The sequence below is a fragment of the Cyprinodon tularosa genome, unplaced genomic scaffold, assembly GCF_016077235.1.
Source record: "Cyprinodon tularosa strain WSP-4 unplaced genomic scaffold, ASM1607723v1 ctg455, whole genome shotgun sequence".
NCBI lineage: Eukaryota > Metazoa > Chordata > Actinopteri > Cyprinodontiformes > Cyprinodontidae > Cyprinodon > Cyprinodon tularosa.
Window position 1 is genome coordinate 885,155 of NW_024039180.1, and position 72,089 is coordinate 957,243.

Below are 72,089 nucleotides of genomic sequence, written 5' to 3' on the forward strand. Positions count from 1 at the left end.
CAGAAAATTTCAGAGCTCTAGCTATAACAGTTCCAGAGCTGTGGGGTTTGGAACTGTTGGTGTCAGCTTGGAGCTGCGCGCAACGGCTCCACCTGCTGGTAAAAATTTTACCGGTGGATTCTATGAATTTTGAGTTATTACCCCCATTTAAGGTCCATCGGGTCGCGTGGGTTTTAATTAGGTTAACACAAAAAAAAAACCTGTCTGCATGTTCAGCCAGCAGGAAGTGAAAAACCAGGTGCTGTGTTTAATGGAGCTGGCTTACGAGTTGTAAAAAATATATCAAGGTGATGTTTGATTCATATAAAAATTTTAAGGAGCATGTAAAGAAAATTTCTATCATTAAATACATTTTTTTTAAATGTTAAAAGGAAATCTTACTTCTCTTTTAAATCATTTATAGTCTTTGAATCAGAATTGAATTGAAAGTGGGCAATGTAATGACTCTATATCATTCTGGTGTGTTTTTCCTCAGGTGGTTCTGGCGTCAACTTGAATGGCCGGATGTTCACTTTGACCAGTTATAATGGAGGAGTAGTCTTCTATTCACCTTATCAACCTCCCCCCTGGGCAACTCCTACGCCATATCAAACTAGTGGTTACACCTCCAGGTACTCCACCACAGGCAGTAACACCCAAACCAACACAGCACTGACAGATACATCTACTGAGTCTTACTCCTCCACCTACCCTACCACTCCCCGTACCGCTACACATACCGCCCACCATACCACTCCCACTACAGCTCCTGTTACCACTGCACGAACCACCTTACCCCGTACCACCCACTCTACCACCCACTCTACCACCCGCCGTACCACTCCCTATACCACAACAGCTCCTCCAACTAGAGGTGAGTTTCTTTGTGATAACATTAATGACCTCTGAACCCTTTGGTGTTTTAAATCTTAAAATAACTACAAAGGATTAAATTCCTTTAGAGCAGGTCTTCCTGACAATTCCTTTTACTTTATTTCCAGCTCCAATTCACATCATTTAATCTCAGGTCACTTTAAAGATCCATATTCTGTCCATGCCATGAGTATGCCGGTATTCATCAGCTAGACAGCTAAAAAAAAACGAGGCTCCAATAAACAGAAGTGTCATCTTAAATATCTTGATTGTTTATTGAAGAATAGCCTCTAACCATTGCCCTCTCTTTGACCATCATAAAAGATTGCATTATGTTCTGGCATTACGTTCCGCCATCTATCGCTTGCTATAGTTCCCTTTAAAGCATTACCAAAAAAAAACATATACCAAAAACAACCACCAGAGGAAGCGCTATAGTAATTTACAAAAAAAATAATAAAAAAAAAACAATAGAAAAGGCAGAACAATCCAGATCAATCAGATCATCCACTCAGATTAAAGGTTCAACATTTCTACTTAAGGAAAACCAGCATCCAGTCATAGACTTAACGGGACTCTTTCCTTCTTGATGAGCAGGTAGAGACAGTAGATATTGACTCTGTTGCAATCCCTGACACTAAGCATGCATGCAGCGACAGAGGAGAGGAAAACTCCCTTTTGAACAGAAAGAAACCTCCAGTATAATCAGAAGAAATTATAAATTCTGTTTATGGATGTGACGTTCTTCAACAAAGAACCAAATCAAAGCAAACTCAAGGTCATGGGACAAAGTTTAAATAAAACTTGAAATGTTCATTTACCTCTTTTTCCATGTCACAGCATTTCAGGTATTGCAGATACTTCACTACCTTTACCAGGGCAGTTTTGTTCTGCAAACAGAACGTCTTAAATCTATTTCAGAAAACAAAAACAAATGGAAATTCTCTACCCCACCTGGATCCCTTTAGTAGGAAGTCCTAATTATTTTCAGCTCTTCAGAGGCCTGCTAAGGAGTCAGTCATTGAATCAGGCATGTTGGGCGAAGGACACTTCTAAAGGTTGCTTCTTTTGAGTACTGGACTAAGATACCCCTGGACAACAGCTACTTTGATCAATTTTTCATCATTTGTGTGCAGAGTACAATAAAAATTGAAAAAAATAACTACTTGAATTAATTTAAAGGCGAGTTCGTATGGATAATTAAGGGCGGAAATTAGCCCTTTATTGATTCTCCTTTGAGGCAGTTTTTAGACTCTGAGCGTTGTAGACACTAGGCTCTCTCTGGGTCGGTTAAAAGTTAATTGTTTATTTAATATTTGTTCTTTGTTGACATCCTTCTACCATCATTCTACTGTGCTGACACATTTATGAAAGTACACTGACTATAGTTCTATACATACAAAATAAAAGATAACTTTTCTTTTTGGGGAGCAGAAAGGCAATTCAGGTTTTTTTTCCACCTGTGAACCAAAAGACCTCGCATAGAAACGCGAGGCTCTCTCTAAGACTGAGAGGTAGGTTGTAGGTGCCACCAGAAGGTACTTAATTTTACTGAGACGTCGGTAATCTAGAGTGGGATCCCCCCCAGTTATCCAGGTTGGCACCATAGGATTGGTGTGTATCGGGCAGAGTTAAATTACCTGTAGATAATGGGAAAGGTTTTGCAGTTCTATGGTAGTAGAACAAAAGGCAAGGTTCTGGGGAATTGTCAACTGCCCAAGGAGAAATTTTGATCAAATGCAAACCCAACTGTTTTTAATATTCTTTTTTGTTTCTGCCTTTTTTTATTTTATTTTATTCATTTTCTATTTTTTTCCTTCTTGCTTTGATTCTGTTTTATCTTCCTGTATTTTAATCATGTAAAGCACTTTGCATTGTCTTTGTACTGAATTGTGCTATACAAATAAATTTGCCTTGCCTTGCCTATAGTTTAATGTATGATTTACATTCTAAGTGGCTTCTGGTTATTATAATCCCCTCTGTCCTTATGGTCCCCCTTTAGGTGTGTCAGTGTGTCTGCGGTACATCACAGACACTCAGAGCAACAAGATTTTCACCCTCAGTCCATCTAGCTCCCGTCTGAGCCTGAACATCGATGGACCATTGGTATATGGGCTGTCTTTGAACTACCAAAGCGTGTACCTACTGCCGAACATCAGACTCTGGTCTGATATGAAGTCCAACATTTGGACTAACATCTGCATCACTCTGGACACAGTAAAGGGTGTGGCTCAGATGTTCAGAGACTCGGAAATGAGCATCAGGAAACTGATAAATAATCAGGTGAGGGCAGATTATTCAGAAAGATTATTATAGAAATCCATATATATGATTTAATATCATGTTGAACCACTTTTTGGAACATTAAGTCAAGGTCCCTCTAAATGAAACCCTCAGCATTACATAATTCAATCAATAATTGTTAAATAAATATATAGTTTGATAGTATATACTTTGATATAGTTTGACAAATTATTTAATATGACAATGAAATTGTGAAATTAATGAATGGAAGTAAACTTTTCAGCTCATTATAAAATATATTTCATAATAATGAAAGAAATTTAAATGGTTTGATAATTTATCCCATTAAGATAGATTCTTTTTGAGGCATTTTTATCAAGCAGTAGTTTTATGTCAAAATGTTACGTGCAAAAGTCCCGTGTGTTATGATTACAGCAATGTAATGAAATAAATGTAAAATATTACACATAAGTATGTTATTTATCATTATCTATAAACTGAAAGTCCCAATCTTTATGTCAATATTGCTTTAGAAATTACATAGGAGTGGGTGGCACAATTTAGGTCTCTCTGATTAGTAGGAAAAATAAAGCCACGCCGCTCTACATGCAGAAATGTTATGGTGTGCACTCAATATACAATAATCCAGGTTTGAAAATTCTAATGCTTTAATTCTGAAATGAGTGGAGCTTAATTTTGAACACTTTGGGGATTAAAGCCTCTTGGATATCCATGTAATGGAGAGAGTAGTACTCCCTTTGATTCTTGGAATTTCAAAGTGTTTTTTAACCTTCTTCAGATTTATGTTTTGGCACAATCTGGTCTTAGAGGTCTCAAGAGGATCCACTTGGCTTTAGTTCTTTGTTTCTGCTTCACAATAACAAGTGAAAAATTATCTGGACCAGTCTGTTCTATTCTAAGTCAACTGAAGTCACCAAAAGTTGGCTCCAGTCATACAGTAGAAATATCTGAAGGATCAATCAGTGGAAACCTAAAGTATGTGCATATTTCTTTTTCTAAACCACAAACAGGTTTAACTTGGATGGCAACCGGACCTTTGCTCATTTATTTTAAGGTGTTTTTATACATATCCAAGAGCCTTTTTTAATTATTTTCTAAAGTTTTGCCTTTTTATATTCATTAACAAAAATGTCTAATTATTACTGATATCTGTAGTTTTTGGATGATGAAATTATAGTCACATATGAAGAGAGTGAAGGAGGTTGAAGACTTTCCTAATATACTTTATGATTTTCTACTTCATCATGATGCATCTGTACAGCTTAATGCATTTTAATGTCAACCTTATTGATGTATTTCCTGTCTCCAACATCAAATCTGCTTTGTGTGTGTGTGTGTGTGTGTGTGTGTGTGTGTGTGTGTGTGTGTGTGTGTGTGTGTGTGTGTGTGTGTGTGTGTGTGTGTGTGTGTGTGTGTGTGTGTGTGTCCAGTTCGTGTGGTCGGGTGAGGCTGTCATTGATTTCACAGGTTTCGAGGGTCAGGTGACAGATGTCCAGGTGTGGAATTATCCTCTGCGTTATAAAGAAGTCCTCTACTACATGAGCAGCGGTTTCTACGGGTAGGAACCTGGTTGCTGTCTGTCTGTCCATCTGTCTGTGTTTTTGTTTTAGCATCAAAGTGAGGACCCTTTTTCCATCTCAACATCAAACTCAGAATCATTTTTATCAAAGTGAAGACATTCTGCTGCTTATAAAACAAAAACAGTTTTACTAAATCTTTTATCCTGAAAATTTCATTCTTAGGCATTTTATTATTTTCATCTTAAATAAAAAACTATGTAAATATGTTCCCTGGAAGTTAGTAAGGAATCATAATATATACAAAATAAATCCTATTCTAAACCTGTATTTATAAAAAGAGGAGCTCCTCTAAGTAACTCCCTTATAATTACATTCAAACTTGAGGAATTGGGAACAAAATATTGAACTAAAATTATAGTCAGGCTGGCCTAATTAGGTTTACTTTGTTTCATCGTGACACCTGAGCTGCTTTAATGAGCTCCAATAGCTCAGTGTGCAAAACAGCTAATAACAGGCTGTTTGTTTTGGTGAACTCAAACATGTAAGAAAAACATCATTTTTGGTTGATAAAAGCTTGTTAAATTTTTCAATCGGTCCCCGACAAATCAAAATAGCCCTATTTTATTTTACTACCTAACAAATAATCTATTTTCATGTACCCCTTGCAATGCACACACAGACCACTAGGGGTACACGTACCCCCTGTTGGGAATCACTGCTCTGAGTGAATTGAGTTTAGGCTCAGGTTAGAGTTAAAAATGCAATCTGATACGACTCAAATTGGCTCTGATCACTTTATGAGTACTAAGGATATTTACAATTCATTTCAGTTTATTTCTATAGAACCAATTCACAGCATGTGATCTAAGGTCTCTATCAGTGTTGGGCACGTTACTTTGAAAAAGTAATTAGTTATAGTTACTAGTTACTTCTCCCAAAAAGTAACTGAGTTACTAACTGAGTTACTCCACAGTAAAAGTAACTAGTTACTACTAAAAGTAACTATTGCGTTACTTTTGCGTTTCTCGCCCCCGTAACCCTCACCACCCAGCCCCCACCTTCTCGCCGTGTGTTTCCAAAGCCAGCTGAATTGTGCGGACGACAAAGACAAGAACCTGCAGAGAGTTTAGCCTTTATTGCAACTCAACGTCAATGACATCAGGGGGGAACGCCATGTGAAGTTTTTTAACAGGACATTCAGATCTGGTGAGTTTATGAAATTAATAACTGGGGATGTCTAATTCTGAAATCCTGTGTGTTTGGGTTGTTATAGATACTGCAACATCTATCTATCTATCTATCTATCTATCTATCTATCTATCTATCTATCTATCTATATATCTAGATGTATACTCTGTGTGTGACATAAAATATGGATCTCCATCCCTGCCACAAAGGCCATCAAATAATGTTTAAAATAAAAAAATACAGTAGGTTGAAAAGGCCGAGTATCCATCCATCCATCCATCCATCCATCCATCCATCCATCCATCCATCCATCCATCCATCCATCCAGATTTCTCCCATTCATTTGATCGTTCACGCTCTCCATAGTTCTCCTGTGGCGCGAGCACAGGGCGACTGTTGCGCGCCTTTAGCGAGCATGCGCGTTTCCTGTCGCTTGCGTGGTGAAACGTGCCGCCTGCGCTGTGTGGAGATGCAGAGGAAACCGTATCTGATGGGGAAACGCAGCTCGACGTAACACCAGTATTTCCATGTGGAAAACGCTGTTTTGCTGCTGGAGTCCTCCTCACTCTCCATCTCTCTGTGTGTGCTGTACGTTAACACCCGCCAGCAGAAACACCCACCTATTCAACTGACAGACGGAATCTCACTATACATCAGCCATTCTCATCCTCCCCTCTCTCATGACAAGGCGCGCACCTCTGGATGACCTAAAAAATAATCTTTAATATCTCTTAAACAAAAGTAGCACAAACAATATTTTTTCTGCACAAATCTGCACTAACGTTGCACTAACCATTCAGTCTATTTGCAGAGTTTTTTGACGTGGGTGGGGTGTCAGCTTCACGCAGCTGCGCACGAGTCCTATCATGAAAAAAGGTTCATTGTGCGACCTGAGTAACGCGCAGTAACGGGGTGTCTGCAATGGTAACTGCGTTATAGTTACAGTCAAAGTAATTAGTTAGATTACTCGTTACTAAAACAAGGTAACGCGTTAGTAACGCCGTTACTTTCAACGCCATTAGTCCCATCACTGGTCTCTATATAGATTCATGTCAATCAGATCATCCATTTGGATTGGTTCAAGTTTTCTATGTTAGGAAAACCAGCTGATTGCATCGACTCATTGACTCTTCAGCAATCCGTCACACCATGCATGCTTGTAGCGACAGTGGAGAGGAAAACTCCCTTTTAACAAGATGAAACTACCAGCAGAAACAGGCTCAATGGACTGGGGTTCAAGGAGACAGAAGCAGACATAGAAAAAGAAGTAGAGATACAAAAGGTAACATGTCAGCCAAGGGTAGAGGGGGCGGCTGATTTAGGCCCCTACTTCTTTTGCCACAATATAATTTTTTTTAAAGATGTTTGCAAGGAAATTGGAGCTTTATTCTTAAGTTTATTCTAAATATTTTCCTATTATTATTTTCATTCAATTATTCACTGCCGTATTAGAGAAGTACCCCCAGCAGCCATTCCTTCAAACTGGTTTTGCCGCTGAGGCAGTTTCTCTGCTATACATAAGGCTGGCAAATACAGAACCTGAATCTTCTCCTTCGTAAACGTCAGGTAGCAGCTCCATCACTTTAACATGAAGGTTACAGCAGCTCTCAGCTGAAGAAGCCGCTTCAAGCCGCAGGAACACCTGCAAAAGCCTGAGAAGGAGGTGGTAGCTTAAAGGTATACTATGCAACCGGGGGTGATTTTCCAGCGAGGCTCCCCCCAGAGGGCGAAAGTAAAAATGCACTGTCGTAAATATGCTCAGCTGTTCTCCTGGTTTCTCCTTCAAGCCAGTCGCGGTTGTTTTGAGCTTAGCAGACAGTATGAACAAGCACACAGAGAGAGAGAAACCATTCCAATGTTGAAACACGAGGTCCGCCTCAGCCTCGCAGCCTTCTTTTTCTTTTAGCTCTCGCCATTCGGAAAAAGCTTGCCCGATGTTCACCCGTGTACGACTCCTCTCTCTGTCCGGAGCCCTTTTCCTCTTTCCTGCCTGCTCCGACATGGGCTTTCGCTGTTTTCACGCTGGTTCCGCCATGATAACTGCGCAAAGATCGCCACTGTGCTAGCAACGAGCATGCCTTTCACTGGGGGCGTGTAGCAGTTCTCGCCGTAAAGCAAGACCGACTCTCGCGAGACTTCTGAGCCTGTGGGTGCGGGCCGAGGGCTCCTGCAATTGCAAGTGCGGTATTTCCCCCACAGACCACCAGGGCGGCCGAGAATACCTTTGTTCAACCTGAAATGACTCATTTAATCATCCAAAACATTATGGAACACATTAATTAACTGAAAAATGTTGCATAGTGTGCCTTTAAAGCGCTCTGAAGGAGCAAACTACTCAGCAGTTTCTATCAAGGATTTGTTTCCTATCTTTGCTAGATGAAGTTATAATTAAGACTGGACCAATGGGTATTGTAAAGAGGTTGAGAAGTTTAGAATGTAACCGACGTGGCTACATGGCGCGTCTGCGGCTGCAACAGTGATAAGGTCAACGTGAATGGACTATCCTACTGTGCTATGGCAAGCCGTTTTAACATAAATTCGGTTGTAACGCCTTTACATTCAAGATATCTCAATTTGTTTTATGACTAGACGTTTTAGGGATTTAAGATATCTCTGATTATATTTTGAGTAGTCAAAATACCTATTCGAGATATCTCTAATTACATTCTGAATAGTCGAAGTGACGTCAGATTTACCATTAACTTTCATGGAGACATCCATTTTAGATATCTAGAATAATTACTGACTATCTGAAATACACATTTCAGATATCTATGATTAAATTACGACTAGACATAAAGTGATTTCAAGATATCTTGATTTTAGTTTTGACTAGTCATACTTCTAATTAAAGATATCTCAAATGCTACCATAATTCATGATATCTTAAATGTATTTTAGGAGATATGCAGTTTTGACTAGTGAAAACTCAATTATAGATATCTTAAAAGCAAATAATCACTAGACAAAACAAAATTTTGTAATTTTCGACTATTCGAAATTCCTTTTAAGATATCTCTAAATGAATTATATCTCGAATTATTCAGCTTTTCCATTAAAGATATCTTAAATTGACATTCCTACTAGTCAAAATGTGTAATGATCCTTTTAATGGGCTTCCAGGAGGATCATTCCTAAAAAAAAATTCCTTACTGTCAGTTTAATCGAAAGGAGGAAAAGTTAAATCAGCGTGTGACGCTTTAAATGACAAATCCGGTGTCGTAATTTGAGAGATCTTGAAAGGAATTTTGACTAGGCAAAATGCAATTTAAGATATCTTGAATTATTATTCTTCCTAATCAGAATGTAAATACAGATATCTTAAATTACCATTTCGGATTGTCAAAATATGGTTTTTGTCTAGTCAAAATGTATTTTAAGATATCTGGAACGTAATTATGGCTGGTCAGACGAAACTGAATTGATGTTAAAAAGGCTTGCCATAACTGTACAGCTTTAACTGCTTAAGAAAGATTTTGACCAGACTATTTTTGGTCCAGTCTAAACACGTCACACAGATAGAAATCACACAAGTAAAAATCTATAAATGGGATCAAATCAGACTGGAGCAGTTATTTTAAGCCAAATGTGTCACACGTTTCATTAGGTAAAAACCTTGAGAGATGTCTATTTGTAAATATAAACTTTTAAATGTCATCTGAGATGCTTGGATTAAAAAAATAAATAAATGTTTATTTTACCCTTAATAAATTGATATTTTTCACTTATTTAATTAACTATTAAATGTTTCTCTGCTTCTAGAAAAGGTTCCTTAAAAAATGTAAGCTCAATGAAAAATTGATCAATCAAGACTTGTGGTGAGCTCCGAGCCAGCTCCCATGTCAGAGGATGAAGGAGAGCACATACAGTTAGTCACAGTCAGAGAAACAGACGATACTGCTTTAGAAATGTAAATCTATCTATCTATATCTATAATCACGTAAACTGGAGGTCTTGAACAGGGGGTCCGCAGAGGTACTGTATGGGGGTCGCAAAGGTTTTGGTTAGTTTTTTTTTTTTAATTCCCCCCTGCAGTTTTTTCCACTAATTGAAATGTCTTTAAATCCACATTAACATGAATTCAACACACTGTAGTAAACAGATAAATGGAGGGAAGCTTTCAAGCTGGGCACCTTTTCATTCACAACACCTGTCCCATCAACCAGGAATCAGAAATACTTTAATAATCCCAGGGAGGGATTACTTTAGTTACATTACTCCATCTGTAATAGAGTGACTACAGGACCAGTTTGATAAAACACTGTTTCATACAATATATATAATTAGGGGGTCCCCGCTCCATCTCGCCATCAGTTTGGGGGTCCCTGGCCTGGAAAACGTTGAAGACCCCTGACGTAAACAATGGAAAGAACAGAAAGGTTCCATTATTGCATTTATGTTATATGCATAAAAACGTACAAATGTTACATTTACATTCTTCATCCTCATCATCATCATTATTCGTAGAGCGCTTTAAAACAGCTACAGTTAAAAACAAAGTGCTGAACATAGCTAAAAAGAATAAAATACAGCATAAATATATAAAATAAGGTAATAATAAGAATTTCTTAAGCTAGATAAACAACATCAGAGCAACTAAATCCTGCTAGTGTTAAAAGCCAGTAAATAAAAGTGTTGAGTCTTGAGCCGTGTTTTAAAATTGGGCATTGAAGGAGCCTGTTCCGTAAATGAGGAGCAGCCATAGAGAAGGCTCATAAAAGTTATCAATAAATAAGGAATAAACACCTCGGTACAAACACCATATTTGCAGTACATGACAAAAGTTTTCAAATCCCTTTTAAACAGAACTCTACTGCATTTGCATGATATTCTTCTGATCAGTACCACACGTTATAAATGGAAAAGTTAATTTCACTGATGTAAGCGGCTCATTCACTGCTGAAAAGCTGTGTGCATCAAAATTTAGTTTTGCATACACTGAGGGCCGGATTTATCAAGATCCAATTTTGCGTGCAGTAATTTGCGCTCGCAAACTGGAATTTTGCGCGAGTGGCTGAATCATGGTTTGCGGGTGATTTAACAAGAGTGATTGCGTAACTGGTGGCAGGTGCAAAACTGTTGGTTGATGGTTTTGCGCGTTTTGTGGTTTGCGGCAAAGTAGTTTGTAGTTTGTACAAACTAGTGCATTAAGATATTTTAATCTTACAGTGACACCCCCACCCCCTCCAAAAAAAAAAAAAAAAAATATATATATATATATATATATATATATATATATATATATATATACGGTATATAAACTTTCGCAACCTTTATTACCTAAGTGGGTATGCAGTGTTGTGCCTGAACGCGTTCATTGAACGAAAGTTCATGAACTCGTTCATATTTTGGGCGAACGTGAACTGAACGTACTGCATTATTGCCTGATGAACGTTATTGTGAACTCGTTCATTCTGGTGTCTGTGAACGGCACGCTCTCTCAGTTCAACTCCGTTCAATAGGTTGCCAGATTTCTATAGAGTCCCTCCAGGCGAAACCCCGGCTAAATCACACCGTAAACAGGCCTTAATATGTAGCGGGAAAAACACCCAATCTGGCAACACCAGCTACCAGCGTCGTGCTACAGCCGCGTGCGTCATCAAAACAAAATGCAGCGTGGAAGCCACAGCAGCATGGAGGCGACTTAAAACAGGTTTATGACCAGGTGGTCGGTGAGGATGATGGCAACAAGTTTGCCCGCCGGCTTTCAGTAAAAAAATCCGCACTTCAGTAACCTTAAATTCCTACCTCAGCCTGGTCCCTCAGTTTGTGTTAGTAAAATCTTTTTGAGCGGTCTTCAACGGGGGATCCGCGACCCCTAGGGGGTCTACGGAGGTACTGCATGAGGGTCTGCATGGTTAGTTGATATTTTTATATTCCCCCCCTGCATTTTTTCCCCCCACTAATTGAAATGTCTTTAAATACTCATTAACAGGAAATCAACGCACTGTAGTAAACAGATAAATGGAGGCAGAAGATGTCTTTCAGTCATCAATGCACACATTCAGCGACACACAGGAGCTCTTTCAAGCTGGGCGCCGTTTCCTTCACAACAACCAGGAATCAGAATCAGAAAAACTTTAATAATCCCAGGGAGAAATTAATTTCTTTACATTACTCCATCTGTAATAGAGTGACTATAGGACACAATTTCATACAATATATATAGTTAGGGGGTCCCCGCTCCATCTCGCCATCAGTTTGGGGGTCCTTGGTCTGGAAAACATAGAAGACCCCTGTTCTTGAGGGTTTTACTATCCATGTAACTTGTTTGTTAAACCTGCCTGGTATAATTTTCCAGGATTCCTTTTTAGTATGTATTGAAATGGAATTTCAAATGGAAAAAATTATTAAAATAAAAAAAAACATTTGCACCTTAAAGACTACTTTCCTATTTTTCTTTTAATAATTCCTCATAAAAAAGACCATTCAAGCAGTGAATGGACAGCAACAAAGCATTAAAGCAACAATGGGGAAATGCTGTCCCCTCAATGCTAATGTAAACCCTGGTTGGATAAGGATTCAAAACTGGATATGAAGATGAAATCTGACGCACAGTTTCAGTGTTACAACTGATAAAATAATTGCCGTCTGTGGTTCTACAGTAGGCTATGGTGTAATTGAGCAATATATGAAAAAAAAAGAACTATGAACTAGTTCATTTTAAAATGTGTGAACTGAACTTTGAACTAGTTCACATAGAAAGAGAACTTTCCCAACACTGTGGGTATGTGGCTGAATTACCAAATGGCTCACAGGAAGTGACTGTGGATGAGATTACTGCGCGTACGCATCCCCGCAGCATTGGCATGTTGCTCCACAGGCGCAGGGGGGAGGTTGGGGTTCTCCGGTTGGGCGTCAGGGCGACATGGCATTTAAAACGTCGGACAGCACTTCGGACAACACTTCTGAAAAACGAGATTGGGAGATCCCAGCTCGCGCTGCAACCGTACGCTGGAATGACCCAGATGCAAATGAGTGCAATCTTGCAAGGAGTTTTGTGATATCTGGTATTGCGTGGGTCCTCCTTGTGGCTGGCTCCAAATCCATTCGGAGTTCCCCCAACAGCTCCAAAATGGCAATGCTGGATAAACGATATGTTTTGATGATCGTTTCCTCCTTCATTGCAAAAATATTCACACGGAGTGAAAAAATGCGTTCTCTGCGTCTCCTTGCTTCATTTCCATGTCTCCTTCTTGCGACAATAACCGCTGCCATGTGTGCACAATTACGCATACAGACCATTTGAAACGTGTTAAATATAGAGTCAGATACCGTTAGCAAAATTGCTTTCAGGTTTGATAAATCACTTTGCGACTGCTAAATTAATATATTTACATGTTCTCCTTCCACAAGACGCACTTTTGCGTGTAAACGCCCCATATAGCATATTCATTGCAGAAAAAGTACTAAATGGATAAGAGGCGCTATTTAGCACGTTTTAAAGACCAAATCCTTTTAGCACGCTGTTGATAGATCAGTTTGTACATTTTTTAGCGTGTGCTGTGAAATAGCTCACGTTTTTATACACGCAAACCTTTGATAGATCCGGCCCACTGTGTATAGAAAATGACAAAGTTTGGCTAAGACTAAGGTAATGCCTTCTGCATTAACAATGGCATCCTACCAACATGGAGAATTGCTGAGTCACTGCCAGTCCCTGTATTGTGTGAGCATTCATCATAGTATTTATTAGATATACCAGACTATCCATCCATCCATTCATTCATTCATTATCGTAACTGCTTATTCCCTACTGGGGAGGGATAAGCAGGATAGACTCCAGCAACTATCCCAGTAGTCAATAGGCAGGGTACACCCTGGACTATCCATCGATGGGTCACACACAGATGTGCAAAGACGAACAACCACACACAATCAACCTCACATGCAGGTTTTAGGACTTTGGGAGGAAGAAGGAGCACCTAGAGACAACCCACTGTGGAGTAAAAATTGAGCACTGAGAGTAAGAAGACAAGGTTTTATTTTCTTTGCAAAGGAGAATCACAGAACAAGCTGAACACAGCTCCCAATGTGATTCTGAGGCATTCAGAATCACACCCCTCCATTTAAGAAAAACCCACAGCATACACACACATGAACATTGAATCTTCCCAAGGGTAACACTTCATCAAAAGACATAATATACTTTTGGATAAGCATTCCAGACAACTGCTTTCTGTTCTCAGCAGAGACAGGACGGGAGAGCATATACAGGTGCTGGTCATAAAATTAGAATATCATGAAAAAGTAGATTGATTTCAGTAATTCCATTTAAAAAGTGAAACTTGTATATTATATTCATACATTACATACAAACTCATATATTTCAGATGTTTATTTTGTTTAATTTTGATGATTACAAATGACAACAAATGAAAATCTCAAATTCATCATATCAGAAAATTAGAATATTGTGAAAAGGTTCAAAATTGATGGCCCCTGGTGCCACACTCTAATCAGCTAATTAACTCAAACCACCTGCAAAAGCCTTTAAATGGTCTTTCAGTCTAGTTCTATAGGCTACACAATCATGGGGAAGACTGCTGACTTGACAGTTGTCCAAAAGACGACCATCGACACCTTGCACAAGGAGGGCAAGACACAAAAGGTCATCGCTAAAGAGGCTGGCTGTTCACAGAGCTCAGTGTCCAAGCACATTAATAGAGAGGCGAAGGGAAGGAAAAGATGTGGTCGAAAAAAGTGTACAAGCAAGAGAGATAACCGCACCCTGGAGAGGATTGTGAAACAAAACCCATTCAAAAATGTGGGGGAGATTCACAAAGAGTGGACTGCAGCTGGAGTGAGTGCTTCAAGAACCACCACACACAGACGTATGAAAGACATGGGTTTCTGCTGTCGCATTCCTTGTGTCAAGCCACTCTTGAACCACAGACAGCGTCAGAAGCGTCTTGCCTGGGCTAAAGAGAAACAGGACTGGACTGCTGGTGAGTGGTCCAAAGTCATGTTCTCTGATGAAAGTAAATTTTGCATTTCCTTTGGAAATCAAGGTCCCAGAGTCTGGAGGAAAAGAAGAGAGGCACTTCATCCACGTTGCTTGAAGTCCAGTGTAAAGTTTCCACAGTCAGTGATGGTTTGGGGTGCCATGTCATCTGCTGGTGTTGGTCCATTGTGTTTTCTGAGGTCCAGGGTCAACGCAGCCACATACCAGGAAGTTTTAGAGCACTTCATGCTTCCTGCAGCTGACCAACTTTTTGGAGATGCAGATTTCATTTTCCAACAGGACTTGGCACCTGCACACAGTGCCAAAGCTACCAGTACCTGGTTGAAGGACCATGGTATCCCTGTTCTTAATTGGCCAGCAAACTCTCCTGACCTTAACCCCATAGAAAATCTATGGGGTATTGTGAAGAAGAAGATGCAATACACCAGACCCAACAATTCAGAAGAGCTAAAAGCCACTATTAGAGCAACCTGGGCTATCATAACACCTGAGCAGTGCCACAGACTGATCGACTCCATGCCACGCCGCATTGCTGCAGTAATACAGGCCAAAGGAGGCCCAACTAAATACTGAGTGCTGTACATGCTCATACTTTTCATGTTCATACTTTTCAGTTGGCCAACATTTCTATAAATCCTTTGTTTTTATTGGTCTTCAGTAATATTCTAATTTTCTGATATGATGAATTTGAGATTTTCATTTGTTGTCATTTGTAATCATCAAAATTAAACAAAATAAACATCTGAAATATATGAGTTTGTATGTAATGTATGAATATAATATACAAGTTTCACTTTTTAAATGGAATTACTGAAATCAATCTACTTTTTCATGATATTCTAATTTTATGACCAGCACCTGTATTTTAACCATAGCATGAAGGAAGCTTTGTAAACTCATTATTTCGCATGACCTTTCCTTCACCCTTATCTAGAGTAGGGAGGGAAGGCACCCCAAACAGCATAGCATAGTGAATGGTACAGGATCTCACAATCATTACTTCTGATTAAACATTTTATCACACAAAATAAGCAAAGGAAAAACCTTGATTCCACACCACTCTGACACAGCGAGAACATGCAAACTCCACACAGAAAGATCATGTTTCCGCGTGGACTTGAACCCAGAACTCCACCACAGCAGCTTGCTGCCCCGCACCAAACTAGTTGGATAATTCTTAAATCCGTTTTTTATTTATTTCTTTCGCTCTGTACATGTTGTTGACTCGTAACAGGCAATAAAACAAAGAACTGCCTGCTCTAGTTCTAGTTAGGATTTACAGCATGGACAGGAGATCTAGAGCTGCTGTCGTCCCTGCAGATGGGTCTCTCTCCTGTTATTTATATTTCCATCATTTTAAACACAGGCTAATAGATTTAAAGCCTTCAAACCCACAAATAAAGACTGTGTTTTTAATTTTAGGTTCTACCAGGGTTCTGTCCTTAACTGGTCCCACATCAGCTACTCTGTGAGCGGAAAGACGCTGCTGGAGGACAGCTATGAGCCGCAGATAAGGGCCCCAAACCGCAGGGTGGGGCGAGGACATCAGCTGAGGGGCGAACAAAAGCCGAGGAAGCTTTTCCACATGGAGAGAGAAGGAGGAAGGAGAGATCATTTTTAATAAAAACAATTCAAATCATCCTATCTGAACATCTGGGTTATCAATTAAATCTTTTCTGATCAAAATATTCACAGAATAATTTTTATTCATAATATTCCATCATATTATTCAAGGGTTTGTGTTTGTTTTCAACACTGCTATTACCTTTAAATTGGTTTAATAAAGTGATTTCTGACAAGAAAACTGGTTTGTTAATTATTCTTTACTTAACACTAAATTTTATTTTTTTTCTTAAATACATGGGACCAGTGGTTAATTGCTTCGTTTTCTTACATCTTTTCTTGTATCAATTATAATAAAGCAGAAATAAATTGCTCCTGTGTTAAATTCCCTCACAAACAAACAAGAAGATGCATAAAACCCATTCAAACATAAAACATTCAGATTTGCGTTGTCATTTAAGTGGTCAGGGAGGGAGTTTCCTTAATCTCAGTTTCAGTCACCAGCTAAAGTAGTTGGGAGCAGGTTTTGCTCAGTAAACTGAGATTACAGCCAATCATGTTGTTTTATTTCCTGATTTAGTCCGATTTTTGTGCTTAAAAAAGAAATCATCGCAGGGCAACACAGAGACAAACAACCATTCACACTCACACCTACGGAGAATTTAGACAAGTCAATTAACCCAACAGTCATGCTTTTGGACTGTGGGAGGAAGCCGGAGTACCTGGAGAGAACCTACACATGCTCAGGGAGAACATGAAAACTCCATGCAGAAAGACAGGAATCAAACCCAGAACCTTCTTGCTGCAAGGCAGCAGTGCTACCGACTGCGCCACTGAGCAGCAGGATATGAGATATGAGATTTGTTTTTGTTTATTTCAGTAGTTGTTCACCTACAGTAAAAATAAATAGATGTAAAATGATCCACATGTTGCTCATATTAAACAAGGAAATCTCAGGATATGAGATTTGTTTTTGGTTTGTTTAATATGAGCAATATGTGGATCATTTTACATCTATTTATTTTTACTGTAGGTGAACAACTACTGAAACCATTTTCTGATTTCCATGAACTTGGGGCCCAAGGCAACTGCCTAGTATTGCCTAATGGTAAATCCCCCCCTGCTCTTTTTCAAGCGGAGTCCCTTCCTTTGACTAGACTTCCAGCACAAAAGCCATTTACAGGAGATCCCCTTAGATTTGTGGAGCACCTGCTTTAAGATGCCAATTTAAAACAGTTGTTCAGATCCGACTCAAAAGTTGTTTTATTTAAAAAAATAGATTTCGTAGAAGCATCCTAGAAGGAACATTCCATGGAAGTGATGAGGAAGCCTACAAACAGGCTTGTACTGAACAAACTCATGGTCACACATTCGTGGTACAAAGAGCCTTTTGGGGAAAACTAAACAGTTGTCCAAAGATTGGACTGAAGGAGTCACTTAAATCAAGAGAAAATCAGACTTTCTGATTGGACAATGACACGCTGGAACCGTCATGTCACTAAAATGTTGGATCCAGGTTTTGCAGAGTTGGCAGACTTTGTGGCAGAGGAAGGATGTATAGCCTGCAACCAAGTTTGGATTGGGAACGACTTTCAGCCATGGCATTTTTCAATCTACCCCACCCCCCACCCCCAGGTATTATGTTTCACAGTCAAATGCGTGAAACACAATACGAATACACATTCTGGATTAACCAATCTGCAAGCATTACAGACTTCTATAAAGCAGTTTCACTAGCTTTGCATAACGTCACAGCTGCTGTGTAAAGTCCGCACTCACCACATCAGCAGGGTTGCCAGATGTCACTGACTCACGTTTTCCAGCCCAAAGAAATTTCATAAACCGCCTGACTATACCAAATCTCACCCAATTTGAACCCAAGTCTTTTGATCTCTTAGGCCATACATCTAAAGAAAAACATTTTTTTACACAGACGGCCATCCTAAACTTGGGATTTTTCCCAACCTGGCAACAATGCAAGTAAGACAGGAAACATTAGCCTTTAGATGCAAAAGCAATCATGCACCGTAACATATTTTTGCAAAATATTCAAACATAAATTCGGCAAATATAAGAGGAACATTGTAGTTTGGTTTAAAGAAAACATTTTAGTTTTATTATCATTTAGTTTGTTGGAAGGATTTTACAGTTTGAAGAAACAGAAAATTACACCATATGCCAACCGTCACAATGATGTGCATGACAAGGAAGGGCTAAATATACTGCATGCATAATTTAGGTAGTTAACATTGTATTACTTCTTTAGTTCCTTGAGTTGTTTACTGTCACAGGTAGGTGCTTTGGCAGGAGAGCAAGTGTATGATTCAGAGGGTCGGTCGTTAAAGGAGACAATCCCCCCCCTTTAACGACCGACCCTCAGAATCATAGACAGGTTCAGATATTACAGGCTAACAATGGAACAAAACGACCCATTCATCGGTTACCATTTGCATGTTTCCAAGCAATACAAGGCTTTGTCTATATAAAGATTCAAACTCACTGCGGATCCAGACATTTGAATTGAGAAAGCTTCCTGGAGAGGTGGAGAAACATCTTCAAATCTTGGAAACCAAGTCCAGTGGATATTTTTTGAATTGTACGGAAAGACCAATAAAGGATTCTAAAAAGCACTGAAAGACAACAGCAACAGAAGATTTATCAAGTTTTTATTTGTTATTGCTGTCATAGTTAGTTGTTCATAGAGGTTTTTTACATATCATACTTGAAATCTTTCATTTTACAGAGTTAATCAGTGGTTTTAAAAACGCTGTTTTCTTTAAAATTCATGTTAAAGCAAACATTAGCTATAAACCTCCAGCTCTTGATGTTCTTCAGTTATTCAATGCCGACACATCATTTTGCTGTTTAGCTGGTTAACAATAAAATACACCAAATTCAAACATTAGATCTTTATCCACAGGTTGTAGTTCATGAGCTGAGACATAAAGCAGTAATCCTCTTCCCTTTTTGTCTGAGTTTAACAGGCTTATCTTTATGGTCAGAAGTGATCTTTAGGTCAGGTTTATGTACAAACTGAGAAAATCTCTGTTTTCAAATCAGCTTGGTCTTTGGTCATGCTCCCATTTTAAGGCATCAGTTTCCTCCACAAGGCTGCAGATGGGAGGCGGCTCATCCTGAGAAACTCTCTGCCGTACGCAGCAACATTCAACATCACTGGAATACACGCTTCTTTTCTTTCAGGGACATTTCTCTTTTCCGCGGCTCGATTCTCATGATAAAAACCGAGATTACTGATACATTTAAACTGTATAGTTTCAAGCATTTCGTATGCGAGGTCAACTTTTTTCTCTCTAACAAACGTTTGTGATGTTATTAGGGTGTAATATCATTTACCTTTAGGAAGCATAAATTACCTCAAATTCTGGTCTTAGTTTAAAATAATGCAAAAAAAGAAATTACATTATTTAAAAATAATAATGTCAAATTTTAAAATAATGTTAAGTTTAAATAATCTGAATAAGGTCTTGTTTAACTTGCTGCTTGAGCCTCAGGCGTTTTGGGATAAATTGAGTTTTTCCTCTTAAACCACATTTTCTTAAGGTTGTACAGAAACTATTTCCTAATCATTTGACCCATGGCAGATTTAGTCCATAAAAGGGCTGAAAAAATGAATAGGAATAATTGTGATTATTGAAATAGTCAACTAATTTAGTAATAGATGTTTAATTGGAGCATACAGATTAAAAAATGTCTAGCTCCAAGAGTGACCCACTTTCGAATTATTCGAAATTGTAAGAATAAATATGTAACAATTTTGCATTTAAGATAAAAAAACATTTTAATCTGTCGACATGCTCTATCCAGAACTCCTCAAGTCGAAGTTTTATTTTCACCTGGTTTAATTTTGTATAAAGCCTCCTTTAAGAAACCTTTGGCTATCTGAATATTAATCGATTAATCGAAAAATAATCAAAAGATGAATCGATAATCGTTAGTTTAAGCCCTATTGCTATATAACCCAGGGCTGGATGACTTTAATCCATAAACTGTCAAAAGGCTGGCTGAGTTTCAACAGGTGGTTAACTTTGTCTCCAGGTCAAAACCTTTTTAATATTACTGAGATAATTTTGCTCAGATTGGTTTTAGTTTTAATGCTAGTCCAGGGGTGGGCAATTCCAGTTCCTGGGGGCCGGTATCCTGCAACTTTTACATCCATCCTTGGTCCAACACACCTGAATCAAATGGCTGAGTTACCTCCTCAGTATGCAGTCGGTTCCTGCAGAGTCCTCCCAATTATCTGAGTACTTGATGCAGGTGTGTTGAACCAAAGGCACATCTAAAAGATGCAGGATACCGGCCCCCTGGAACTGGAATTGCCCACCCCTGTGCTAGTCAGTCAAAATATTTCGAATAATCAGAATTGAATCCTTAACCTTGAAAAAATTCTACCCTCCGAAGACAAGAAACAGGTGCAAAGTCTAGATGTATTATAATTAAAACAGCCCTTGTCTTAAAGCTTTTTATAAAATCTTTTCTCATCTAGTTCAACATTCATTAGGAAAAAAATAATAATAAAGCCAAAGGCTTTTTCTCTCAACTGTATACAGATAACCAAATATCAATTATGCCGTTTCGGCTCCAGATTCGTTCCCACTCGAGAAAGAGGATGGTGGAGAGACGACATCTGGAGGGAAGGTTTCCTCTCAATCGATTAATCTCCTAATCTATGAGCACCACGGCTCCCCCTAGTGTACGGAGCACTTCTGCTACATGAAGCTAATTTGTAGCTCTTCTTCTCTTGCAGTACTTTTGCTATTTGCAGTATGTTTCTTTTGCATGCGTTGTGTGTTTTTGCATCATTTCTGTTTGGAGCAGGTTATGCGCTTGCTAACCAGACAGCCAGATTAATCATTTTCACCACTCATTAATCTGGGCCACTTCCCATCCAATCTGTTCTAGGAAAGGAGAATATACAGAAGCTCTCCGGCTGATTAGGCGGAGCAAGACCTAGAACCCTCCTATCAAAGTGTTGTTCTAGCCAATAACTGTAACCCATGAAAAAAAGCCATTTAAAACCAAACCAACTTTATGCTCCTTCAGTTCCTCTTTCAAAGATGACAAAAAGATGTGAAAGCAGCAGCTATACTACATCCTCCTGCACCGCAATGTTTGTTTCATTTAGCTGTGGGCTCAGCTTGTATGTCCCGCCTACAATCATAATTCTACAATGTGATTGGGCGGCCAGTCTCTTTTGGGTCCGTCTCCAATGGTGCGAGTGGGATGCGATGCATTTTTGTGTGTTTGTTAGCAAATACCATTTGAATTCAGCCCACAGGTTCTTTCCACTTCTCTGTGATCACAACTTTTTTCCTTTGCAACATTTTTTCTGTGTGATTTTTTTTTCTTTTGTGTGTTAGTCTTGATTTGCAGAACCTTTTTTGCTATGAAATCATATATTGCCACATATCATATATTCTTCCCCCTCACCCACCGTATTAAGCTGGACTCAGATCAGTTAAAATTACACAGAAAAACCCAGTAAAATTTGCACTTAGCAGGTTGCAGGATATTTTTTGCAGAGATCCTCGACCAGTTGTAGCTTCCTTTGCAGAGATATGTGAGACTGGTAGCGGTGTGATGGGCCCCTGAGCGACGCTTTACAGCAGATTAGTGCTGATTATATCAGGGGTGCTGGTTCTGGATGCTGTTTGGGTTTAAGGTGTTAAAAAGATAAAGATCTTAGTGAAATATAAATATAATGCACTTCTTGGCTCTCCTCGGTTTAGTTCATTTGCATTAATCAGTGTTTGTGAGGGTAGGACTCCCTGGTCCTGGTGGCGATGAACAGCACTTCTTTACAACAATCGATGAAAACCGAAAACTGTTAGGCTGAAACAGCCCGATGGCAAAAGGTCAAAATTAAAAAACAAAAATGTTCTGAAGTTAAAAATCAGAGAGTAAAAAAAGTCAGCTGGGGGCCGTTAATCCCCCCCCCACCCGGCTCAGGGTTAGTAGTGAACTGTGCGAGAACTTGAGTCCACACAGCTCTCCTTTCTCTCCGTTCCATATGACTTCATCTGGCAGCTCTAGGCCGTCCAGTATTTCGATTTAAACCTCATGATCCCAGAGCTCAGTGAGCCCCCAGTCTGACCCAGCGGGGACCCAGCCCCACCTACAACAGACCTATTACCTTCTGAAAGGCTAAACATAGGAGGATCATGAGGTGGGGGGCTTGTGGAGGATGCCCTGTAGGTCCTCTGGTAAGGCCAGGATGACAGCCTCGATGTGGGCTCTGAGTTTGGATAGGGTCCCCGGACGAAGCGGGAGCTGCTCCCTCTCTGCTTGGTTCTGAAGATCAAAACATCACAAAGATGAAGATGTTAATCCTTGCTCTTATCACAAGGGATTTTTTATGCAGATGAAAGCAAAATAAGTTTAACTCAGCAGCATCATCAAGTGAAAAAACTAAATCAACGGCAAAAATCAGCTGCAGCTGCATCAGGTTGATGTTTACACCTAAGACGGACTCAGCCTAACCTGAAAAAAAAACCAGACAAATAATCCAAGGAGCAGCAAGTTCTGTATTCATGCAAATTAGGTTGAAGAGCCACATATAAAGCCTCATCTTCATCAAACCTTTTTAGACACACCTTGAAGTACGGCATCAGGAGAGGTTGATGAAAATGGAAACATTCAAAAAGACCTAAATTATGAAAACACACTTTGAAGCTCACAGAGGTTTTCCCAAGAAGAGTTATTGTGCTGAACAGATGGCATTACATTTGCTGAATGAGGTGGTACCTTTATTCCTAAGGCATATTGTTCTACAACTATTGAACAAGTTCAAGTTAAGAGTGAAATGTTTTTGTTTAAGTAACGAACAAAGATTTCAAGTTTTTGCAGCGACTTTTTGGTTTGTTGGACTGAAGTGAATTTTTGTTTAGGTCTGCTTGGCCCAGTGCCTTCAAACAACAGACAAATTTAATACTTCGGCCCAGGATCTAGAAATGCAAGATATGACCCATCGCCGAGGTAAAACCACAACATCTGACCCATCGCCGAGGTAAAACCTCAACATATGACACATGGTCGAGGTAAAACATCAACATCTGACACATCCCCGAGGTAAAACCTCAACATATGACACATGGTCGAGCTAAAACCTCAACATATGACACATCGCAGAGGTAAAACCTCAACATATGAGACATGGTCGAGGTAAAACCACAACATCTGACACATCGCAGAGGTAAAACCTCAACATATCAGACATGGTCGAGGTAAAACCTCAACATCTGACACATCACCGAGGTAAAACCTCAACATATGAGACATGGTCGAGGTAAAACCACAACATCTGACACATCGCAGAGGTAAAACCTCAACATATGAGACATGGTCGAGGTAAAACCTCAACATCTGACACATCACCGAGGTAAAACCTCAACATATGAGACATGGTCGAGGTAAAACCACAACATCTGACACATCGCAGAGGTAAAACCTCAACATATCAGACATGGTCGAGGTAAAACCTCAACATCTGACACATCACCGAGGTAAAACCTCAACATATCAGACATGGTCGAGGTAAAACCTCAACATCTGACACATCACCGAGGTAAAACCTCAACATATGAGACATGGTCGAGGTAAAACCTCAACATCTGACAAATCGTTGAGGTAAAACCTCAACATATGACCCACCGCTGAGGTAAAACCTCAACATATGACACATGGTCGAGATAAAAACTCAACATCTGACCCATTGCTGAGGTAAAACCACAACATATGACACATGGTTGAGGTAAAACCTCAACATCTGACCCACCGCTGAGGTAAAACCTCAACATATGACACATCGCCGAGGTAAAACCCCAACATCTGTCCCATCGCAGTATTAAAACCTCAACACCTGAGCCATCACCGAGTTAAAACCTCAACACCTGACCTATCGCTAGGGTAAAACCTCAACACCTGACCCATAGCCTAGATAAAACCTCAACGTATGACACATCGTCGTGGTAAAACCTCAACATCTGACCCAGCACAGAGTTAAAACCTCAACACCTGAGCCATCGCTGAGTTTAAACCTCAACACCTGACCCATCGCTGAAGCAAAACCTCAACACTTGACCTATCGCCAAGGTAAAACCACAACATCTGACCAATCGCCGAGGTAAAACCTCAACACTTGACTCATTAAATGTCAGATGTTGAGTTGTCCCTTAAAAAAAGGAAAAGCTTTTCAAGCAGCCACTTAAGGTTTTAAAGATACACACAGCTCAGTGCAACATAATAAAGGGCCTAGTTATGACTGTTATGTGCTTCGGGCACATTAAGATTTTTGTCTATTTCTTTTCTTTGTTTTCTTACAGACTTTAGTTGAAGGATCTTTTGTTAATATATTTTGGGAGCTGAATAATTCTTTTGATCAGTTAATTACGTTAATTTGTGGTGCTGTTGTCCGCCTATAAATAGGCTGGCTTTCAGCATGTTGGGGCGTTCCTTTCCAACTTCGCTTGGACGCCGCTTTTCCACCTGCTTCCACTTGTTCCATCGTGCGCGGTGCGCACTTGTCTTGTCGCTGCGGTCTGCAGCGGACGTTCCAGCCTGCCATGCGGTATTTTTGTTAACCGTTTCATACTTTTTTCTTGTGGTTTTTGGCCTGGCGGGACCGGTTGTCCTATTTTCGATTTTTCTTTTGCTTAGGTTATTTTTGGCCTTTAGTCCGGTACCAGTAGGGGCTTCGACGGCCCTGTATAGGGTTGGCCCCCTGCTGTACCGTTTTGTTCTGTTCGATCGGCCTGCCAGGTCCAACTTTCTGTTGTTACTTTTGGGTTTAATTTTTTGATTCTTTTGGGGCACGGGATCTGAGGGCCTCTAACTTTTTTTTCTTCGCAGTAATCAGAAGAAGCCGAGCAAAGAAAGCTACAGAGGAGAAAGATTTCCAAATAAAATATCTTTTTTGAACCCTCATCTTTTGTCTCGTGTCCTCAAATATGTTGTGCCCTTGGTGGACGTAACATATTTATGGGGGCTTGTTTAAACAAAGTGTGCCTTTAGAGACAGGTCGTGTCCTACGGTTGATTCTTGTTTGTTGGCGGTTGTGCTGGGTTTGTGTGTGTTTTTGCGCAGCTGACGCGCGTTGCGCTGATTAATTAGAGCATTCGGTTCTGGTGGTGCTGTAGCTTTGTTTGTGCAGGGGTGTTCCTGATTTAGTGTGGCTTGATTCCAGGGGTAGACATGGAGTTTGACCTGGATGAGTTTGTTCTAGGGCCCACGTTGGATACTTTGCGTAACTGCACAAAGGATCAGTTGCTGTTAATAGCCGAGCATTTCAAGGTTACCGTAGATAAACGTGTTAAGAGAGGAACAGTTGAAGCTGAGTTGTTAGAAGCACTGGTGCAGATAGGAATTTTTCCTGCTGCAGTTTTACCGAAAAGTCCTGTTGGATCGCCATCGAAAGCTTCGTTGAAAGATGACCCGGTTCGTTTGAAGGAACTGGAAGTTGAATTGGGTCGGCTTGCTTTGAGAGAAAAGGAGCTGCATCTTGAACAGCGACGATTGGAGATACAAGCCAAACTGCGTTTGAAAGAACTCGAGCTTGGTGCTGAGTCTTCACAACCCAAATCAAATGATTTTGACGTGAGTAGAAATGTTCGCCTGGTTCCTCCATTTAATGAGCGGGATGTTGATAAATACTTTACCTTATTTGAAAGAGTGGCACTCACACTTAAGTGGCCCAAAAATGTGTGGACTTTGTTGTTACAGTGTGCATTAAGTGGCAAAGCGCAAGAGGCATATGCGTCTCTTTCTGTGGCTGATAGCCTTGATTTTGAAAAAGTTAAAGGTGCTGTTTTGAGGTCATATGAACTAGTACCGGAAGCTTATCGTCAGAAATTTCGTAAGTTGAAAAAACGCTACAATCAAACTTATGTGGATTTTGTTAGAGATAAGGAAATTCTCTTTGATCGTTGGTGCGCTTCTAAGAATGTTGCCGATTTTGCGCAGCTTAAGCAACTTATTTTATTGGAAGACTTTAAAAATAATTTGCCTGAGAAAGTTACCACCTACTTGAATGAAAATAAAGTCTCAAATGTTTCAAAAGCTGCGGTGCTCGTTGATGAGTACATGCTAACGCACAAAAGTAATTTTGAGCGCTCACATTTCTTTAGTAAGTTTGACCACTCTGAAAATAATGAGAGGGAGTGTGCCAAAACTGTCTCGCTTGTTGAAACAGATATACCTGCTGCGCTCGGTGGCGTTGAAGGCAAATTGGATAACAGGTTGGAAGTAAAAACTAATGGGACGTGTTTTTATTGTAAAAAGAGAGGACACATTGTGGCCAATTGCCCGGTTTTGCAGAAAAAGAACACTAAGCCCGTCGCTCTAGTTAAAACTGTGAAAGGCGATGCTTATTCACTTTCAACACAGCCTTGCGAGTATGCTGATTTTAAGCCTTTCATTATGGATGGGTTTGTTTCTTTGTCTCTAACTGGTGAAAAGATCCCTGTAAAAATATTGCGAGACACTGCTGCCTCTCAATCTTTTATTAGGGAGGGAATCTTGCCGTTGAATAACGACACTGCGATTGGTTCTGGTGTGCCAGTGCGTGGCTTTGGCATGCAAGACATCTGCGTTCCTCTGCATAAAATCATGATCCAGTCTGAGCTGTGGTCTGGTGACGCTGTGGTTGGGGTGCGTCCTAGTTTTCCAGTAGCGGGCGTCTCCATGATCATGGGCAACGACTTGGCTGGGGGTCGAGTGTTGGTTACCCCGGATGTTACACCTGTTCCGGTGTTGAGCGACTGTCCAGATGCGCTCGCCCGTAAATTCCCAGATGTTTTCACGTCATGCGCAGTTACGCGTGCAGCACTTAAACGTCAACGAGAAGAAAGTAAAGATGAGTTTGACTTGAGTGAAAGTTTTTTGTTCAACGCTGAATCCGAACATGTTCCATTAAAGCAAACTGTGGAGGATGACATGTTGGATGTAAATACACTGTCATGGTCTAGAAAGCAGTTGATCGAGCTCCAAAAAAGTGATAAAAGTTTGGAGTCATTGTTCGGCGATGCATTAACTGATAAGCCTGACTCCATTTCTACTGGCTATTTTTTGGATGATGGTCATCTGATGCGTAAATGAACCCCTTTGAATGTGTCTCCTGTTGAGGAATGGAGTGTGGTGAAGCAGATTGTTGTTCCATCTCCATATCGTTCAGAAATTTTGCGGTTGGCACATGATAATCCGTTAGCAGGTCACTTTGGCATAAGAAAGACCTATGATCGCATTTTGCGTCATTTCTTTTGGCCAGGATTGAAGAGCGGTGTCGTGCGCTACTGTAATTCGTGTCACTTTTGTCAAGTATCTGGAAAGCCAAATCAGACGATTTCTCCTGCTCCTTTGTATCCCATCCCAGCCATCGCTGAACCATTTGAAAGAGTATTGTTTGACTGTGTGGGTCCGTTGCCTCGAACCAAAGCGGGGAATAAGTTCTTGGTGACGGTGATGTGCACCTCTACTCGTTTTCCAGAGGTTTTTCCGGTGCGTAAAATAACTACGCCCGTAGTGGTTAAAGCATTGACAACGTTTTTTTCATTGTTTGGTTTACCTCGGGTTGTGCAGACTGACCAAGGGTCTAACTTTATGTCTAAAGTTTTTGCACAGGTTTTACGTCAATTGGACATAAAGCACTGTCATTCCAGCGCTTATCACCCGGAGAGTCAGGGCGCACTCGAGCGTTTCCATCAAACTTTAAAAACAATGCTTCGCACCTACTGTTTGGAGTTTGAAAAAGACTGGGATGAAGGTGTACATTTACAACTGTTTGCTATTCGGGAGGTGGTTCAGGAGTCTCTGGGGTTTAGCCCGTCGGACTTGGTTTTTGCTCACACTGTTCGCGGTCCTTTAAGGCTGTTGAAAGAGAAGTGGTTGTGTGACAAATCTGACCAAAATTTGTTAGACTATGTTAGTAATTTCCGGCTGAAGTTGAGTCGTGCGTGTGAGATAGCTAAAGAGAATCTTAAAACTGCACAGGCTAAAATGAAGTCCTTGTTTGACAGAAGGGCAGTTTTGAGAGTTTTTCAGCCTGGGGAGAAAGTGTTAGCGTTACTTCCGGTTCCTGGTTCGAGCTTGCAAGCGCGCTATAGTGGGCCTTATACAATCACGAGAAAGGTTGGTGATCGTGACTATCTGATCTCTACTCCTGATCGGAGGCGGACTTCACGCTTATGTCATGTTAACATGCTGAAGCCGTACGTCGAGCGTGCGCCCACTCTGCATAAATCTATCAGTTGTGTTTCCAGTGAACGAGATGACGCATGTGTCGTGGCAGCTGCAGATGCACGGGAGGAGCTGTCCGGTGCTGAACCTGAAGGTGACGTTTTCTCCCCGGCTGTCACTGAGGGGAGGGTTCCAAATTCAGCGGTTTTGGAGAACTTGCCTCTCTTGTTGTCCCACCTTGACTTTTCCAAACAGGCTGATGTAATTCATTTGATCCAGTCTTATAGGTCTCCGTTTGCAGATATTCCCACTCAGACTCGTGTGCTCAGCCATGACATTGACGTTGGTGATTCCAAGCCAATTAAACAACACCCGTACAGAGTGAACCCAGACAAACGGCGCCGTTTGAAGACGCAGGTGGAGTACATGGTGGAACATGGACTTGCTGTTGCCAGCAGTAGTGCGTGGAGTTCACCATGCCTCCTGACTGTTAAAGCCAGTGGGGAGGACCGTTTTTGTACGGACTTCAGGAAGGTAAATGGGGTGACTAGGCCGGATTGTTATCCACTCCCTCGTATGGAGGATTGTGTGGACCATGTGGGGGCTGCCCAGTTCGTTACAAAGCTGGATCTGCTAAAGGGGTACTGGCAGGTGCCCTTAACGGCAAGAGCCCAGGAAATTTCCGCTTTTGTCACACCCGATGATTTCCTTCAGTACACCGTGATGGCTTTTGGGATGCGCAACGCCCCAGCGACGTTTCAACGGCTAATGAATGTTGTTTTGTCGGGTTTATCATTCTGTGAGGCTTATTTGGATGACGTGGTGATTTGTTCTGCTACATGGACTGAGCACGTTGACCATTTAAAAACAGTTTTTACGCGTCTGAGTGAGGCTAATTTGACAGTTAATTTTTCTAAATGCCAATTCGGCCACGCGACGGTGACCTATCTTGGAAAAAGGGTGGGGGGAGGTCAAGTGCGCCCCGTTGAGGCTAAAGTAGAGGCCATTCTATCTGTCCCAGTACCCACCACTCGTACTGAGCTACGCCGCTATCTAGCGATGGTTGGTTACTACAGGGGGTTTTGTAAAAACTTTTCCTCTGTAGCTGCCCCGTTAACAGACCTACTTAGCCCTAAATTGGCTTTTATTTGGTCTGATCGGTGTCAATCTGCTTTTGAGCAAACTAAGCATTTGCTAGTTAATGCTCCTGTGTTGTCGGCCCCTCGTTTTGATGTGCCATTTAAGTTGGCTGTAGACGCTTGTGATTCTGGTGTCGGAGCTGTCCTGCTCAAGGATGGTACTGATGGGGTGGAACATCCGGTTTCTTATTTTTCTAAAAAACTGGATAAGTACCAGAGATGGTATTCCACCATTGAAAAGGAGGCATTAGCGTTGGTCCTGGCTTTAGAACAATTTGAGGTGTATGTTGGAGGTTCTAGCGGATCTGTGGTTGTTTTTACGGACCATAATCCGTTAGTTTTTCTAGCTCGCATGCGTAATAAAAACCGCCGTTTGATGAACTGGTCTCTGCGACTCCAATCATTTAACATCTCTATACAGCATGTTCGTGGTAAAGACAACGTAGTGGCCGACGCACTCTCACGACTCTAGTCCCGTTTGTTTTCTCTGAATGGGTTGAGTTTTTTTTTACTTCAGACCCCCATTCAGAGTCTTTGGGTGGGAGTGTTATGTGCTTCGGGCACATTAAGATTTTTGTCTATTTCTTTTCTTTGTTTTCTTACAGACTTTAGTTGAAGGATCTTTTGTTAATATATTTTGGGAGCTGAATAATTCTTTTGATCAGTTAATTACGTTAATTTGTGGTGCTGTTGTCCGCCTATAAATAGGCTGGCTTTCAGCATGTTGGGGCGTTCCTTTCCAACTTCGCTTGGACGCCGCTTTTCCACCTGCTTCCACTTGTTCCATCGTGCGCGGTGCGCACTTGTCTTGTCGCTGCGGTCTGCAGCGGACGTTCCAGCCTGCCATGCGGTATTTTTGTTAACCGTTTCTTACTTTTTTCTTGTGGTTTTTGGCCTGGCGGGACCAGTTGTCCTATTTTCGATTTTTCTTTTGCTTAGGTTATTTTTGGCCTTTAGTCCGGTACCAGTAGGGGCTTCGACGGCCCTGTATAGGGTTGGTCCCCTGCTGTACCGTCTTGTTCTGTTCGATCGGCCTGCCAGGTCCAACTTTCTGTTGTTACTTTTGGGTTTCATTTTTTGATTCTTTTGGGGCACGGGATCTGAGGGCCTCTAACTTTTTTTTCTTCGCAGTAATCGGAAGAAGCCGAGCAAAGAAAGCTACAGAGGAGAAAGATTTCCAAATAAAATATCTTTTTTGAACCCTCATCATTTGTCTCGTGTCCTCAAATATGTTGTGCCCTTGGTGGACGTAACAATGACATTGCTCTGTTCCAGCTGCAATCCAGAGTGACACGGTTACAGAAGTGCTGTTGCATTCTGGGTAATTCTGGCTCTCCCAGAATGTTTACGTCAGGTTTAGTTATGCCCCGATTTTCCCCTAAATGCAGCTCTATCTAACACCATGTCTTCTTTCTTTGTCCTCAGACAGTCTGTGACATCACTTGCACCGGCCAACCACTGGCCAGATATCAAAAACTGCTGCAAACCTCACTCCATTTCCCTCAGACATGGTCGGTGCTGTTTGATACCTCTACTTGCGATTTAATGCCAGTGTCTAATGAATACGGATTTGCACGATTGTCCCGGGTAGCTGGCTCCAGATCAGTAGATGAAAACGTGACTCATACACATTTTAAACCTGTGTTCATCATTAGTTTCCGTGGAGAATACAATTTGGGGCCTTCTAAAGCTCTCCATTAGTTGTGGGTGATTGGTTACTCAGTTAATAACAGTCACTTTTCTAACTAAAGTTTGGAATCTGGTTTGCAGGGAATAGTCTGGATCAATGCATCAGAACATTAACGAACCTACAAACTGATAACACTTGCCTTAAAAGCTTCCAACTCCTCATCTCTACAGGACTGAGTCTTTTTCATCTTTGCTGTATTTTTAAGGATAATTTCTGCTTTAAATAAGTTTAAAGAAGCCAGCCATCCCATTTCTGTGGGACACCAGTGTCTAATTACCAGTTTGTCTTTCAGCTTCAGAACCAGATCGACCGCCTCCACCTCTGTGTGCTTCTGGATCCTCTGCTGAAGGTCCTGCAGACAGAAAGCAACAAAGATGGCGTTGTTGAGATCCAGTCAGATTTAGCTTTAAAAGAAGATTTCTAAGATTGGCAACATGATGATTGTTCATTTTTCCCAGCTTACCTCTTCACATAGAGCCTCCAGGTGCAGAGCCTCCAGTTTCTGAGTCATCTCTCTTTTCCTGCTGCGGAACCAGCCATCAAAGTTTGGGGATTTTAGGAAATGCCTGAAATAACAACATCACAGAATCTGATACCAGGTGGTTTGTGTATGTCTCTACAGCAAAACAACTCAACACATGACGCTTCCCACCTGTAGAGTCCGATCCAGTCTCCTTTGAGTCTGGACGTGAGCTGGGGTCCTGCTTTCTCCAGGGTCTTCATGAAGTCCTGCTGGACAAAAGGCCGGAGCTGAGGAGGACTCTTCCAAGGACTGATGGACTTCTGGAGAGGCATGAGGCTGGCAACATACCGCTCCTGCAGAAACCCAACAGAGACTGTATGAAAAGGTCCAAACCTAAAGCGGCGTTTAAACTACAACTTTGTCTGAGACGGCTGATGTTTACCAGAGGGATGATGAAGCTCTGAGTCAGCTCTAAGAAGTAGCGTCGGAGAATTGCATTCTGGGCCGCTGACGGTCGCTTCTGCTGAACTCCCTGAAAGAAGACAAAGCCAAGGAACTGAGGAGCAACCAGGGCACATGAATCTGGAATGTTTCAGCCTGCAATGCTAACAGAATCACTGCCAGATTATAAGAAAGGTAATAATCTCATCTCTACTTAACAGAAAAAAAATATATATATATAGGAACATTAAAGTATTTCTGATTCTGATCCATTTTTACTTCCTAATAATATCCTTAAATAATTGAATATAAGATCAAGTAAAGAGAACTTTAATCAGCAGCATCTCTGAGCCATACTGAGGCGGCCATGTCTATCATCTGTTCCAATCATCTGTTCTGGGAATGGAACTGAAACAGATGCAGCATCATTGTAGCTTTAACCATGAGGGGGGCGGGGCTTCAAAGCTCTCTGCTGGACAGGGAAGTTAAAACCCTCTAACAGTGATGTTTATTTCAACGTTCTGTAAAAAACAGGATAGTAGCTGCAAGTCATATCTGAGGGCCGCATTGGTAGACCGACTACGTCACAGTGTTTCTCCAAAGGATCCTTTAAACGCTGCTGACCAATGTGTCCGTCATTGTGGCTGATCTGAAGGATCCATCAGGGGTTTCTTTCATGGTCACCGTTTCCCATGATTCAGAGCTGGTTGAACCGGCTGTGTCAGATGCCAAAATTGCGATTAAAACGTTAAATAATTTGATCTCAAACTTTTACAATTTTTTGAGGAAAAGTTAGGTAAATTGAAATATCTACTAATTAAAAGGTGTTTGTTTTTTCTCAGCAGCAGCTCTTCCCACGTGATGTGTGAACCCCGTGTGACGGTAAAGTGGGCCGTCCTTCCTCTCTCTGCAGAGGAAGGCGTCTGAGGGCGTTGAACCCACCGCTGGGTGGACGTTAAACATAGAACTCCTTCAGATCAGATCCAAACGCTCAAGTTAAACTTTAGTAACTTAAGTTAAAAGTCAGCAAGGAATAATCAATGGATCATTATTAATACCTAAAACTAATACGTTAACGGTGATTTAATAAATTTAGCATTAATCAGTAAAAAAAATAAAAATAAACATTTGCGTCGGCCATTTTTGCCCAAGTATAGTACCACCTCTCTCCTGACATCTTCTGGCAGTGACGTCACGGTGTAGTGACATCACCCTGAGCACTGCACATGTGTTAACAAGGAAGTTCTCCTTCTTCTTCTAGATTGAAGAGTGGGATCAGCGCCATCTCTCGACACCGAGTCTGATGTGTGGTTTGTGGATGTGCAGTGTGAGCAGGTAGATCGCATCACAGCGTTGGGCCGCACAGTGTGAGAACATGCATCGGAGCTGTGAACATCTAAACCCTGCGGTTTCATCAGTTTCAGCTGTACATGCACGCAACGATTAAAAATATCGCACAGTGTACGCCCGGCTTAAAAGGCACCGGTGCGAACCTAGCTGATCTGAAAGGAAGAAAAATCTTCTGTAGAAGAACCAGAACAGACAGTGGATCCGTTCAAACAAGCAATAAATAAAATGCAGATTTGATTTCAGACCCCTTCGTCCCACAGGGCTTTAGACGGTTTGCTACCTTCTGGAGCTGTTTGATGATCTCTTCATCCTTGTTGAGATATGGCTTGTATGCAGTGTACACACCTGTGAGGAAATTACATGCAGAGCAGCTTAGAGGCAGAGAAGGAAGCCACCTGGAAGCTCCTACAAGCACCGAACATAAGGGAGTACAGGATGTTTACCCGGTTTGGAGTCCAGAGTTTTGAGGTTTTTTAGTTTCTTGACTTTCATGTGCTTGGCCAGCTCTCCTGGGAGGGAACAGAGGGAAGGACGGATGGATGAGCAAACCAACCATAACACCAAAGAATGGAAACACGACCCAAACATCTTTCTAGTGTCACACCTTGATGATTTAGCCACCGTGTGCCTAAAACGCTGGCATATGCTAACTTTTAGGGATGCACGATATAATCGGCCCCCTATCGGTATCGGCCTTAAAACCGAATATCGGACATCGGCCACCCCACCGATATTTAACCCGATATTTGATCAGCTTCTGAGTTTCTAAAGTCTAAAAAAAAAAAAAATACTACTTCTTCTTCTTCCTCAAAAACTTATTTTTTACAGACTTAAAAACTTCTAAAGACGAGGGAAAAATATTGATCCATTAAAATATCCCAATATCTTCCTATGCTGATATATTGCCATTTAAAAACACCATATCAATCTCTTTTACTAATGAAATATTGCTATATGTCATCGTTATGCTACGAAATCCCCCGAAAATTCACGAAATATTGCCATATTTTTACATGTTGATATATTGACGCGGTATCGATCTATTTTACTAACAAAATCTCACAAGAATTTGCAAAATATCACGAGAGTTTGTAACAGAACGATGAAATTTCACGAGATTTTGAAAGTAAAATAGATCGATACCGCGTTTTTAAAAATCTATTTGATATCATATGAAAATATATTAATTATAAGTGTCATAAGTGGATAACAAAACTGCTATTTTCAATGACTACTTATTTTTGTCCAGCTTTAACATCAGTATCGGTTATCGGCTACATGAGTTTTAAAATATCGGCATATCGGATATCGGCCAAAATCCCAATATCCTGCATCCCTACTAAGTTTCTATGTATTTTTTCAACGTTGGGCGAATACATATCGTATTCCTAAGGAGTCCAGAACTTATGTCCAACGACAGCCTAACTTATGCATAACGCACGGCGGCGTAATGCTGAGGGGGGAAGCAATGTGCCCCGAGGCGCCTGGTCTGCATAAAAAGATGTCTTTGATCGCGGTATTAACCTAGCTGCTGTTTACCGCCAGCACCCAAAAAAAAAAAAACATTTTATAAAAAGAAAAACAAAAAGAAGTTAAAGGTTTGCAGTCGCAGCAGATTCAGCTTCATGTTTGCTAGGAAGTTTGTTGGTTATGGGCATGAACGCAGGAAGGATCAATCACACTCACCTTCTGGCTATGATGAAGTCTGGAGAAGTTACTCATGGCACAGGCGGGCATATATGTCGACAAATTTTGAGCATACTCAAAATTTCTCGTCGAACTTGACGTGCGCCAGCGTGTTTCAGCATAACTACAAAACGTACCCATAACTTATCCAACGGATGCCAGCTTTTCCGCCAGATTTTCCGTACGTCAGGCATACGCAGGTCTAAATCATCTCGGTGTGACAGAGGCTGGAGATCAGATCAGCGCCACAGATGCTTACCCGCTTGCTTCATGTCTCCGATGCGGATGATGTGCGGCCAGTGTTGCAGAGTCTTTGCAAAGAAGGGATTGGTCACTCCCAGAATCACTGACGGCCTTCAGGTTGATTCATTCGATGATGACAAAACAAGGTGCTTTAATTCAAACATTTCTACTTCTTATTGGAGGTTTAGTAATGAGATTACATGGCCTCAGTGTTGTGTTACTGAATTATCTGATATATTATCTAATGCAGACGGACCTTTCTTTCAATGCAGCAATACGTCAAAAAATTCAAATATTCTGGGCAACTTTTTGTTTAAGGGAAGTAGAGGCGATGAAAGACACTATGCATGTCCTTTTTTTAATGGCACTGTGATGAAGTGTTGAAAACCAAAACCAAAGAGGTCAGCCACGTATTTCTCCATTGCTAAAAACAAGCTGTGTGCTGCAGAATGCGCTGCAATGCTGGTCCTACAGTTGTGACGTTAATCGCGCTTTTGATACCAGAGCTCTTTACACTACATTCAATCATTCACCTATTCACACACTCACACACACTGATGGTGGCAAGCTACATTGTAGCCACAGCTGCCCTGGGGCTCACTGACAGAAGCGAGGCTGCCGTACACTGGCGCCACCGGGCCCTCTGACCACCATCAGTAGAAAATGCAGCTTAAGTGTTTTGCTACCAATTAAAGCTACCAACAAGCAAGTCCAAATTTTGTAGTAGTATTAATCAGCAGGAAGGGGGAGATCAGCTGGTTTTTCTCTGCCAATAACACCACAAGGAGCATGATGGCTGCCAATGCATTTACAGGAGATTTAAACGTATTACGTCGTACTCCACCCTGGTGCAAGTCAGGGAGGAAGAGGGTTTCTGATGCGGGGAAAAAATTGTTGGGGGCGGGGCTTAAAATCTGTCCTTGTAGGATCAGGGATGGTTCCTTCGACACAGATGAACTGCAGCACATTTTGAGCTTATTTACTTTTAGTAAATAAGCTTTTAGTAATGGAGGCTTCAGCTGCAACACTGAGCTGTGTGGCTTTTGATTCCAGCTTCTTCAAATAAACCAATTAGCTGCGTATTGATTCGTCTTTTGCACGTTAATTGTTTGTTGGCCCAAAGTAGGTCGTTTTTCTTTCTATGAATAAAGACGGACTGATTTCATTTTTGACCTTCATGCCCTTGGGGATGCCCTGGATTTCTAATTAGACAGCGGCACATTAGTTCTGCCCCCCCATCATGATGCGGCAGTACTGCGATGGCTTTGGTCAGAGCAGAAGGCAGTGCGGCTGTACTCACGGAGCCTGCGTCCTGGTGGTGTACTCCTTGAACTCGCTGTCATGGATGGTGAAGTACGGCCTGAAGTCGCTGCAGTAGCGCAGAGGAGATATGCAGCTGCAGAGAGAAGGAGCACAGGTTCTTCTGTTAGTTCACCTCCAAACCAAAGACATGCTGGAAAATCTGGCTTTACTAAAGCGACTGGAGGTGAATGTGGAACCGCCTCTGGATATGGTTCTGTCTAGTTCTAAGGAGAACTTTGAATATGCTGAAAAAAAATGGATTGGAAGATGTTTCCATCCATGAACTATCCATTTAGCAGCTAGCTAGCTAGCGCACGCAGATCAGTAATAAGCTTTAACACTAGAACTCCCAAGGCCGTCATTTTGACGGTTCTGAGATTTTAAAGGGAAAGAACTTTATTTAAATTAATCGCATTTTGTTCATGTTAACCAACTTCTCCTGGTTCTATATTTGCTTCATTGTCATGTGATTTTTTTAACCATCTGTATTTTATAAAATACAGATGGTTAATTTTACCACAACCTCCCACAGCCATCATTTTGATGGCTCTATTAGTTGCTTTGTAAATTCTTCCTGCAGTTGATTAACGTCGGTACCGTTGCTTTGCAAACAACATTCTCCCTAGTACTCTTTGACTAATACAGAAAAATGACTTGCAGATGAAATCTAACCGCAAAACAGGCTTTAGAAATGCCTCAAAATATTGATAATAGCAATTGGGGTGGAGATGCAGAGACTGATGAAGAGGACTGGGTAGGAAGCTGCTCAGATTGTGACAGTGAATCCGAGGATGAGCACCCACCCACGGGAAACATCAGTGACCCATCAGATAGTAGTAAAACCTTTGTTCAAGGCTTGGATAGCACTGCCCATACCTCAGCCGGTTCACTCAGAGTCCAAAAAGCCAAACCAGAGCCGCTGGTCTACTACAATCACACACAGGTTGGCATGGATGTGTAGGATCAGATGATTAGAAAGTATTCTGTAAAAGCTCCAAGGTGGCCTGTGGCTGTATTCTACCATCTCCTGGACATAGCAGCTGTAAACGTGTTGGTTTTGTTCAGGAGCTGTTTGAACGTTACTGTTGGACTAATTATGTATAAGATACTTAATGTTTGTTCTTATTATGTATAATGTGTGACATATTACTGTTCCAGAGAGGTGATGCACAAGCAGTATAGGTCAACTCTCAGGAAGTATTGCTCAAGCTTAACGAAACCAGGAGGTTCTCGGACCATTTGACCGCAAGACATTTAAATGCAAATTGACCTGTTCACTGAGGCTGGAAATTGAATTGTATTTCTTGTTTCCTATTCCTTTAGCACAACCTCAGCTTGTGTAACTAGGGACCCCCTTCTGACTTTAATAAATAGCGAGGAGAAAGCTGAAGACCAGCAGAGTGGGTTGGAGATTTGTAAACTCCACAGTCTCTTCCTACTCTCCTCGCGAGTAAAACTAAATTAATTGTCTCTGTGCCTTCTTTCTTTCCCTGTATGTATGTATGATGTTTTAGGTGCTTAGACCTGACAGTTACCGTCTCAAGCAAAGATTTTATCCTTGAACTGATAGAACAGTTGCATGCAAACCGCAGGTTACGGCCCCTCCCATGCAGTGGAGCCAGCTTTGGTGAGAAGAAGGCAGAGGCAGGTGCTTCAGTGCTGCACAAGAAAACGCTAATATGATGTTTGTCATAAATGTGAAAAGGTGATGTGGGGGAAATGTTCGGGGGGGATCGATCAATTTCTGTAAATAAAATTGAAAATTTGAACCTGTGTGGTAAAACAGTGTATACTGATTTATTTTTAATACAAATTTAGACCACAAATAATAATAGTGTACAATACAGCCTTTAAAAGATATATATTAGACCTGTTTTAAAGGTTTACATTTCCACAATGGGTTTAAATCGCACACTAGAACCATTTCAGTTGATGACATCATCACTATTCATGTGTTCCATTGGGAAAAATGTCACCCGTCAAATTGACGGCCAGTGGGAGGTCTAGTAAGATCAGAGTTCTGGGAGTCCTAGAGTTAATGACTGTGACATCGGGCAGGGTGAACCCTTCATCACATCCGTGTCGCTGATGATTCATTTCATCCAGATGTGTGCTCCTGATGTTTTCCTTCAGAGTAGCTGATCGGTCATGTCACGATAATGTTCCACATGTGCATCAAATGCTTCACAATGACCTCACCTGACTAACGCCAGCACGGTGTCCGCCGACTCAGCTGGCGACGGCGCCATGACAACAAGGGCCTCCCCTAACAACACCAACTCCCAAAGCATCTGGATGTGGAAGAAGACCGGGTGGAAGCACCTGGAAGAGGAAACCAGGATCAGACACTTACTGTGGATCCTCCATCCAAACACAGATGCCCCGTTTGCTGCCGTAGGAGGAAACCGGAGGATTCCTCATTGACTTCCTTACTCCTTTAAGCAGGGCATAGAGTGTACGATTTTTTCAATTGTTGCACACAGCTACAGCTCACACTGTATGACGACACCCTGCAGTTTCGTTGAGAAACGCGATCGAAAAATTCTCGCATGACTTGAAAATCAGCCCAAACTAGCAACAAAATATACAGTGTATGCCCCGCTTTAGCTGGCTGTAACAATCACCATGGGTACCATCCATCACGGCTTCCTCCTCTGCAGCTTTAGCACCATTTTCTGTTCATTTGATCAGATCAGCCATGTGATGCTAAATAATCTGGTTATCTGTACTTTTACTGAAGGATCCAACAGGTCAGCGACCCGGCTGGAGGACTTCCTTCCCTTCCACAGTCAGCTGCAGTACCCCCACTGGGCAGCAGATGGAGCCACAGACTCACCTGAACAGGTCCACTTCATGGATGGTTGGCAGCACGATGGAAACTAGACTGTCGCTCTGAAAGCATGAAATAGTTCAGCGTAATGTGTGAAACGACATGATTGAAAGGATGAAACAGGACTGACCGGTGGGGCCGTTTACCTGGGTAGACTGGACCAACTGGGAGGTTCCTGGTTTATCGTAGCAGGTTGGGATACGAACCTGATAAGATAAAAATAAAAACTAAGATCCAATAAACGACGGTTAAAAGATGCAGCATCAGATGAAGCTCCATGCTTGTTTTCTCTGCGGCCAAGTGGATAATTTGCCTTAAATAAAATGACAAACATGACTGAATAAATGATCAAAGGAAAATCAGCTACTCTCAGAGAGCCGTGAATAATAACAATGACAGCCTTTTTCCTCATCCCATCTCTACAACTACTCCTCATCATTCAAGTCTGGTCCGAATCGGTTTGCTGTCTCTGCTGAGGGACTACCTTAATGACGACGCCCATTATCGGTAGAGTCAGGACTCGTCCAGGATGAGGCGGCGGCCAGCGGTCCATGTCGTTACAAGCTGTCGAAAGAGAAGAGCAAAAAGAGATAAAACCAGGACCCTCCAACAGCTCCCGGTTAGTTCTGCTTACTTCCACTGATTCCGTCCATGAACTCATTCAGATTAACAAACGATAACAGGCCATCAGGATGGGACGGTTATGGATAAAAACAGGAACATTTCAGAAACCAGCAGAGGAAGCTACCAGAAAACTGAGGTTTGGTTTCCTACACAACCCTGTTTGTTGGATTTTACTAGACAGACCAACAGGAAGTGGAAGATGACTGAAATGGAGGGAAAATTCTCTTTAAAGTGTTAGAGGTGTTTGTATTCCAGCCCTTTATGTGGAAGAAGGCGGTTTCCTCTGGTGGTGCAGGCTTCCTGGGTGGGTTAGGGTTGAAGGTCTGTTAGATAACATCCAGCATCATGGAGGTTCAGAGACACAGCAGAACATCTCCCTCAGATGGACCAGCTGCAGGCCCCCCCGAACCAGAAGGGATCCAGATAGATCCCACCCAGTCAAACATGGCGCCTCTAGGGGGCCTTGCAGATTTAGCCAGCGTATGCCCGCCGTCCCTGAATTTTCTAAGATGCTAGCTGAACTTTCTATGTATTTTAATTTTGGGCACATATATATATATATATAATGCAACTCTGTAATTAGCAATGATGTTTTTATTGGCTGATGTCAGAACTATGGCATCAGGCAAGTCGTTATCCAGGGGACTCTGGTTTCATTTGTTGTCATTTCATCCAAAGAAAGAACAGTCAGAGACTCTATGTGAGATCAACCTAAAAAGACTTGCAGCCTGAACTGAAGACAAAGGAAAGGTCATCATTTATCCCTAAAGGCATCAAACTGCTCTACTTAGTGCCGGTCTGTCACATAAAACCCCAATAAAAGGCTGAAAACAGATAATTACAAGGAAATATTCAGACTGACCGGCCTCCAAGCAGGGCTCCTGTTTCTCAAAGTATTCTGGAGCCATGATCTTCAGCAGCGAGTGGAAGAAGGTCACATACGGCAACTTACTGATTAGGACCAGAGACTGAAGAAATGCAAAAACAAAGAGAGAAAAAGCTGGTGTTAGGAATCCTCACAGTCATTGAGAACAAAGGAACATCTAATTGGGAATCAATTGGATCTAAAAGGTGGCAGGAATTGTGGAATATCTGAAGCAACGATCTATAAAAGCAGAGCTTTATAAACATTTTTAAAATGATTCCTATTCTAAGTCCCTGTGATGTTAGGAGATGACTGAGGGCTAATGCTACGTTCAGATCGCACGCTGCAGAAGCAGCAAGTTTACATGAAAAGTCAATGGTTGACACGCATCAAGGCGCAGCAGAAAGACCTGCAGCGTGTTGTGAGCAGCTGAAGCAGCGTCTCATGAGCTTCTGAGAATCTGACGCGCTTCAGAAGCAGCAGATGCTGGAGTTGGAAAAAAATGAACTTTTGCTGCTGGATGCGTCACATCAACCAATCAGAGAAGCAGATCTGGGAGCTGACAGCATGGGGGTGAGTAGAAAATGAAGGCTAATCATGTTTTGGGTGTACTATTCCTTTAATGCTTCCAGGCTAACCTCAAAGCCAAGGCTAACAAAAAACAAAACTTCCTGCTCACCTGGAAATTATTCCAAGACTTTAAAGAGGGGGAGTTTTACCGTTTTACACACTGTTCAATCTGCAAACCATCCAGCTTTAATTAAATGACCCTAACCCAGGAGGCCAAAGCCAGAGTAGCTAATGTTGTCTGAAAGTTATTTAAAACACTAGACTGCAGTGAATCGTTATCACAGACGGATGGAGTCGGACCGAAAACTGAACTCGGCTGCAGACCATAACCAACCTTCTGGAAGTATCCTCTCTTCAAGGATTTGTCTCGGACCTGACGAAAGTACACGTAACCGTAGTAGTGGCCTTGTTCCCGCTGAAACAGACAGCACAGCATAGAAACAGGCGTTAGGAACAGGAGAGCGATGAGGCTGGTGGATGACTGAGAGCTGATCGCGCAGCCGGCACCTTCAGGCAGGGCGGCGCATCTCGGTCTGTGTTCTCCAGGAAACAGCCCAGTGACGACTTCCTGTTGGAGCCCTGGCGGAAGCGGAAGCAGAACTGTGTGTCGCCAAGGCAACCTGTAAAAACAACACAAAGGGGGGGATTTCACAGAGGCCGTTTCTCAATCTGTGCACGCCATCAGCCCTAGACCTGCTCCAATTCACAAGAAGACCAAGAACGGACAAAGTCCCCCGATGTTGTTCTCGCCTCTCCCTCTTTACCCAGCATGCATCAGAGCAGACTTGTCTGTTATCCAGACTGACAGCTGTCCCATCATGCATTGCAGCAGCAGCAGCTTCCAGGTTAGCGCTCACAGAGCTCAGAGTGTTAAAAGTTTAAAGTAAAAAGTTCTCTTTTCTGCTGCTGATGTTCTATAAAGGTACATTTTAAGATCATTTGAGGCAAGAACATTATACTTTTAAGCATCATTATATGGCCCATTTAGTCATTTATGCTTAATTAAAAAAAAAGTTCAGATGTTGCGAGGACCGCGGCAACGAGCGGACCTCCGAGGCTAAACGCATTTTATTTGTGTTTATCAGACTGTGTTAATCATTATTAACCCACTAAATGAAAAAAGTAATAATTTATTATTAGAGACTATTAATAACAGGAGGCGAAAAGCAGCTACAGACGAGCTGAGCATGCGGTGATGTCATCAGTGTGCTCCCATTCTTCCCGAGTCCAGATTTTCCTGAGTTCTTCTGAAGAACATACTTGGGGACACGAGTCCGCACTCGCGCCCTTGTGCATTGAGAAACGACCGCAGCCTAATCAAGGACAGTTGGACATACAGCTAATTGGACACATAAAGCGGAGACACGTTACTCCCTCCACACACATCACCGCCGTCTTACTGTCCAAGATTAAACCGCCGTCACTACAGCTCTGACCACTGGGACCATAAAACCAATGAAACTGAACCGATGAAATTAAGACACTGAAACTTATGAAAATTAAATCTTTAGGAAAGTCTGGATTTTTTTCTTAAGCACTTCTCGGTAGGGCTGCATGATTATAGCTCAAAATCTTTTAAAAAGTGTCTTTTTCTTAAACATTTACTTGATGCGGTTCCGTCTGCTACGTCGATATAATCTGACTCTGTTCTGATCTGATTCTTGGCTTCTCCTCCAGGTTCTTCCCAAAAACAGGAAGAGGAAATGGGGAAAACCGTCATCAAATGCCTTCCAACCTCACAGTAACCCCCATGGGAGGATGGAGGAGAAGATAATTTGAAGCTCTGATAGTGGGAGTGAACACGAACTGGGCTGGACCCCACAGCAGATATAAACAGGAGAAAAGCCGGGACACCATGACATCATTCTGCCAGGTTGCTTTCAAGAGCATCCATGGTGAGGAGCTGAATCACATTCCTGAAGTGATTCAACAAGGTTTGAACCGATGTGATCACAGTGGAATCAACCATCAATGAAGCGAAGGCCTAAGAAGTTCCTTTGAGATGAATAAAGGCCAATTTATGCTTCTGACGCATAGCCTCTGCAACCGTTAAATCTGTCTCTGTGCGCGGCCGCACAACAGTTGTTGCGCACCGCAAAAAATAACCAACTACGCGTCGAAAGTGATAAAAAGATAAAGAGAGATAAAAAGCAGCTGTGATTGGTCCTTGTATTTCAGGCTGTCTGTGTGGTCGTCATTCTCGATTAGGTGCCGGGGCGGCCATTTTTAAAAACCCAGGAACAACAGACAACAGGGTTTATACATGTATTAGTAACTCTTTTAATGCTCTTTTAAAGGGACACTATGCAACATTTTTCAGTTAATTAATGTGTTCCATAATGTTTTGGATGATTAAATGAGTCATTTCAGGTTGAACAAAGGTTTTCTCGGCCGCCCTGGTGGTCTGTGGGGGAAATACCGCACTTGCAATTGCAGGAGCACCGACCCGCACCCACAGGCCCAGAAGTCTCACGAGAGTCGGTCTTGCTTTACAGCGAGAACTGCTACACGCCCCAGTTAAAAGCATGCTCGTTGCTAGCACAGTGGCGATCTTTGTGCAGTTATGCTACGTTCACATCGGACGCAGCAAAATCGCATCTGCTGCTTCATTTTTGCTGCTTGTACCAGTTAGTTCTGACGCGCGGCTGAAGCAGCTTTGCTGCTCTGGCTGTGGTGCAAAAGTGTGTCTGACGCGCGTTGGGCGGAGCTTCACTATCCTTTCTCTGCCTTGCAGCTATATTTGCTGTGATCAGTGGGAATAAAGTAGTTTTAATATGTTTTTAAGTGAGAAAATACACCTGAAAACTTCATCAGTGCAGTCCTGCCTTCTAATATTATTTCTGTCGGAGCCGCTCAGACCCCCACATACCAGCGGTGCGCCGACAGTAGGGATCCCTTCATCAGCAGCCTCTGGCTGAGTCGCCTCCTCGCGGTTCACCGCGGCAGCTGGTAGGTGTTTTTCATCTAAATAATCCAAACTGCAGGCAGCAGGATAATAAAAGCCAACATATTCTGCCGGCAGATTTCTGCATTTTAAGTTAATTTAGGCGTCAATAAACTGTTTAAGAGGAGTGATCATCAGCGCTGTGTCTCTCTCCCTGCGTCAGATGATCAAACGCGCCCGACGCGCTGCTTCAGCTGCTCAGACGTGCTGCGCCTGGTGCTCAAAACGCGCTGCGGGACCTTTTGCTGCGCCTTGACGCGCGTCAACCATTGACTTTGCATGTAAACTCGCTGCTTCTGTCGCGCCAGCTACGTCCAGTGTGAACGCAGCATTAGTCATTCGTTGCGTTCGCCTGTCTGCTAAGCTCAAAACGACCGCGCCTGGCTTGACGGAGAAACCAGGAGAACAGCTGAGCATATTTACGACAGTGCACTTTTACTTTCGCCCTCTGGGGGGAGCCTCGCTGGAAAATCAACACCGGTTGCATAGTGTACCTTTAATGCTCTTAGAAATAATCGTAATGCAATCAACAAATACCGATGACTTGTGTGTGTGTATATATATACACGGCAAAATCCTTCACCGTCTTCACCGTGGACAGGCTGCAGCCATGTCCCGAGTTCCTCGTTTTCCCGCCGCTTTGATTCAAATTAGCATTTTCCCCCATTCTCTAACCCAGAGGTCTTCAGCAGGGGTTCCGGGACCCCTAGGGGGTCCGCGGAGGTACTGCATGGGGGTCGCAAAAGTCTTGGTTGATTGCTTTTTTTTATATTCCCTCCTGTAATGTTTTGCACTAATTAAAATGTCTTTAAATCCACATTAACATGAATTCAACGCACTGTAGTAAACAGACAAATGGAGGCAGAAGATGTCTTTCAGTCATCAATGCTCACATTCAGTGACACACAGGAGCTCTTTCAAACCTGGGCACCGTTTCGTTCACAACAACTGTCCCATCAACCAGGAATCAGAATCAGAAATACTTTAATAATCCCAGGGAGGGATTACTTTCCTTACATTACTCCATCTGTAATAGAGTGACTATAGGACCAGTTTGATATAACACAATTTCATACAATATATATAATTTGGGGGTCCTTGCTCCATCTTGCAATCAGTTTGGGGGTCCTCCTTGGCCTTGAAAACGTTGAAGACCCCTGCTCTAACCTTTTCTCCGCTTCAAGCTTCTTTTCCGAAGCATTTTAATGCCACGATTATCAAATTTAATGAATTGTAATGCCAAATTAAGGCCTTTATTTAAAAAACATATATAATTTAATGATTTTTAATGACCCGCAGAAACCCTGGACAACTACGACGAAATGTTAATCGAGGAGGTTCAGAATTACGAAAGTCAAAGTTCTCACGAGTTCTCGAATAGGCTCCCCCTAGCTCTCTGCCGGGAAACTGCTGCCCTAGAAATTCCAGACCGACGGGTCAGAAGCATACCAGCAAAACTGGTTCGAAACCAGACCCAAGCGACATTTCATGTGTGCGGTTGCAGAGGTCTAATCTGCTTTTAAAGCTCCTGTCACACCCTGACAATTTAGACCAACGGATGCCTGACGTAGGAAAAATCTGGCAAAAAAAACAACAAAAAACGACGGAATACGTGGAATAAGTTATGGGTACGTTTTGTATAAGTTATGAGCACGCTGAAAGACGCTGGCAGAGATTTTGAGCATGCTCAAAATGTGCTGACATACCCCAGCATACGCTCATACGTGGGTCATAATTACAGATAAGTTATCTGATGGTCGACATCCGTTCAGTGTCAGTTCCTCATCAGTTGTGGCGTCTAGCTGATCCTAAACTTCTGCGTAACTTATCCAGAACTTCTCTCCAACGCATATCAAGGTATCTGACGTGTTCCAGGCGAGCGCTGAACGTGTTTCTACCTTCCAGCTACTGTATAATGGCGTATTGGCAGCGTTTTGGTATAAAGGGGGTTCACAGGAGGAAACCGTCAGTTCTCCTCCAGACTTCATCCCCATCATAGGGTGAGCCAGAAGGGGAGTGATGGATCCTCCCTGCGTTCACGCCCATAACCAATAAAGTTCCAAAGTAAACAACAGCTATATTAATACCGCGATCAAAGGCATCTTTTTATGCAGACAGGGCGCCTCTGGGCGCATCGCTGCTCCAACTGATGCTTCGTAATGCCCATAAAGTGATGCTTGTGAATGATTTCATGGGCATGCCGTGCTTTATGCATAAGTCAGGCTGTCGTTGGACATAAGTTCTAGACTCATTAATACTCTATGCATGCCTCCAAAATTGAAGAAATACATAAAGTTCAGCGTATGCCAGCACTTTGGAAGATTCCGGGACGTCGGGCATATGTTGGCTAAATCGTCAAGGTGTGACAGGGACCTAGGGAGCTAAACTTGATCTCTACAAGTAAAAAGAATCCATATAATGTCAGAGACCAGAGCTGCCGACGCCGTAACTCACCTGAGTTGGAGTCCGGAAAGGAAAGGTAGCAGATGCTTGTTTTCTGAAAGGAAAAAAAAAAAAAAAAACATGTTTAGCTTCTTTACCCACAGCTGAAAAAATCAGCATCATAACAAACAATATTTCCTCCTTCCTTTCATTGGCAGCTGAAGTCACTCAAAAATAATAAATATTTCAAACCAACAACAAAGCCTGGATTGTGTGAGACTCATAGGAGACGGTCCGGTGTTACGTGTTGAAGGTTCTGATTACAGAACTCACCAGGAACACTCCGCGGTGCTTTTTACTGCCATTTGTCTGCTTTGGTTTTATTTTAATCACCATTCAGTCCAACTGAGTCAAAACGGCATAGAACCAGAAGTTTCTGCAAGCTTGGACAGAAACAGACCCTTTGAAGGTCACAGATTCTCAGCTCCACTTCTGATTGCTTAGACTTCCATTTATTCTGCCATTGTGTAAACGAAAAGAAATTTCGTTTCAAACAGCTCTAGACATTTTCATTTTTAAAGTGCAGCCTTGAAAAACAGTAATAAATCCATAAAACAAATAGTAATATAAACATATGACTATATCTACAGTTCAGACATTCAAACTTAGCGCTTTAGTCGCTATATTTACCGACTTTTCAGACCCCTCTAGCACTTTGATTTCAAAAAAGCGCCTAGCGCCAGATCTAGCAACTTTTTTTTACTACTGGAGACTTTGGAGACAACATATGGAAAAATGGAGAACAGATAAGCAGATCATGGCTTGTCTACAGTGAAAAGAAGGACTGGGTTATTTACTTTGGCCTTTTTGGAAACACAGGAAGGAGCAATCAGCTAAGTGAGCTTAGTGCTTGGAAAAAATCTTTCATTCCTTTAGAGACAGCATGAAAAGTCAGCTGAGTACAAAACATAGAGAGGAAAACAAGAAGAAAAGGGACAAGAAGAGAGGGACACAACCTAGAACAGATGATGATGTCTATTATATTAACACTTCTCTATCTGGAGAATGGGGCTGTTTTATGTGTTGTCTTTGCAATGCAGAGGGCCCTCTGCCTGTCTTTGCCTAAGGCCCCAAATTTCCTAAATCTGCCCCTGACTGCCACACAGACGCTGTTCTTGGTGTGCTGCTGTTCCCCATTTAGGTGACCTTTCAAGGCAGTTAGCTCTGTATGTCTGCTTCTGCTTCCTTGAACCCCAGTGGGCCTCAGCAGATGGCCGCTCACACTGAGCCTGGTTCTGCTGGAGGTTTCTTTCTGTTAAAAGGGAGTTTTTCCTTTCCACTGTCGCTACAAGCATGCTTAGTGTGAGGGATTGCTGAAGATTCCATGAGTTGATGCAATCAGCTGGTTTCCCTTTGATAGGAAACAATCAATCTGACTGGATGATCTAGTGAACTGTAAAGTGCTGAGATGACAGGTGTTGTATAGAAATAAACTGAACTGAATTTATCGTCTTTATTTTTCTCTCCACTTCATACTAATCCACCCCCCAATAGGGCTTGGGATCCGCGTTGCATTGTGGGACGTGGCGGCCATGTTGAGGGCTACGCGAACGTAAACACAGCTCTGATACGTTATTGTTGAAAGAAGAGACGTAGAAGTAGAGAGAAACAGTCACCTGCTTATAAAACACAATAAGGTTAGACTGACCTCTTTCTCTGACAGTTTGGAATGATGAGGATAAATAACCTGGAAGAAAAACAAACAACATGAAACCAGCAGCTGATCACATTGTTATAAAAACAATCATGTAAACAGAAACTTTATTAACTAATGTCTGCGCTACAAACTGCTCTGAAAGCTCTGGAGATAAAGCCAGGAGGAGGAGAGCCTTCATCTAGTTTAATTCTGTGTTTATCAAACTGCAGTGAGTTTCAGAACTCAAAGCTTCTGTGTGGGCCGGATAGGCTGCTCTGGACCAGGCTAACTTTAGAGAAGTTAGCATTTCAACTCTGCTTAACATTAAAAACTTTTCACAAATTAAAAGCTGGCGTTTAGCTGGTTTAGCATTTTCGCACCATTTTGCTGATGTGAGGGCAACTTTTGAATTGTATTTTTCCTATCCTGCATACCAGGACATAGCCAGAGCCTGCAGCAGCTGCTAACTCAGGTCTCCTACCTCCACCGCCTGGCCCAGCTCCAGGTCGAAGCCCACCACACAGATGCAGTGCAGCCAGGAGGAGAAGCGGTCCCAGGGCAGGAGGAAGGCCTCCTCCGCCTCCTCTTCGCCCCCGGGCCCGGGTGGAAGGGTTATCTCCTCTGCTGGCGAGATGCTGCTGGCGTCCTGGTCATCCAGGTCCTCCGGTTCTTCAACCTGTTCGCCTACCTCCTCCGGGCCCTGCAGCGCCATGGCGGCGACCCGACGCGGACAGTCAGGAAGTCTGGAGGCTGGAAACGGACCGAGGAGTTAGATTTTATCTGCCCGGGAACCAAAAAGCCGCTAAGCACCAACCATTAGCATTAGCACTAGCACTAGAAGCTGGGTAGAGGCGTAACTACGTCATTGTCCATTTTGGCGTCATTACGCAAAATTTCTATTTCGTCTGTCTTTTTTTTTTCTTCCTTGTTCTAGCCTGTAATTTTTTATTTGAGTTAATAGGAGTTTTGATCTTATTTGTTTCTTGTAATGTTCAATATTGACGTATTGTTGAATTTGTTTATTTTGTTTTTTTTTTTATAAAAAATAAATAAATAAAAAAAGGCTTTAACCCTTTATAGGGCACTCAGTACAAGACATTATTACCTTTGGAACATTTGAAAAATATGGAATATTTTGATGGCAAAAATTTGTGTCAATGTAATAACAAGAAAGGTTAACTTGCTCGAATATATTAAGAAAAATAACAAAAGTGCTTCTATAAGAAATTAATGCAAAACACTCCGAGAGTGAAAGAAACACATTTTCTGATACAACATAACCTTAGAGGCTTTAATGCTGATACTGACACTTACATTTGTTAGTTTCAGACTCATTTCCATGACTTAATTTAATTCAGTTCAGTTTAAATAGCGCTAATTCACAACGCATGTCATCTCAGGTCACTTTACAATTCACCAGATCATCCAGTCAGATTGATTCATAGTTTTCTATCTAAGGAAAATCAGTTGATTGCATCGATCCATTGACTCTTCAGTAGGGTTGTCACGATACTAAACTTTTCAACTCGATACCGATACTAAGGAAAATATTCGATTCTCGATACCATTTTCGATACCACAAGGATAAAAACAAAGACTCCAAAAGTCTACAGAAATTGTTTCATTAATAAATAAAATACAATAAATAAACACAATAAAGGTTGTATGCTGTGCACAATATTAAGCAAGCTTGATAAAAAACTTATAAAATTCAAATTACCGGTAAGTGTTCCTTCCTTGGCTATGCTTTGCACACATAACAATGACACTTGCCAAACCAGTTAAGAAACAAAAATAATTCTCAGCAGCTGCACCTCTTACAAAAAAAAAGTCTGAAACTGAAAAGAGCACAGAATTATTCAATCACACAGTGTTCTGAAAGTGCATTGTCCTCTATTCTGCACTTTAGATGAATGACTGCTTAAGTGCCACTGGTGACGGCACTGTATCGATACTTTTAAAAACGAGTATTGTATCCGGATACAACATTTCAGTATCGATACTTTTTTGAGTTTCGATACTTTTGACAACCCTACTCTTCAGCAATCCCTTGCACTAAGCATGCTTGTAGCGACAGTGGAGAGGAAAAACTCCCTTTGAACAGGAAGAAACCTCCAGCAGAACCAGGCTCAGTGTGAGCGGCCATCTGCTGAGGCCCACTGGGGTTCAAGGAGACAGAAGAAGCGATACAAAAGGCAACTGTAAACGTCGGCCCCGTCCACTTACAACATTCTAATACTGTCTTCAGTTTGAGTGATGTATTTATGACACCAGGCATCACTTAATCACCTAAACTGGTCTTTTTGTTTTTGTTTTCAAATCTTCCAATAGTCATGGTGTTTTTGGAGGTGGTTATCTATTTTTATTGGCTAGCAGTAAAGTGTTAGGGTTGAATCGTTCCCCATTACACCCTTTCATAAGTTTTCATGATCAGAGTAATACAAACTGTTTTAGTCTGTGTGGACTGAGGGAGCAGGAGGGAAAAGGATGCTATGGACTGGAGAGATACTGGAGGAGATTAGATTCTGCTTATGGCTCAAAAATCTCCCTAAGGATTTTTGGTGAGACCAAATCAATAGTAGATGAGTAATTGAAAGAGCCACACTACACCCCATTAATCTCACTGAACACTTATATGATGTTAGAGGCTAAATAATAAGCATATTATCTGTATTTTATTATATACAGAGCACTTCGCTCTCAATCTGCAGGTTTACTAGTGGTTCCTAGAATTTCTAAAAGTAGAATGGGAGGCAGATCTTTTAGTTATCAGGCTCCTCTCCTGTGGAACCAACTACCAGTTTTAGTCCGTGAGGCAGAGACCCTGTCTACTTTTAAGGCTAGGCTTAAAACTTTCCTTTTTGATAAAGCTTCTAGTTAGAGTGGCTCAGGTTATCCTGAGCTATCTCTATAGTTCTGCTGCTATAGGCTTAGACTGCTGGAGGACGTGGGGACCCCTTTTTCATCTTTCTGCTTCATTCTATCTCCATTCTCATATGATCTGTATTTCTGAGATCACACAGGAGTACATTAGACCAGACAATAATGGTGACAGAAACACTCATATGTTGTGCTGTCCAGCCAGAATGTAAGAATTCCAAAACCAGGAAGAGGTCTTTTTGAACACTTCATTCAGTCAGTATAGTCATTCATTTAAATTTTTTATCATTTAAGTTATTTTCATTAAGGAATTAGCCCTTTATAGGGAACTCAGTGACATACTTTGAAAATCAAAGTTTCCATGACAAGAATTTATTACCTTTGTAACATAAAAAAACTATGGAATATTTTGAAGGCAAAAAGTAATGTCAATGTAATAACAAGAAACGCCAACTTCCCCAAAGATATTAAGAAAAAAATAACAAAAGTGCTTCTATTAGAAATCCATGAAAAACACTCAGAGAGTGTTTTTATTTTATAGACCTAAATATATTTGTTAACTAGGCTTATTAACTTTTTAACTTCAGTTTTTAGCTTTTCAAATTTCTTTTCTTTTTACCTCTTTTCCTTGAGTTGTGAACTTTTTTTTCCAACTTAATTTACAGTAGATAATATATCATTCAAGGGCTCATCTAATTCGTAGAGCCATGTCAATCAGTCAGTCAGATTATCTGACTGACTGATTGATTGATTGAAGAGAGGTTTCCTCTCCCCTGTCTCTACAAACATGCTTAATCTGAGGGATTGCTGAAGAGTAAATGAGTCGATGCAATCAGCTGTTTTTTCTTAGATAGAAAAATTTTGAATCAATTTGACTGGATGATCTGGTGAACTGTATTATCTGGTTGATAACATGATGTGAATTGGAGCAATAGAAATAGACTGAATTGAATTGAATGACTGATTGAGTGATTAAATGACTGATGAACTGACTCGCAGATAAACTGATTGAATTCTAATTTAATACAATTCAAAAATACTTTATTAATCCCAAATGGAAAGTATATCTTGCAGTAACTCATGCAATATATTTTTAAACAGGTGTTGTAGGTGTTTATAGCGGTTGGCAGAAAGGATCTGCTGTAGAGGTCTGTTTTACAGCGGATCTTGAGAAGCCTCTTACTGAAGACACTTTGTTTGTCACAGTCTTACTTTAATTTTTACTTTCATCCGTGTGTTTTATTGGTTTATTTCCTACTTTGTGTTTCTAGATTTATTTTAGTTCTCAGGTTTTTCTGTTGCTTTCCTCTGTTGCTTTCCTCTACGGAAGGTTTGACCGCAGTTGTGGCGGGCGCCACCTCCAGAGTTCCTAGAGAGCGTGCAGACCATGCGCCAGCCGACGCAGAGCAGCAACCGAGTCCAGAAGGGGAATGTTTTTTCTCTGCAGGGCTTCTTCAGCTTCCTTTGACCATCCTCTTACAGTTCTATTTAATGTAGGTCGTCTCATATAAAGTGGCTTATAATCTGAGCAAAAAAAAAAAGATTGTGATCTGGTTTCCCAAGTGGAGGTCTTTCTTCAGAAATGTACGACTTCTTGACTTTTTATTTTTGTATTAAACGAGTCAAGGAGTTATGTTTTGTCTGGTGTTTTCTCTGGTTTCATCTGGTATTGTCGAGGATGAGGTGAGGAGTGATTAAAATCAGCACTTATTGCCACAAATGCATTTGGCTGTTGTGTTTGTAGCTTAGCAACAAGGGAACTGATTGCATCACATGCAGTGTCTAACACTAACAGAACACTGCTGAACTCTGGGCAAATAATATGGCTGAAAATCTACCGCCAAAAGTGCAACATCTGGGCCGCGGTGACAAATCTTCACAGCAACATGTCCTGGATGACACCATATGTTATTCTCATACACTGCCAACCCTCCTCCTTTGAATTTCCCAGTCCTCTTTAAATCTCTGTCCGCTTGAGTCCGGGATCTGATGCTGCAGCCATGTTTCAGTAAAACACACAAATGCTGCATTGTCGATATTCAGGCTGTGTCCTTGCTAGGGCTTGGGATTCTTCAAACTTGTTCCTAAGGATCTCACGTTGCCCACGATGATTGATGGAAGAGACGGTTTAAATTTCTCCTCCTTGCTCCTGCTCGGTATCCTTGGCGACTCCTTTACTACTCAGCTGGTACTTGCAGATGTAATTGAAGTATTATTTTAGTTTTCAAGATATTAAAGAGCTGCTATGGTTGCTGTGGTTACACATCATCACAACAAGTATCCAAAAGGGAAAAGAATATCACTGAAAACCCATCCAGTTTAACAGCGTTCATCAACAGAGATGAAAAACATCAGAAAAAGAAACTCTGATCCAAAAATGGAAGGATTCAAGCTCTCATAAAAAGATGATCAGAGTCATGCTAGTAGAGCTACTCCAACGTGGAGCTACCTTAATAAAGCAGCTCAGTGGTCGAATCACAGTCATTGACTGACCTTTGATTAATTGCCTTTGTTTTAATGTCTGATTGACTGTTTGAATGACTGAATTTTTTGACTAACTGTTTGATTAACTGATTGGCTGAGTGACTGGCCGACTGGCTGACAGACTAATTTAAATAATTTACAATTTTGAAGTGGAAGGAAACCTGAGATGGACTGGCCACCTGTCCAGGGTGAACCCCGCCTCTCGCCCGTAGACAGCTGGAGATAAGGACCAGCTCCCCTCGTGACCCCAGCAGGGATAAAGCGTGACAGGGATGGAGGGAAGTGGGAGGAAACTAACTAACAAAAAGATTATCACTGTCTTTGATTTCTGTCTATCGCTTTGATCAAGGAGAAAAATAGGTAAAAAAGGGAAAACAAAATAGAAAAAAAATAGGATGGGTTTAGGAAAGAGTAAGAGGAAAGATCCTAAAGGGGATGAAAAGTTATGCATCAGATTGATCCAAGTATGAATTTCAGCCTGAGTGATAAGGCTGTTGTGTTTAGTCAACACGTACTGCAGTTTTCCACAGCAGAGCGGATTATGGACATTCATAAAGCAAATAATATTCAAATATTCTTGGCCGATTCTATATGTGAGCCAGAAGAAACATTTCTTTCCAAGCCACCGGACCCCATTGAAGGCATCGAGGAGGTTTCCGAGGAGGCCAGGGGCGGTCCCAGGGGTCGAGGGGACTTTCAGCCCAGACCAGTAAAAGCAGACCAGGAATGCTGGAATTTTGGGTCATCCGACCATTGGTTTAGGGAGTGTCCCAAACAGATACAATCAGCTGATCTGCAGGGCAGGGGAAGAGTCCACAGGGCAGTCCTTAATCTGAGGTGTGATTAGCTGCTAGAGCAAATGGGAATCAGCGGGCATTAAAAACAGTGGATATGTATGGAGCATGAGAGCTATTAAATGCATTAAAAGAAAAAACATACATAGAACTTACAATTAATGGACAGCCAGTTACTTTTTTATGTGATTCAGGAGCCTGTAAAAAGATAACATAGGACTAAAAGCATCTAAAATGTCCCTTTTTTGTAAAATCAGCAAAGGGTCAAACATCCCCAAAAAAATGGATGTTAAAGGAATAGTACACCCAAAACATGATCAGCCTTCATTTTCTACTCACCCCCATGCTGAACAACACTCTGGAGTACTTTTTTGATATCTCAAATGCATCTGGAGATCTGGGAGGCTTCTTGCTGTCTGCTGACATTCAAATAATGGAGGTCTATGGTGCCCGAGACAGAAGGTCCATAAAAGTCCACAAAAAACGTGTCAATATTCCTCCATACTGCTCGTCCAATGTATTCCAAGTGTCCTGAGTGGGTAGCGTCCATAATTTACTCGAAACGAAGTCATTTAGAATGTTTTTAGAGCATAAACAGTAGTGTATAGGATTTCCTAAAGCGCGTTGACGAGTCTACGGAAACCGCGGCAGACCAAACCAGATGAAAGTGCGCATTCAGCGTCTGCTCTGCCGATAATGCAAGCGTAGAAGAAGAAATGTGCTGTTTACCTGTGCAAAGAAAGAAACAACGAAAGAAAAATGTCTGAGGACTTCAGTGTTGAGGAAGAGCATGAGTTCTTTGCCGAGCTGAATGCGCACTTTCATCTGGTTTGGTCTGCCGCAATTTCCGTAGACTCGTGAACGCGCTTTCAGGAAATCCTATACACTACTGTTTATGCTCTAAAAACATTCTAAATGACTTTGTTTCGAGTAAATTATGGACGCTACCCACTCAGGACACTTGGAATACATTGGACGAGCAGTATGGAGGAATATTGACACGTTTTTTGTGGACTTTTATGGACCTTTCTGCCTCGGGCGCCATAGACCTCCATTATTTGAATGTCAGCAGACAGCAAGAAGCCTCCCAGATCTCCAGATGCATTTGAGATATCAGAAAAGTACTCCAGGGTGTTGTTCAGCATGGGGGTGAGTAGAAAATGGAGGCTAATCATGTTTTGGGTGTACTATTCCTTTAATGCACTAGTTTGTAGAAACTACAAACTACTTTGCCACAAACCACAAAACGCGCAAAACCATCATTTAAATAGGGCGTCTCCAACAGTTTAGCACCTGCCACCAGTTACGCAATCACTCTTGTTAAATCACCCGCAAACCATGGTTCAGCCCCTCGCGCAAAATTCCAGTTTGCGAGCGCAAATTACTGCACGCAAAATTGGATCTTGATAAATCCGGCCCTTTGTGCTTTTGTCGCTATATTAGGCGACTTTTCTGAACTCTCTAGAAATTTTATTTCTAGGCACCTAGCGCCAAATCTAGCGATTTTTTTCTGCTACTGGAGACTTTGTTGACAACATCTAAAAGCAGCTAACTCTGCTCTCCCGAGCAAGTAGGTTGGTAACCCCGCCTCCTGCTCTCCTCTATCTTCTCTGCTATAATGATTCATGCAACTCTAAACAAAAACAATAAAAAATGTCTAAAAGAAATTCATTTTAAAGAGATCATTGTTTCTTAAGATGAATGCAGACTTATTGTGCATCTTTAAACCCTTTCAACTCATCTTCATCAGTAGATATTCTAGTTGAAGTTGATCCATTTTTATTTCTCTTGATCTATTAACAAGCATGAAAACATCCTGTAATATCAATTTTAAAATAGCATTGATCTATCAACTCATTTTTGATAAACTCTTCCTACTGTAATTTCCTGTTATTCAAGAAAAGGATAAAAATAAAACATGAAAGAAATTCAATATGCAGCTCTTTCCACTTCTACATTTTCTCCTCTTTTTTCCTCTTACCATATTTTCTATATAGTTTACTCATCCAGGAGGTTAATTATTTATCCAGACCATAATTGTGTCTTCTTTTTTTTCTTTATTATTTGTTTTTGTAAGTAAACAGAGGCTGAGTGATGTCCAGCTGAGTTCTAAGAGGATAAAACCCAGTAAGAAGCTGGCAGATCTCAAAGAGCCTGGCTGTTGGCATAGTGACAGCTGGTCCTTCTGGTTGCCCTGCAGGAGGGCTGCTCAGAGCTGCTGAGACCAGGAGCTTTTCTACCTCTTGACGAAGAAACAGCAAGGAGGTCCAACGTGGTTTTACACGGTTGCTCCATTCTCCTTTATGCTGTTCTCCTTATGCCTTAAAGGACATGTTACCCGTTGTTATTTAAAGCATGTTATTGCGGTAAGTGTTGCAGTAGAAAAAAAACAAAATGCTCTCATTAAATACCGCTTGATAGTCAGGTGTTTTCCTCCAGGCCCCAAAACCAGCGAGTCTTTAGTCAAACTTTTGCTGATTTTTCATAATCATTTCTTTTTGTTTTACCAGATATGTTTTATATATATATATATATATATATATATATATATATATATATAAATAATCATTTTATTTTAATATGTGACTTTATTCCCTTTAACTATTTGTGTTGCCTCTTTGCGGTTGCAATAATTTTTGAAGTTTTAAAGTTTAACCCTTTAAGACACAGCCCCTCCTCATTTACATAAGGAGGCAGAAATGCATAGAGATGTAAAAACGACAGGCAGAAATAAATAGTGTTGTAGAAATAAAGAGTGTAAAAAATACAAAGGATGAATAAACCAGACAAAAATATTATATGATGCACATACATAAATACTTACAAAAAATAAGTAATAAATAAATTAAGTGAAAGAATGCGAGGGAAAATAAATAAATAAGGTAATTATTACAAAGGTGAATAAATAAGAAACAAATTAAAAGAGATATATACATTTATGTCTCACTGTATAATTTAATTTCTACCTACATTTATTAGTTTATTGTATTTTGGGGGGCAATTAATTGTATGCTTATTTATTTACTGAACATTTATTTATTTCTGTATTTATTTTTAAATATGGCAGAGTTGGTCCTCCATACTGGAGCACAATCAGAGTTGCATCACAAGAAACATCAGCTGGACTGCTGAAAAGAGCAAAAACTGAACATGTCCAAAAAATAAAAATCAATCAATCAGTCTGTCTTTCAGATGGATGTCCTAACCAGAGTTGGGTTAATCCTACGGGGCCGTGAACGCACCACGCCTGTACTTCCAGTATGGCGGCGGCTCGGACTTGCGGAGGAAGACAACTTCTTCTAGATATTTTCCAGAGAACCGCTGGAGACCAGCAGCTTTAACCCTGACCCATCCCGGAAGACTCGGCTGGGACCTGTTCAGTCAACAACAGCCCACTTGTTTCCCTGAAACCCAACCCCAGTGTGATGCATGAGGAGCCGCAGTGAAGAAGAAACTCCCCAGATTTTTCCGCTCTCGCTGTCAGGTAGCAGCGACTAGAAGCTAGCTAGCTAGCTAACCGTGGTTCGGGGCTCGGTTTGTAGCCAATGACGCCTTGTCTCGTTGGCCTTCCTTGCTGCTGCAGACAGGTATGGCACATCGCCTCCACGCGGGAAGACAACTTGCTGAGAAGGGCCGGGAGAAAACATCGGAGGAGCTGAAGGATAACTTTGTTAGTTCTCATTAGCCTAGCCTAGCGTAGCCTAGCCGGTTGGCCGATAGTTTGGAGATTGGCATTCCAGTTGAACAGGCCGACCTGCTGCCCCTGTCTGCGGAGAGTTTCAAGTGGCCGATATCCTGTGAATGGACACCGAGCTGCTTTAATTGACCCACGGGGGGGTCCTGGCTGTCTGGCTTTACTGGGTGTCTTTAGCGCTTTCTGGAGGGAGTGGAGAACCGACGTTAGGTGCTAATCTAAGGCTCCCTAAGTGAGGATAACAAGGTGACCCAGGTTCTGATGAGCCGCTCACACCGACAGGCTGCAGGTGAGACTTCAGGGTTATCCCTGGGGAGGGGGGGTTCTGTTGGCCTGCTCCAGGTGAGCTCATCACGGGTCAAAAAGGCGCAGTAGTCAATGACAGCAGGAAACAAGCGGGTTGGGTGATTTCTTTGGGCCGGTTCTGGCATCAGCCGAGTTCTAGCAGCCAGCCCCAGAGCTTGAACAGTTTGATGGACGTGAGGGGCTGTTTGCCAGGTTGTCAACGCTGTAAGCGGTCAAGTTTGTCTTGACACATGGCCCCTTGGTCTGCTGTCAGCTTAAAGCGTCGCTATGTAGCTTTAGTGGGAGTCTTTAAAAGGAATGTCTTGTGTTTTTCTACCTGTTAACTTTGTTTTTTTATGCTTCTCCAACACCTGACCGCATAGTTGAGTCAAAGTCTTCAGATCGGACAGTGGACAATGCTTATCAGTTAGTGCCTAAAAGATTAGAGAACTTGTTGATCTGCCCTGCATACAGGCTGCAGATATTTGAGATTTTTTATCTAGGGAATGCACCGGAACCCTGCCAATCTGGATCAAGACAACCTCTCCATTGTGTCCGGTTGGAGTAACACTCTCAAGCCAAAATCAATGCCGTCAGCACTGGCTGTGTTCACCTGCCGACCCAACTCGCACCCATTCCAGGAGCGCCATGTGTACCTGGAAGAGCCCGTCAAGATCGGGAGGTCTGTGGCTCGGTGCCGACCGGCACAGAGCAATGCCACCTTTGACTGCAAGGTGCTGTCCAGGAACCATGCTCTGGTTTGGTTCGACAACAAGGCCGGGAAGGTAAGAGACGCACCATCCCAGCACAATACCCCCATGTCTAACAGATCTGATTGTTCAGTTCAAATGAAGTGATCGGGTGACACTTATGAGGAACCTCTTATTGTTTTTTCTTTTTGCTGCTTTGACATGTAAACTCAGGATCCCCACTGCTTCCCATGGTTAGCTGAACTCTCTAGAGCCAAAGTTTCCCATGATTTCTACAGTTTTCTGATCTGAGATGAGCTCCCATCGCTCCATAACCAGCTGTGGTTCAGTCGAACTGCAGCCATGTTTGAATTTAACAGGGGTCTACAACCTGCGGCTTCAGATTCAGCTTCTTAAGGGCAGATTAGACTTTTGCAACCGCACACATCAAATGTCGCTTGGGTCTGGTGGCCAACCAGTTTTGCTGTTATGCTTCTACACTGTCGGTCTGGAATTTGTAGGGACGCACAGCAGTTTCCTTCCAAAGCGCAAGCGGAAGCCTATTCGAGAACTCGCGAAAACTTCGGCAGACGGTCACGAGAACTTTGGCAGTGCCGGCGGGAGTGTTTATCATCCAAAACAACAATGACACGTCTGGAAGATGTCATGGGGATGGATCTAGAGCTGCTAGACCTCGTATAGGTTCTGTTAATTGAGTGAACCTTCTCGATAAACTTTTCGTCGTAGTCGTCGCCCATTGTAGGTGTTCCTCAGTTTTTAAAAATGGCGCGCCCCGGCACCGAATCGAGAGGGACGACCAAACAGACATCTGATCGATCACAGCTGTTTTTTTGTCTGCATACTTCCGCTTAAGGTTTGCGACCATCCATGCCTAGTCAGGATTTTTTTGAGGTGCGCGACGACGGTTGCAGAGGCTATGCGTCATAATGAACCTCTACAGCGGTTCTTAATAGTGGCTAAAATGTATATAAAGAGCAAAATAATGGTCTATAAGTTTTAACTACCAGTTTTAATAGCTTTAGTGTTTTTTTATAAGATGGAAAAAATGAGATTAAAAGAACCAGAAATATGTTTTAAGAGACATTTTTCCTTGAATTAGCTTGGAAATTATGTTTTAATATATTAGAAGCTAAAAAAAAGAAAAACTGGATTTTGTTGATTGTTTAAGATGGCAACATATTTTCTATACAAGATTAAAAAAAAAGGTTGTTATATTAAAAAAAGTCGGTTTGTATTTTGCGGGGGCGTGTTGGGACGGCTCTTTGGATCTGAAAGGTTGCAGACCCCTAATCTAAACGAACCAGAAAAGGTGTTTTATGAAGGATCCAATTGTTGTTCTGTTTTCTAATTACACTCCACTTTAACAATCCTGACACAGATGGGTTTAGATTAATCCCTGCAGACCAAAGCTGCCCTCTAAGCATAGAAACTGCAGCTTAAAACCTCATTACTTGCACCTGATCGCCGGCACTTTGTGTTTTTACATTAAACACAGCAGTACGCTTTAAAATAACAGCGATTAAACTTTTACTAATTTAGAAAGGTTAGACATCGTTTGAAGGCTTAGATTCTCCATAACTCAGCCACCAACTTCATGTTATGGACACAATTAGCACAATCAACAGATATAGCAGCATGGGAAATCATAGGAGCTGGGACATCGTAGCTTTGAAGGCGTCCAGAAGCCGTATTATCAATCCAGTCTTCAATAGTTTTTGCTCCATTCGTCTTTAAGGGTTCACAGATCAAAAGCAATACAGCATATTCATAATATAAACGTTCCACGATGAGAAAATCGCCACAAAGTCACCAATGCTTACTGTCTTGTTTAATTACTCTTATTTCCACAAACAAATCCACATAATGTTGGCAATGTTTGTTTTCACCTTCCAGCCTACAAAACAAAAATTGTCCACTTGCCCCTTTTTGAGACTTGACGCCAGGACGAACCGCGAGGCGTCCACTTGGACCAGTTAAAAAAATAAAAAATATTTCCTTCAAAAATATCTTGTTGCCATCAAAATGCTTCAATGTGATTTTTTTTTTTTTCTGGGAGGGTAAAATTGTATTCTAAAGTAATAAGCACAATTTGGAGAGGTTTGGAGACGCTGATGACTCCAGAAGTGAAAACTCCCATATCTCTAGAACTGTTATACCTAGAAGTCTGAAAGTTTCTGCAGTTGTTGACATAATGCAGCATACATGTAAAATACTAACACATGACTATTAGGGGTGTAAATCACATCCATGATGTCGATTCGATTCAGTATCCATTTCCTGACACAACGATTCGATTATTTTCGATACTCAAGAATACATCTCGATTCGATTAATCGATTATTTGGTTAATTTTTTTCAATTATTTATTTTATTTTTTTTACACCTTACAGGCTAAACAAAGTTTCAAGTTTGAAATAAATCAATGAAAGCTGTAATATCGTTATGCATTTTTTGTTTTTAGAAACAACAACAAATAACAGAAGTAGAAAAGTTGCATCAAAAAATGCTGCAAAAATTCTGCAGAATATCAGCGTAATGAGTGCAATGCAATACCTCGGCTCCAGAGTGTCGACGTCCCGCCCCCTTGAGAGACGCTCCGCTGCTCCTCTCCCAAATTGTAGCTGACCGCAAACAGTGCCGCAGAGGCCGGCTTGTTTTGTTTTTAAGGCCGAAATTGCGGAAAACAACTCGTGAAGTTTGACCCGCTAGAAGAGCGAGGTGCGCGAGAACGCTGGGACCCTTTTTCCAGCTGGATCTCCGCTCTTTTTGGCCCTCATGTCCCTCCGTCGTCGGACTAAACTCGCCCCCACTTCCTCGCCGCCTCGGCCGTATCTAGACCCACAGCGTGTAGCTCAGACCACGCTTCAATTTTGAGCATAAATCAAAAATGTCTGCATCAAGCTCACTGCAACACACTGCTGTAAGAGTATAACCAGGAAACGAGGAAGGAGGGCAAAATATGTTGAGCGCCACCGCAGCACGGGAGGAGAATTACGCCCAGGAGCAAATGGATTAAAATAGACCAGAGGAAAAAAAAAAACATGAATCGATTCTCTTGTGGACGTATCGATGCATCGGATCGTCGGCTGTTGGATCGATGCATCGATACAAAACGATTATTATTTACACCCCTAATGACTATTCCCTAGCATGTCTTTGTTACTGCTTTGACCTATTATTTTCCAGAAGAAAAAACCCAACTTTGCATCATGTTTGAACTGATGCAGTTTAGGCTGCGTTTTAGTCACACAGTTTTTACTTATACTTTCAGAGACTAGAAGGTGTTACCTTTCAAATGAGGTATCAAATATGTCATTTGGGCTTACAGTCCCTTAGTTATTTGCTTTTACATTTGGGTATAGAAAAAGGCGAGGATTGCTTAAAATTAGGTGGCTGTTAAGAGGTTTTAAGATCCTAATTGATTAAGGCTGGTATGAAGTTTTAAGTTGCTGATAACTTTAGTTACGTTAAAAAACAAACAATTTAAGAAAATAAAAAGTAAAAATATGGAGGGAGGGCTTTAAAATAGTTTTTGAGTTGAAACATGGAAGTGTTTGGGGTCTGGAATCCTGCTGGTTTAACTGGTTTGATGAAACTGAGTAACTTGAAACAAGTGTGACACTTTTAACGTTTAGTTTAGATCAAAATCTACATTTGTTCCTGTGCTGATCTGACTAATCTATTTAGTAGGGCTACAGCTTTGGTAAATTGTAGTCAAGCTGAACCTTATTCTATTTTCTCCTCAGCTTCATAAGAGTCTTAAAGTATTTTGGCTCCTGTAAAAATCATTAGCCTAAGTCCCTGTTCAGTCCTGATCTGCGGAAGTGTTTGTTTCCTTGGATCTGTCTGACATTTCTGTGTCGTTCCTGTAAGAGAAAAAAAGCCACAGATTGAGAACTGAAATCTTTTGTGTAGAATCAGTAGTTTGTTTGATTTAAGGACTGGTTGAACAGGTAGAGATGGCGTCAGGATCACCCTGCTCTGCAGCATGCACGCTCTGACATAGCCACTGTGTCTTTGTGTGATAATCGGCTATTTATAACGATTGGGGGAGCGTCATCCCTTCCTCTCCTGGGATAAACACACAGCAGCACCCTGACTGCTTTAATTGGACCTGAGAAATATGTAGAGGTTTAGAGACGCCTCCTATCAGAATCAGAGTGGGTTCTGATGAGTTCCCACCTCCTTTAAGCAACTCCATCCTCTGTGTTAAATGGCCGCACTTTGGTTTTCTGTAGGTCAGGGGTGATCTAATCCAATCCTGAAAAGCCACCATCCTGTAACTATTAGATGCATCCTTGTCTCAGACGTCTGAATCTAAAGGCTCGTTCTGCTCATTTAGCTCAGCAGAGGCCAGCTAATGAGCCACTCATTTCATTCAGGTATGCTAAAAATGGGGTGCATCGAAAAGCTGCAGCTTCAGGTAATCCCAGGTCTTTGTTTTGGGTGACAATGAAGACATTTGATCCCAAAACCAGAGCTTGCACCCAGTTTCCTCTCTCCAGAGACTCTTTGATCACATGTGACCCACCAACGGCAGCTCGTATGTGATGCAGCATTAGAGAGTAAACACTGAGGGCCTGACTATGATCTGCAGCATCGCTGCTTCATATTCAGCTGCTAAATCGGACCGCTGTCTCCCCTGGACGGATACATCCAATAAATGTCACACCTTATAAGGATTTAGAGCTAAATCCATCTTATTAGCCTGTATTTGTTGAAGTCATCTGCTGGAATGATTCTCTGGAAGATATGCAGACGGTTGGATTCTAACCCCCGGATTCCGCATCCTCCGTCAGGGCTCCGCCCTGCCCCGCTCACGTACGTCATGCGGAGTACCTGTCTGTCATTTTAATCACTGATAGCTGTTCCACATTCACCTTTACCCCTTTCGAACATCCCCGTCCACGTACGTCTTCTCTGTCCTTCACCATCAAGATACGGAGCCGAGGTATTTTATTTGGTCCGGTCACGCCAGGTCGAGATCCGCAATCTAATCACATCAAACAGGAAAAGGAAAGGCGAGAAGATCCGGTTTATCAAAATAAAATATTGTAACACTGGATCGGTAACTAAAGATTACAGCATAATTCTTATTAATTCTCCCAAACCAAGAACATTTAATTAAATGATTGGATGCAAACTATTGGTTCTTCAACAGACGAGAAAGCAGATTTCTCATCTCCGTCAAAATATTTAGTTTATTCTGAGAGCCTTAAAAGTTGAATTAAATCAAGCTATGGGAAAAGTGGCCGACAAGCTTCCTGCATGTTCCAATAGCCTTGTGCAGGGTTCCCACGGGTCCTTAAAAAGTCTTAAAAGGCATTGAATTCCTCAAAATAAAACTAAGGCCTTAACTGGTATTAAAATGTCTTAAATTAGCCTTTCGTAGGTCTTATTTTTTAAAACATCATAAATGGGATTATTTTTACTACGATTTATTTTTGTAATCTAAATAAAACGTTAAAATTGACCTTTTTTTTTATTAAAAAATAACGGCTCTCCATTATTGGTTCCGTCCCGATAGCGGAACCAATAAAGCGTTGTTGCGGCCGGGACATTTGGGAGATGCACCATTAACTTTTTGTCTGGAAAATATGATCAAGTGTAAATGTAACCAAAATTGTCTCCAGCCAAGAGTTTCCTCCATGGCTAAAACCAGGGAACATACATGAGGCTCAGTGGATTTAGTGCAAGAAGTCTTTCAAGCTCGAAACACAAAGCATCAAAATTGAGTTACAGAGAAACAGCCGGTATTTCTCAGTTTTTTACAGTTAAATCTTTGTTAAAATATATCTGTCATTTGTGTGTTTTTAGCTTTCTTCCTGTATGGGAAGCTTTTCAAAATGTGAAACATTAGTGCAGTGGTTTATGTTAAAGTAAACCTTTGGGTTAAGTTGTCGCAAGCAGGTTTTTCTTGCGTTTCTTGTGAATTTGGTCTTAAATTTTTATTTCAAGTGGCATTAAAAAGTCTTTAATTTAACTTGCCTTATGCTGTAGGAACCCTGCTTGTGGGTTCGATGAGCTTCACTGACTAGTATGTTGTTGTATGTGTAAGTGAGCAACATGATTTTGTTTCCTTGTGGCATTTTTTCATGGTTTTTGTAGAAAATTACAATCTAAAATAGTCTAAAAGTGCTGGGCTATGTAGGGCTAATGCAGTCTCACTTTGATCATATAAGGCAAGTTAAAGAGATATAGATAATTAAAATGAACAAATAAACAACAGAAGAGCCAACAGTACTTACGGTAAGTAAAAGAGTGTAGAAAATAATAATTAACTAGGAGTTAAAGTTTATGGCAAATACTGGATTTTCTGCCACTCATTAAAACTGATGATCTAAATGTTGCCCAATTGAGAAACTTCACTGGGCTTCTTGCTTAAAGGTACACTATGCAACCGGTGTTGATTTTCCAGCAAAGCTCCCCCTAGAGGGCGAAAGTAAAAGTGCACTGTCGTAAATATGCTCAGCTGTTCTCCTGGTTTCTCCGTCAAGCCAGGCGCGGTTGTTTTGGGCTTAGCAGACAGGCGAACGCAGCTGGCGCGACTGAAGCAGCGAGTTTACATGCAAACTCGATGGTTGACGCGCGTCAAGGCGCAGCAAAAGGTCCCGTGTGAAAGCAGCGCTGCGCAAAGATCGCCACTGTGCTAGCAACGAGCATGCTTTTAACTGGGGGCGTGTAGCAGTTCTCGCCGTAAAGCAAGACCGACTCTCACGAGACTTCTGAGCCTGTGGGTGCGGACCAAGGGCTCCTGCAATTGCAAGTGTGGTTTTTCCCCCACAGACCACCAGGGCGGCCTGGTGGTCTGTAAAACCTTTGTTCAACCTGAAATGACTCATTCAATCATCCAAAACGTTATGGAACACATTAATTAACTGAAAAATGTTGCATAGTGTGCCTTTAATTGAGCTCTATATTCAACCTCACACTTGTTACATTTCATATTTGAATACTATTGGTGTTTAATAACAAAACTATTGGTTCTGCTATTAAAATGCAAAAGTGATATTAAACCCTTGATATCCATAGTTGCAAATTGTCATCCACATTGGGACGTCAAAACAAGAATTAGATTGAGTTGAATGGTGCCACTGTGAATAATCGACCTTTAGAGGACAAAAGAGCAGTGGCAACATAAACATTCAGAGCCACATGGACGGATGTAGAGTCTGCTTGTGTAATCATCACCGCAGGTTCCTCTTGTGATGAGAAGGAATGAGTCTGCTCTTTCAGTAGAGCACCAGTCATCCATTTCGATTCAAGCTGGTTGCTTTAAGTCCACCTTAGCGGTCCGGCACCACTGGGATTGGATATGACCTGAAGGCAAACTGGTAACATTTAAAGTGTTTCCCTTCCTGTTCTGCAGGTTCGGGTTTAGATGTGGTTTTCAGGGAGGCTGTAAAATGTTGTTAACATGTCTGTTTTCTTCAGACTTGGACAAACTTTGTACAAAACGGAATTTCGTGTTGTACACGCTCTTATTACATTTCCTTTTCTTAAAGTGCAGCAGTGATAAATGTAAACATTGGGAGAAAAAACATGTTGCAAAAAAAAGGCATTGATACGGTTGGTGTGATGCAGACTGACATGATTTAGATGTTTTTCAACATTCAGCTTTTTATTTTCCTGTTTTTTTTTTTGTCATCTCAAGAAACTTTCCAGTTCACCAGATCATCCAGTCAAATCGATTAAGAGTTTTCTATCTAAGGAAAACCAGTTGATTGCATCGACTCATTGACTCGAATACCCCATTTACACTACCCTTGAAAAACCGATCCATGCCGAGACCGGTCAGAGCTCGGATCAGTTTACACATCACAATATCTCAGTTCCTCCCCTCCTAGTGACGATCTGCGGTATTACAGCCAGTATTGAAGGAGGAAATCAAGCAGTTGGTGGCGGTAATGCAGCAAAAGTTGTTTGCCAACCGCCATAAAACACAAGAAGAAGAAGAAGATGAAGAAGGAGGGAATCAAGCAAATCAAAATGGCGGCGCCCGTCACATTCAGAAAGTTATGCTTCATTATTACTGCTGTACTTCGGTGTTTGCGGAGGGTCAGGCGAAGACGGCAACCTTTTGTGGATTTACTTGAGAAAGTCGAATTTCGATTGTTGTTTATAGTTCTTCTTCTTCTGTTTTGTGTTGGTTGGCAAGCAACTTCCGGAGGGGCATTACCGCCAACTACTGGAATGGAGTGTGAATCGCGATGTGCAGCCAGACGGAGATGACGCGTTCTGCTCATGAGCTTTGTTATCATAGAACCGAGCCAGGGAAAAACCGAGCCGAGCCCACCTCTGGAACTGGTCTGCAGTTAGCTTGGTCCGGTTGTGTCTAGCTCGGTTCAGTTTGCTTTCCATTTACACACCATAAGTTATCTCAGTTACTGAGCTCGGACCGGTCTCAGCACGCTTTTTCAAGGGTAGTGTAAATGGGGTAATAGTCACAGTCCATGGTGGGGGTGTGAGGGGTCATTGACGATGTTACGGGCTTGGGACATGCAGTGCTGGTATGCAATGTCTTTTATGGAGGGAAGCGGATCACTTATTATCCTCTCTGCAGTTCTCACTAGTCTCCTCACCTTCTTCCAGTCTGCGGCGCTGCAGCTGGTCAGAACGCTTAGTTCACTCAGCCTTAAGGCTGATTTATACTCAGAAACCAGGTCGTCTTTGTGTGTCGCAGTTAACGCAGATATGCCCCTCCTCTTCTGCAGACACTCTGGTGCACCACTATGAAATTGTAGATCCAATCTACATTCACTCTACACTATGCATATTTCCTGTTTGGTTCCTTACCGGCTTGTTTTGTTTGTATGATTGTGGAAAACGACTCGCAAAGATGGACCAGCTGGAAGAGCGAGGTGCGTGAGAACGCTGGGACCCTTTTTCCACCTGGATCCCCGCTCTTTTTCGATCTCATGTCCCTCCGTTGCCGCACAAACTTGGCCCCACTTTCTTACCGCCTCAGCCGTATCTAGACCCATAGCTAGTTTGGGATTGTCCCTCTTGCGTTGTGGCGTGGAAATATTGAGCATAAATCAAAATTATCTGCATCAAGCTCACTGCGACACTCTGCTGCCGGATAACCAGCCCTTTAGTGTCCCCCCTGTCCTTCAGTCAGGTTTGTTGCTGTGGGGAACAGCTGTTTTGATGAATGTTTCATCAGATAGAAGGATTAGCAGCTGCAGTCTGGGAATCAGAAGAGAGACTCTGCATCAGTGGATTCTAAACTGTAAAGTTTGTGGTTTCTTACTCCTACCACTAAAAATGAGCCTGTCCTACCAGGAATTAATGGTGAGCAGTTGAAATGAGGGTTTTCCATCTATAAAAGCTGTAAACATCAGGCCAGATCCTGCCGCTCCACCTGATCTGACTCTGAGGAAGGCTTACAGGGTTTGGGGAGAGTCGTAAAAGATGAGTCATTCAGAGTTTTTCTGAAGCTGCCAAAAACCCAACCTTTGTGTTAATAAGCTTCTCACAGCTTGTTGGAGCAAAGCCTGAAGATAAAGACAGGTAGTGGCTTTGACCCACCCAGGTGTGGGTCAAAGGGCTGATACAGCCTGATTCTCATTGTTAAAGGAATAGTACACCCAAAACATGATTAGCCTTCATTTTCTACTCACCCCCATGCTGAACAACACTCTGGAGTACTTTTCTGATATCTCAAATGCATCTGGAGATCTGGGAGGCTTCTTGCTGTCTGCTGACATTCAAATAATGGAGGTCTATGGCGCCCGAGGCAGAAAGGTCCATAAAAGTCCACAAAAAACGTGTCAATATTCCTCCATACTGCTCGTCCAATGTATTCCAAGTGTCCTGAGTGGGTAGCGTCCATAATTTACTTGAAACGAAGTCATTTAGAATGTTTTTAGAGCATAAACAGTAGTGTATAGGATTTTCAGAAAGCGCGTTCACGAGTCTACGGAAACCGCAGCAGACCAAACCAGATGAAAGTGCACATTCAGCTCGGCAAAGAACTCATGCTCCTCCTCAACACTGAAGTCCTCAGACATTTTTCTTTCGTTGTTTCTTTCTTTGCACAGGTAAACAGCACATTTCTTCTTCTACGCTTGCATTATCGGCGGAGCAGACGCTGAATGCGCACTTTCATCTGGCTTGGTCTGCCGGCTTCCGTAGCGTCATGAACGCGCTGGCGCGCGCTTTCAGGAAATCCTATACACTACTGTTTATGCTCTAAAAACATTCTAAATGACTTCGTTTCGAGTAAATTCTGGACGCTACCCACTCAGGACACTTGGAATACATTGGACGAGCAGTATGGAGGAATATTGACACGTTTTTTGTGGACTTTTATGGACCTTTCTGCCTCGGGCGCCGTAGACCTCCATTATTTGAATGTCAGCAGACAGCAAGAAGCCTCCCAGATCTCCAGATGCATTTGAGATATCAAAAAAGTACTCCAGAGTGTTGTTCAGCATGGGGGTGAGTAGAAAATGAAGGATAATCATGTTTTGGGTGTACTATTCCTTTAAGCCAGGGTCACACTGCGTGTGTCTGAATTTTAAATCTCCAATCCAATTTTAATTTTTTTCCATGTCACAATGACTGCATATAGAGTGGCTCCTACTACCTGTGGAGCAGATCCTGATCTGTGCAGATTTTTTCTACGTCTCTCTGTCCCCCACAAATTAAAACCAGATTCTATATTTGACTTGGATAGATTAATATTAATATTAAAAAGGTAAAACTAGCAAGCAGAGTGTCACTTCATGATCAGCCTGCGCAACAGATTTAAAGGATTTAAATATGTACACAATTCATGGCCGTAACCACCATGGAGGACACTGTGTTTTTATTTATTTGTTTTCTGCTTGTAATTGAACTCTAAATCATGCCACATACTCTGCATCACACTGACCAAACCAAACCAAACCAAAACATAATTGCACTGTATATATGTAATGCTCTGAACTTCCATATCAGTGTTTTTTTTCTCCCACTCTGTCAACATTTCATCACTGCTGCACTTTAAGAAATGGAAATGTCATGAAAGCTTTAGAAAACCAAATGTCGTTTTTTGTACACTTTGTATACAAAATGACAATAAAAGTTGTCCATCTTCGTCTCCCACAAAACTGCAAGGTGTGGTATTCCACAGACTCGTTCCATCTCTGGGAAGTCGGTGAACCTATGAACGCCAACTTGCTTTCTCAGCAGTCTTAACAAACCTTTTATTACCTTTCATATCTATGCTTCTTTTTCTATGTCTGCTTCTGTCTCCTTGAACCCCAGTGGGCCTCAGCAGATGGCCGCTCACACTGAGCCTGGTTCTGCTGGAGGTTTCTTCCTGTTAAAAGGGAGTTTTTCCTCTCCACTGTCGCTACAAGCATGCTTAGTGTGAGGGATTGCTGAAGAGTCAATGAGCCAATGCAGTCAGCTGGTTTTCCTTAGATAGAAAACTTCTAACTATAAGATCCAGTGTAACTGTAAAGTGCTTTGAGATGACGTGTTGTGAACTTAAGCCTAGCCATAAATGTAAAAGTACAATAAGTTATTATGATATAATGTTTCATGGTTTGTCCTAAGGTGGGTAACCAGCCTAACTGAATATGGATTCCACATAAATGCCCTTTCTTTATACCAATCTGGATCAGTTTTTTTGTTCTGGAACAGCCAGCGCTGGAGATGACCCATTTATTAATGGGTTAAACTCATTCATTGGTCAGGGATTAATATTATAATTTACTAAGTCTGTTGCATCACCTGTTCTGCTGGAGCTCTATTTATACCAGAGCTTGCTGTGGAGGTAGAGTCTGACATCCCAGGAAGTCCTAACCTGAACCCTGCTGAGGTTGTTCTTATTTAACTCATCCTGAATTTAGGGCTGCAACTAACGATTATTTTAAAAATCGATGAATCGGACGATTATTTTTTCGATTAATCGATGAATCGGACAAAAAATCTTTTTTAATATTAACCTCTTTATTCCAAAATAAACATTTTAGACAGAACAAACAAGCACACAAGTACAGGTTGCTCATTAACTGTACTGGTGCAATATGAAAAATAAATGTTTGTGTTAAAACTACGCAAACTTACATGAGAAATGTAGCTGTACATCCACAAAATATAGGGTACTTTGTTTCATAAAGTGCAAAAAAAGAAATTTTTGTTTTTAAAGCCCCTAAGGGGTTCCAACAATAGGCCCCCCCCATTTCAACAAATTAGTTTTTTTTTAGACTAGAAGAGTTCTGCCTTTTAAGACAGGAAAGTATAGCAGTTAAAGTTGCTACTTGAGAAAATACTGAACCATAGAGATAAAAATAGCCTGTGATTCAAATTATAAATTGTATTTGGAATAAAAATGAGAGAACTAGGGGTGCTAAAAAACACATCCTCCAAAGACAGATATTTACATGGGAATGTGGCATATAATTAATTGACATATTACTGATCTTGCTGGATTTTATTCTGCTTTACTTCCATAAATTGCAGGATCTTCTTTACTTTATCTTTG

The 72,089-nt window shown here is 41.6% G+C and overlaps 1 protein-coding gene and 1 long non-coding RNA gene across 2 annotated transcripts; one reads left to right on the forward strand and one right to left on the reverse strand.

Annotated features, from left to right (window-relative positions):
* Nucleotides 1-21,673: 21,673 nt before the first annotated feature.
* dennd6aa (DENN/MADD domain containing 6Aa) lies at nt 21,674-49,628 on the reverse strand. The gene is made up of 19 exons (XM_038300756.1): nt 49,246-49,628; nt 48,777-48,815; nt 47,141-47,183; nt 42,250-42,362; nt 42,077-42,157; nt 41,170-41,275; nt 40,168-40,247; nt 39,830-39,889; nt 39,690-39,745; nt 39,053-39,175; nt 36,852-36,947; nt 35,568-35,662; nt 34,066-34,131; nt 33,903-33,967; nt 32,274-32,363; nt 32,021-32,184; nt 31,832-31,934; nt 31,646-31,720; nt 21,674-22,662 (listed from the first exon to the last, which is right to left on the reverse strand). The coding sequence occupies exons 1-19, from the start codon at nt 49,474-49,476 to the stop codon at nt 22,531-22,533; spliced, it is 1,818 nt and encodes a 605-aa protein (XP_038156684.1). The 5' UTR covers nt 49,477-49,628; the 3' UTR covers nt 21,674-22,530.
* A 7,454-nt stretch (nt 49,629-57,082) lies between these two features.
* Nucleotides 57,083-59,359, forward strand: LOC119793559. The gene is made up of 2 exons (XR_005282108.1): nt 57,083-57,288; nt 58,115-59,359. It is a non-coding gene; the product is annotated as an uncharacterized LOC119793559 (long non-coding RNA).
* The last annotated feature ends 12,730 nt before the right edge of the window (nt 59,360-72,089 follow it).

Excerpts from the sequence above, each read along its gene's own strand:
- dennd6aa (XM_038300756.1), bottom strand. The coding sequence starts at position 49,476 with ATGGCGCTGCAGGGCCCGGAGGAGGTAGGCGAACAGGTTGAAGAACCG. Across the intron at positions 48,816-49,245 it reads AGCTGGGCCAGGCGGTGGAG|GTTATTTATCCTCATCATTC; the intron begins GTAGGAGACCTG and ends TTTTTCTTCCAG. Across the intron at positions 42,363-47,140 it reads CTTTCCGGACTCCAACTCAG|GTTGCCTTGGCGACACACAG; the intron begins GTGAGTTACGGC and ends TTGTTTTTACAG.